At 38.1% G+C, this 72,089-nt stretch overlaps 1 protein-coding gene across 3 annotated transcripts; it reads left to right on the top strand.

Annotated features, from left to right (window-relative positions):
* The first annotated feature begins 27,224 nt into the window (after positions 1-27,224).
* Positions 27,225-31,249, top strand: LOC148031115 (AT-hook motif nuclear-localized protein 10-like). Of its 3 annotated transcripts, XM_087684656.1 has the most exons (7): positions 27,227-27,534; positions 27,672-27,884; positions 28,100-28,855; positions 29,200-29,267; positions 29,546-29,677; positions 30,362-30,523; positions 30,623-31,249. In XM_087684656.1, exons 3-7 carry the CDS (start codon positions 28,333-28,335, stop codon positions 30,938-30,940), a joined length of 1,203 nt encoding a protein of 400 aa, XP_087540782.1. In that variant the 5' UTR covers positions 27,227-27,534; positions 27,672-27,884; positions 28,100-28,332; the 3' UTR covers positions 30,941-31,249. The 3 variants fall into 3 exon arrangements, with proteins under 3 accessions (XP_087540783.1, XP_087540782.1, XP_087540780.1); XM_087684657.1 differs by lacking the exon at positions 27,672-27,884 and having other exon boundaries at positions 27,225-27,534; positions 29,215-29,267; XM_087684654.1 differs by lacking the exon at positions 27,672-27,884.
* Positions 31,250-72,089: the final 40,840 nt, after the last annotated feature.

Genomic DNA, 72,089 nt, shown 5'->3' on the forward strand with positions numbered 1-72,089 from the left:
GCAAACCGTCACTATTAGCGTCGGTATTGGCGTCACTATCAGCGTCGCAACGCCAATACCGACGCTGATAGCGACGCCAATACGAACTATTCTATGGCGTCACCAATAATGACGCTTTTTGCGACGATGGGGACAAATTTTTTTGTTTGCATTTTCGTCGCTTTAAACGTCGGTATAAGGCATATATCTTGTAGTGCCTGATGCTAGTCACTATAAGATCTTTAATAATGGTTATGTAAAGAGCGTCAAAGGTATTTTGGTTCACTACTACATCTTATTTTTCTTTGATATTTTGATTATCACTTATATATATATATATATATATATATATATATATATATATATATATATATATAGAGAGAGAGAGAGAGAGAGAGAGAGAGAGAGAGTACATTTATTAGAATGTTTCAAAGTACTCTATCGGAGATAGATGAGGTATAAACTATTCCAAATAGGAAATATTTTATACATATTGTTATTAAATTTATTACAAAATCTATATTGATCTTATCTTTTTTAAGGTTAAATTAGGATTGAGTGTTTTTACATATCCAAAAAAATGAAACTGTTCAATTGGGACATTGATATAGGACTAATATTTTTAAACAATGCAAAGGAGAGCATTGCGTATATCTTGTCATAATACTTTGAGACTTTGACACATTTTTATGTTTTACTTATAGATAATTTCACAGTGGTAATATTAAAAATTTTCAATAAATAGGTTTGAAATACTACATTTTTTGTACTTAAGAGAATGGACCATCATTAAGTATTGCTATTCGAGTGACATAACAATGTATCATCTTTAAATTGCAACATGAAATTCTTATGTTAGCAATGTTATGGTCTTTAAAGCTTAGTGAATATGAAAAATTGAACAAAATACAAAATCTTATATCTAAAAAAGGGGGTATGCAATACATTTTCTAAATACATTGTATAAGTGTAAAAAGGGGGGTCATATCACTCTTCCACAAGTCATAGATAGGGGGTTTTCTAGGATTCTTTGCTCGCAGGTGATATGTTTCATTTACAAAGAGTGAAACCCCATCTTGCTTCTAGGGACTATCCATTGATTGGGACTTATAGTCCGATTTTGGTTTACACCAATTATTTAAAGAGCCAGTTGAGGTTTTGTGGATAGATTGAGGACTATATTTAGGATTACAATCCTTGTTTAGAATTTTGCACCAAACCTTACTCAAGATTTTGGGCTAGGGACCTTTTTCAAGGAAACAATGGCTCAAAATTGCATAAGAGTAGCTTATTTTACCCAACTTGGGAGGCTTTGGGATGAAGATCCTGATGCACATGTACAAAAATTTGAAGTAACCTATATAGTAAATGAGATAGTGGACAATGATCTTAAGCTTCATATCCTTCCGCTGACATTTAAGGATGAGGCAACAAAGTGGTATAAAAACTTGGTTATTCAATATAAAGGGCAAGAGTGGTGATGACAAGGCTACCTCGAAAATATATAACCTACTAGTGGAACTTGTTTAGAAAAGCATTCAAAATACTCATGTAAAACCCAATTTGAGAATATATTCAATCACCTAATGACTTGGATATTGCAAATATTCTCTTCTTACTCATAAATCTTCTCTAAGCCCTGCTACATGTTTCTAAAACCATCCTCTATCATTAGGCAAAGGTGATGCCATAGTATTTCTCTATATTCTCCATACATCCTCCCATAAAACATTTATGAACTTTCTATGTGCTGAAATCTTGTAACTTGGTTGTAAAAGGCATCCTAGTATACAAACTTCTTATAATGCTACAAAATCTTGTAGTTTCTTAGAGTTTAAAGAGAGTCCAAATGATTGCTTAACTTCCAAGATCCTTGGGTACTTGTTGCATTTGACTAGGGTACCAAATAGGTCAAGTGACAAGGGAGTTAATCTTACCTAACTTACCTCAAGGCTATCCTTGAACTTACACTATAAATTCTAACTAATCTCATGTTCTATGTCAAGGCCATCTTATGTAGCTTGAAGTTTATGAAGAGACATGAAAGTTTTTACCATAGATGATTAAGTTTCAATTAACTTGACCCAACTTGCATTAAGCTCCTATGAGTATTCATAGAAAAGTACAAAGAAATGAGTAAGATTCCAACACAAAGGCAATACTAATAAAACCAAAATTCCTCTTCTGCATCCGTGGTTCCTAAGGTGCAAAATATCATGTTTCTAAGATTGTTCCAATATCAATGTGCATTCAGGCTTGATAGAACACCACATAGGAAAGGGTGTTCAATGTGTCAACCTTTGGTTCGTCTATCTAACTTTCATGGAATTGCACACATTTTGATGTGCTTGAGATGTTTCTCTTACTTAGTCATTGGATTATGCTATTATTATTTATCCTCGTGCAATTAGTACATGCTATAATATCCATTTCCAATTGAGAATATTCTACCACTTTTTGTGATGTGTGCTTGTTATATTGATGTTATTACTTACATCACCCAAAAAAGGGGGAAAGTCAACTTCTAGTAATGAAGTTTAGACTAGTGACTTAAGCAACTTACAAATAGCCATAATAGCCTAATCTTTTTTAGCAAATATTTTGAAAAGTAAGTAAGCTTCAACAAGAATGCCATGAATATCATACCTCTTGCTCATTTCTTAAAAGAATTTCATCCTATGACTCGGTTTGTACACAAAACTCCACCTTAGGGGGAAAAGAAGAGGCAAACAATTTGGAATGTGTACTTTATAGCATGTGGTAGGTTCTATTTGAATGAAAGAAAACAAAATTTGGAGTTTGATATGTAAGAAAAACAAGAACTATCGGAGGTAAAGGAGTTGTACTTGAAGTTGGTGAATGAAGGCCCCTAAAGCATAATTTGTTCAAGAGTCATAAATCTAGTGTTTACTATATAAAGTGTTTGTGGGTTTATAAGATGATTAGTTGAAGCTCAAAGGAACATATGACTAGCAACATAGCCTTGGTACATAAAAGTTTCAATCATAGTGGAAATTGTTTTCTCGAAGTGATTTATTTGAGGCCGACTTTAAAAAAGGAAAATGCAAACTAGTATGTTCATTTTGTAGGGCATGATTGGCATAAGATGATCATCTATGTAGCTAACTATAACAACTCAATAATTGGGCCCAAAGAGACAACGTGTCCAATAAGGATGACTAGACCATAATCGGATTTTCAATCAGAATTTTCAATTTGTAACAATTAGGTTTAAAGATGATGCAAATAAGTCATAAATTCTTTCTTTTTTGTTTCTGCAATTTGATTCCTTCTACCCCACTAGAAAAGCCATAAAGGAAATGTTGAAAATATCATATTGGCACTATTAAAGGCTTCCATTTTTTCCACAACCTTTATGCATGCTTGCATAATTAATGAGAAAGCTCACCTACAATTTAAAGCTAGGTGGTTAAAATAAGAAAAATATATCAAATAAATCTCAAAAGGATCCAAGAAATTTCAACACTCATTAGTTTGAGTTTGTACATCTCTCTCTCTCTCTCTCTCTCTCTCTCTCTCTCTCTCTCTCTCTCTCTCTCTCTCTCTCTCTCTCTCTCTCTCTCTCTCTCTCTCTCTCTCTCTCTCTCTCTCTCTCTCTCTCTCTCTCTCTCTCTCTCTCTCTCTCTCTCTCTCTCTCTCGTGTTCACACATTTGGACTAACAAGTGAAAATGCTCACACTACAAAGTCACTTGCTTAAAAAGAAAGACATGTTCTTAGCACGCATGTTGGGATACATCTATACCTCATTAATTATTCTTAAACTAGAACAATCAAACGTTCCTAAACACTTAAAGATACAACTAGCTCATTATGTATAAAAATAAAATGTTATGATAGCTAAATCACACTTTAACCTTTGTGAGAACACTTCCTCATCTATCAAACTTATACATGTGTTTAGCCTAATAGGACATAACAAATGTGGGTTGATGCAAAGAGTTTGTCTCCATTCATGTTTGTGTGTGTTTACATGTACATGCATGCATACTCAAGGAGAATTACTTGTTTTCAAAAGTGATTAAGCACACAATCGAGTTTAGTGTGTAACATCAACTACAAAATTGCAACAATTATATTACTCAATGTTCAAATTTATAGAGCATAAAAGTCCATTTTTTCATATAAGGGTATACAAATTTAAGGAACAAATAAGAACTTGAATGCATTAGAGATTAAAAAAGAATATACAACTAATAGAGACATCGTGAAGAGGCAACCCTATTATTGAGACATGTGTGTATCTATCTCTCTATGTGCAGGTATGTGTGTCAGCATGCATGCACCACATGTGTGTGTGTGCGTGTGTGCGTGTGTGCGCATGTGCGCGTGTGCGCGTGCGCAAGTGCGTCGAATAATGAGATGCTTTTATGAATTTTGAGTCTAAAGTAGATAGAAGTTAAAAGGTATTTATATCGTTCAAATTCAAACTTCTTTGAGAGAGGGGCTCACATTAACTAGGCAAGGTTCTACTCCGGCGCTACCTTTGGGCACATTCAAATGTGTTTTAGACTCCAAGAAAACAAAGGACATGGAGAAAAAACCACTCAAAACGTTGAAAAAGACATCAATCTACCAAGTCCAGAAAAACAACATGCCATTGCTTATTGGAATGTATATCATGGTCGAATCATATGATGCAAGGTCACATCGTGCTACTTTATTTTTAGAAAAAGTAAAAAGAAAAGGTTTTGGGTTTGCAATCATACATTTTTGAAAATGATGATGATCATCATGATTCCTCCATGATATTTTTAAAAGAATTGGGGCATGACTTGTGAATGATTTTGATAATTCAAATGGCTTGGAAATTCCCCCTTTAAAGTAATCATGGGATTTGAAAAATATACATTTTACATTAAATATTGCAAACTTCTCCAACACCCACCAACAAGAAATGCCAAGCCAACTGTACAACCTCATCAGACTCTTCAGTTTTCTTTTCCACAAAAAGGTGGTATTAATGTAGGAAATTTTGAAGGCTTGCTTTGAAATGATAATAAATAAGTCCCAAATCTAACATCCTTGACCTTGCTTTTAGATTCAATTGCCTAAAAATCTATTGTGACATACTGAAAGTCATTTTTAAGTATGAAATTTGCCTAAATTTTTTAACACTTGCCTCCAATGGGATAAGAAAGAATATTTTGAAAGTTGCAATTGTTTTTAAAAGACTTGCATTCTTGTTTATTGGTTTTAGTAGGTTTATTGCTTTTAAAAGTGTTGCATTCTTGTTTATTGGTTTTAGTAGATTTATGAAGCTTTTGAGGATTTATGCAAATGTGTGTGCATGCGTGTGTGCGTGCGTGCATGCGTGCGTGCGTGTGTGTGTGTGTGTGTGTGTGTGTGTGTGTGTGTGTTTTAAAAGACTTTTTTGGTTGCAGTAAATACTCACGAAATAAGCTTATATTATTATTTCATGGTTATTACTTCAGAGTTGTAACTATTATTTTAGAGCTAAAGGGCTTACAACAAAGTTATTCGACAAAATTTATATATATATTCCTTAGAGTTACAACATATTTCAACATAATTCATTATTGTGACCATTAGGCTAGGAGTTCAATTCATAGCATTGCGGACAAGGACATAAAATTTTGAACTAAGCTACTACACTTTTATTGTTAATGTGGCAAATAAGCTTATGATATTTTTCATGGTATTTCCTCAAATTTGTAGCTATTGCTTCAGAGTAAGGCATGTGTGTGACCTTAGAGCTACAACATATTTGGAAATGGTTCATGGTTGTGACCAACTAGGCAAGGGGTTCAATTCTTGGCATTGCAACTAAGAAAAGGAAAAGGGAGCTCACACTTTTTAATAGGTTGTACAACTTTTCCTATGCTTTGCCTAAGTTGTTTTATAAGGAAAGACATTATTCTAGAGAGCACTAATATGGTTTACATAGAGGCAAAAAGCCAAGACAAAACCTTCATAAACCCTTGGAGTATGTTATGGGCTTTAGGATTTTAGCATAATTATTCATAAGTATGGATTTTTTTCCCATAAGGAAAACTTAACCCAATAGATTTTTTTAATGCAAAATAATTGAATATGCTACTCGAGATATTTACATCTTCCACTAAAGTGGAGATGAATCTAACCTATGATAAACATGATAGCTAGAAGCTTTCTTACCTAGCTACTTAAAGGCCATAAGAATTTGAGATTTGCACTAAGACAAATCCAAGGATGACCAAGACATGCCCTTCCCAAAACATTTTGTCATTCTCGTGCTTGAATATCCTTGTGATGGTGATCTCTCTCATTGCATCCCACATCTCCTCAATTGAGTCATTCGAAGTGTCTTGGTCACTAAAAATAGCCATTTTGATGTTGACCCAAATTTTTTTCTTTGTGAGGCATGACCTGAATTTTGCAATAATTTTAATTAGCCACTTTTGTAAGCCTATTATAAAGATAAAGTTGAACTAGCATATATATAGGATTTACAGAAAGAGTTTTATACTTGCAGGCAAGGGAAGGAGACATTCAATGTCATACAAATAAACTTTAAGATGACATGAGTTCTTAACTTATTCATCACATATAATAACTCAACAAGCTAGCATTTCATCATTTTCTCATGGTAAAGAAGTCCAAACATCATAATGAAGGCACTTTTTGATGAAAAATCATGAATGCTCTTCAGAAATAAAATTGGATATTCAAATTGGATGCCATGTCATTTCAAATAACCTTCTAGGCAATAAATGCTCACATACAAGCATGTATTCACACATGTGACCCATGCTCTCTATGGGTGTGTGAGTGCACGTGCATGTGTATGCATGCATGCATCGTGTGTGTGTGTGTGTGTGTGTGTGTGTGTGTGTGTGTGTGTGTGTGTGTGTGTGTGTGTGTGTGTGTGTGTGTGTGTGTGTGTGTGTGTGTGTGTGTGTGTGTGTGTGTGTGTGTGTGTGTGTGTGTGTGTGTGTGTGTGTGTGTGTGTGTGTGTGTGTGTGTGTGTGTGTGTGTGTGTGTGTGTGTGTGTGTGTGTGTGTGTGTGTGTGTGTGTGTGTGTGTGTGTGTGTGTGTGTGTGTGTGTGTGTGTGTGTGTGTGTGTGTGTGTGTGTGTGTGTGTGTGTGTGTGTGTGTGTGTGTGTGTGTGTGTGTGTGTGTCACGCGTGCGTGCGTGCGCACGCGCACCATCAAAAGGTTTCAAGGTTTCTAGCCCCATTAAGGGACTTGAGTCAACTGTATGACAATGGGGTAAAGAGAATCCAATATAGAAATAATGAGATGATCTATCCACACCATGAAGTAAATGCAATCTCTAATCTTGACTCAAGAAAAAAACTACATAAGTGTCTAGGATGTTTATAGTTTTTGTTAATTCAATGGCTTTGGCTATACTTTACATTTGAGTTGTGGGTGTAGACAATATATTGATAAGGAAAACACTTCTAACACATGAAGCATATTATTGTAAGGAAAACTCATCTACTTGGTATAAGTTGAAAAGCCTAATTTTGAGTCCAACAAATGAATAAAACAAGCACTATATGATTTTAGTCCTTTTTTTAATGATTGTACATTCACTTGCTAAAAAAGAAATAGTTCTTTAATTACAGAGAATCTATACAATTGACAAAGTGGAAATCCAAAAAAGGTTGTCTGATACAATTGGTTTTAGAAAATAGTTTTAATTCCAATACATTTCCATGTGAAACAAGACTCAAGCACCCACAAGGGGGGGTGCCTCCCTAAAACTCTTGGTTGATAGAGAAGCAAGTACCACAACGATATTTCCCAATGTGTAGATAGGACAATTCACAAGTACGATGAACAATAGATCTGGATCACATTAGGCAAACCCCCCCCCCCCCTCGGCCGCCCACCAATAGCATTCTCTTTGACCTTGCCAAGGAGGAGGACCCAACAAAATGTGGACTATTGGGGCAAGAGCATCAAGTTACATGAAGACACAACCTATTCAACCAGTGATGATGTAAGAAGACTTGAATCCACAATCCCAAGATTATGGACCCGTGTTAATTATGAGAAGGTGTTACTTTCAAATGAACTAAGAAATAATATTTTTTCTTATTTGCAATCATGGCTCTTAACACACCAAGTATCCCTAGTTTTGCAAATAATATTGTAGTCTATTCACGAAATATGATCATGAACCCTCCTTAATGCTAACCTCCTAAAGAGAGAAGTTTTGTAGGATATGTTCCTTGCCACATGGCATGGGGACAACACATCTTTATCTCTACAGTAATAATCAACCCCTCAAGACATCAACATGCACACTCATAATTCTTGGATGTTAATTTGGAGGCATCTTGTACAATAGAGTATCAACCGAGGGACTTGTATTTCTCACATATGAACTCAATCTTGTTTACTATATTGAATGTCAAAGGTGGGAATGAACAATAAAAATTCAACTTTTTGGTAACTATTTGTTTTCTATGGTATCACATCCTCCATGTTCTACAACTTGCCGCAACCCAATCTACGAATGTTGAAATAATACAATAGACCAAATGCATCACATTTCTACACAATTGTAATATCTCAAAAATCCTTAAAAATGCTTGAAGGCTCTACTCTAGTGCATATCAATAGCTCTTGTAGTGTTGTCATATGTGGCAATTGAAGTGGCAATCTACTATCCCAAATGGGCATTTCTAGCTCCCTATTGCAATCCTTAGACTTTTTTACACACAAGGACATCCATGGACATGATTTGACAATGCATCCTCAATGTTCAAGCTTAACTCAGTGTTAGACAATCATGTATTGAACTAAAAGTGTAGTCCAAATTCGTATTCCTCAATATATAAAATTGCAAATTTAAGTTGTAAGACTATGTCATTATTTCCCTTCATGGGAGGAGCTTTGACATCATCAAGAGTAAGGACCCATGAAGGTTTGTAATTCACTTTCATTTAAGAAGAAAAAATCATGTTTATGCATCTAGACTTTTTGTGATTTTTATTCTTCAACAACCATGTACTTGACCTATTAGTTTATCATAATGCAAGACAAAAGGCTTTGATGCAATGGGTATACAATATTGAACATCATGAATCTACCCATATTCCACTTTGTCGATGCTATTAGCAAGACATCACATCATACTACCTTTGTCTAATTTGTAAACCACTTACACCATTTGGGGACCAAGTTTAAGTGCTTTTAGAATTGAATTTACATGATCCCATTATATAATGCTCGTGATCTTCCCATAACAAGAAGGCATATTGATTTTACATATAGTGCACTTTTAAAGCCCACACAAGCATTAGATATGTTACCACATGTGCCTTTGAGATATAGACACACAATGGACTTAGTGCATTAACACCATCAACTCTAACAACGATTTGCTCTGGCAACTCTCAAACAAGCTAAATGAGAAATGGTCATTGAGCAAGAAATATTCCTCTTCTTTTAAACAATCTACTCTCAATAATGATGACTAGTTACCATTACCCTTTTATGTTTATTTTGATGCCCTTCTTGTTCTTAAGGCATATTGATGATTTTAAAGTATGATATTTAAACATTAGACTCCTTTACAAAAGGACTCTAATTAATCCAAGTTCCTATATATAGATTAGAAACAGACAAAGACAATCCCAACATACTAATAAAGCCTATGTATAATATAAAATGTGTGATGTTTATGCATTGTTACCATTTTGGCAAGTTCATGATTGTCAAATCAATAGTGCACATCTATTGTCCTACAACCTGTGGATTTTTCTTCATTATCTACAACCCTAAGTCTTTGTGCTTTCCTTTTAATTCTTCATGTTTAGCACACACAAGGTAAAGAGGTCATCAAATGAGCACAAACCCCGCCCCCCCCCATAGGGAGTGTCTCCATTTTTGTATGTAGTTTATGCAATCTTATGGAGGACACCATTATAGACAATTTTTTGCTGATGTGTCACACTTTCATTATATTGGCCTTTTTATGAAATGTACTCCTTAATTAGGTTGTGTGTGACTTTGGTATTGGGCTATGCAAATCTCATTATTCTCACCAAATTTTGAAAAACTTAAATGAATGAAGGTTTTTGGGTCATTAAAAAGTCATCCAACCTAAAATGATTTCAAAAAATGTATTTACATCCTTTCGTTGAAATGCTTGAAAATAAAAAATATGGCTTTCTAGATTATTAGCCTCTTTCTTCTATCATTGTAGTTGTAGCATTCCTTATTCAACATATGTATTAAAGGAGGGAACAAAGAAGCTTATGTACCAGGAAGGACAATGACTATTCATTGTGCAACATACTTTGTCAAACTTTTGTCTCCATTCATGTGTCCAAACATTCTATTAAATAATATTAGCCTAAATGTAATCTATATACTTTTTAGGAAAACTAATGTGTAAGTGGATTAAGAGGTGGAAAATGTTTGCACCACCTCCTTAAGAGAGGTACATTTCTTATATATCAAAACCTCTAGGCCTCTGAAAAACATGCTTGAGCACTTATATAGCCTTTTTAAAAATACCTCACACACTCATTTTTTCCTACTAGCTCCTTCAAATGCTATTAGCACTTCCTCTCTTAGTGGAGACCAAAGCACTTCCCCCTTAGTCGAGAGGAAAGCTCTCTGAATGTCCTAGTTGCTAGAATTTTACCAAAAAGCTTTTCATTTTGTGATTTCCATATAAAGCAATTGTCACAACTTGAACCAAGTTCCAAACTCTTAGAGATTCTTTATTTAGGTAGACTTGGCCTCCAAAAACAGTGTTTTCATTGTGATATCTTATAAAGCCTACATTTCTTATCCATTTTTTCAATAGTTTCCAAATATATCTTATCTTCTTGCATTTCTAGAATAGGAGGGAATATTCGTATCCTCCCTTTTCCACAAGGGTGCATGTGTGACATGGGCATCGTTTTAGTAGGCCTATGTTTCATTGGAATTTTGTACATGTTTGTCTTCTAGAGCACCAAGTTGAGTCATAGTGATGGTGTCATCTTCCATACCTATGAAATCTTCCTCTTTCAAGTTTTGAATGTAGAGCAAGGGAATAAATTCCTCCAAAAAGTCCATGTTTCCTACATATGCACCAACTACTACTTGGAAAAGTCACTTCTTCTCTTGAATTTCCAAATCACGTTCCATATAGGTGATGTGGGGAATTTGGTATATCCTCATGAGTTTTATCATTGGCCTCTCAACACTTCTTTTTCCTAACATAATGGCAACATTTTCACGTCATTTTGTTGCTATTTTGGCTACCAAATTAGAAGGGTCATAGGGGCACAAGGAGAAGTTAATCGTTGACTTAGAGATAGAAGCACCAATTCTTAGAAGGGAGAAAATTCTACTATTTGAAATACCATTTTCCGTAAGAAAATTCAATACACATTTAGAAAGATGAAGCAATGCAAGTCTTCCAATTGCTCTAAATTGAATGCTTACATAAGCTTTGTAAACTCCTCAATAGGGTCAAGGCAAATTGGAAACTACCAAAGGCATTAATACATTAGGCTAATGAAACTTATCCCCAAGTCACCAAATAGGAGAAAGATGTCTCAATGGAGATTTCTAACTAGGTTGAATGTCTTATACAAGATAATGGCCTAAACAATAGCACTTAGAATCGAGTTTCTACTAAACAGGGTGATTCACCCCTAGCAACATGGGTTTGTGCAAGTAAGGAGAGTTCATGATGTAGCGATGAACCTAATATTCTTCATGGATGATGTCCCTAGTTTGGGAAGTGATTTTGGCCTTATCAATATGGACTTTGATAAGTTTATGATAGAACTAGCTGAAGATTCATATTGAAGGTTACTAGTATATCGCCTACATTATGGTTCATGTGTGGATTGATTTCTATGGTCCTAACCTTGTTCTCAAATGCTTCAGCCATGGTTTACTTGAATGTAACAACCTCTTGTCCCTTTCATGTGGAGAGGTATGTACATCAAGGTTGCTTGTAGGCACATTGTTTGTATGTAGCAATTACTAATCCATTGCTTAAGGACTTGGATAAGAAGGGGCGGGTAATAATAAGGCCTTCCTCTTGTTGATGGCTCACAAATTTGTAGTTCAATTCTTTGTGAATGACAACCTAAGTAGTCTTGCAACTATAAAGTTGAACCCTTGCGAGGCACATACCATCAATTCTTGTAGGTGTCATGCACAATTATCAGCTAGTGTAAAATCAAATGAGAATTCTTCGAGTGGAGTGAGCCAGAAGAAGTGATACTTGGGATGACCTCTGGGCATGGGGATCATGATGACAAAGCCATAAGAATGGAAGGGGGGGTATGTTGTGAACTCTTAAAAAGAAATCACTTGTGCATCCCTTTACTTGCCTGAAAATGATAAAAACATTAGTGACCCTGGCATCCCTTTGCTTGCCTCAAAAGGATAAAAGCATAACCATCATGGTCCTTGTTGCTAATTAAAGGATTGTTGCCAAATAGTGGAGGTGAATGTTGAAGCTCTTTAGGAGTTGGAATGATATGGTGTGTTGCTTTTTAACCATGAAGTGAGAATCCTTGAGACAAGTGTGGCTACAACCTAGTAAAGTCTTGGCAGATTTTTCTCAATTCAATCAACTGGGCAAGAATGATGAATATAATGGAGGCATGTCCATGTTGCAATCTATATGGACTTCAAACATGCATATGACCCCCTTCTCTCCCTTCAAAGGGAGAGAAGGGGGTCTCCCTTCAAAGAGAGACTCGGGTTGCTAGGAAGATAAGTTCCAAAGGCATGTGGAGCTTTGACTTGAGGGGAAAGTGATGGTGTATTTCTTGCTCTTTGATGAGGAATTTCAATGGTTTGAAGCTTTCACCCTTTACATTATCCACTTTATTTCCTTAAATCATTGTTTTCAATCCTATCTTGTGTTTCACGAATGTTTCACCTTCAAAGAGTTGAAGAAAAAGTTTGTGGATACATCACTTAGAATTTCTCAGTTACCTCTCAACTCTCTCAACTAGACTTTAACAACTTGGATTTTACCCAATTCATAATCTCTAGTGGAGTCTTCAACTTCTTTGAGGATTTGGCAAAGAATTTGGTCATTAAGAGACTTTCCAAAGCACACTAGTAAGATTAAAAATCTCACACTTTAATAGTCCATCCTCTTCCTAGCTCTAGTTGTAGACTTACCATGCTTATTGGCTAGGTCACTATCATCATCATGAAATTCATCCAAACATCCATAAATGATTCACTACCTACTTACAATAAAGCCATTATGTTGTTTCCTTCTCCAAACTACAACATTGCATACGTCCTTCCTCACGGTAGGTCCTAGCCCGCTCCTCTTCTACTACATCAAGGCTATCAAAATAATTGTGATCCATTAGTGGTATCCTTGCCAAAATTTTAAGAGACACATTCTCCTTCCTTTCGTCTCTCTTCTACTACATCATCTTGCCTCTAGGATCTTGATTCTCCTTAGCTCTTCCATATATCTGCTTTCCATCATCTTTTCCTACATGGTCTCTATTCCTCTCCTTCTAGTTATTCTTTGTGATAGGGCCAATTGTCTTTTCTCTTGGCTTTTCCACTGATCCCTCCTCCTTTGGTCTCAATTTGGAATTGTATTGCACACCCACTTTCCCTTCATTCTTGTGGTGCTATTCTTCTCTTCAAAGTCTCTCTTGGGTTGATCCCCTCTTAGGACAATCTTTAGTTAAATGACCCCCTTCTTTGCAAACAAAGCAAGAATCTTGGAATGTTAAAAATTTAAGATCAATGAAAAGTTTGATGTCATTGGCATCAAAACCCTTCAACACATGTGGCAGTAGCCTTTCTATGGTCTCAAAGTATACATGTAGGCCTCTCTAGCTTAATGATCTCAATGATCTATGTAAGAGATGGTATATACAAGAATTTCCCCACAGTTTTAATTGACATTGCAATCTTTCCATCTAGATATATTGGTAATCCAAGAGGGAGAAAGCTACATATAGGGACCACCACTGTAGCAACCACCATCATTGGTTAGTGTTCATGAATATTGTTAACTCTCTAATAGGTGGTGGGCTTCCTCCATTTCATGCATGTAAGAGGTATTCCACCATAAGCACTCTCCTAAGGGGAAAGAGGGTAGCAAGGACATGGTGTCAAAGCTTAGAAATGTGGAGAAAATATGGAAATGGATTGTGCATCTGCTTAGATTGCCAACATGGATCAAGGTGATCTGAAAATGAATTTTTGGGAGGAATAGAGAAGATTCAATGAGAATAGCCATGCAATGATCTCAAGCAAGAAGAAAAACCTATGGGTGTCGATGGACTTCCTCAAACAAAGGTATGCAGAGTACACCCCCTAAGGCCTCTAAATTTACTTTAATAGTTACCTCCTAGAGAAGAAATTTATCAAATGGTTTTGGCAAACTTTTGGGATGATGGAATCGCTTATGTAACCAATTTGTGGGAAGAGGTTTGTTCTTGGTATCGATGGCATCTGAATCAAGCAGGAATGGATCTTTTCAATCGGATTTGACAAGAATCGTGACTAATTGATGTCATGGGGCTCAAATTTCTCCCTTGAGCATGTTATCCACCAATCAACATACAAATTTTCCAAGACTACAAATGTGGTTAAATTGCTTACAATCACTTCCATATGACTTAAGGCCTTAGTTAGCCTCACTTTGGATTTAGAAATACCTCTAAGACTTGGAGATTGTCAAGCACTTAGAAATACCTTTAGGAGAGAGAGGCAATGTTGGTTTTTGTTGAGGATCTCTCTTCTCCTCATGAGTTTTTTTCCTAAAATACCTTATTCAATATACAATTTGAGTAATACATACATGCTTCTTGATTTACTAATATCAACTCTATTTTGCATATATCAAGGTAGTTTTCTCATGTGGTTTATTGTTTGGAGTTATGTAATCAAAAGTTTCATTTTTCATACAAAGTACATGCTTGAAGTGTGCATCCAAGTGCAAAGATTATGTGTGCATTTCACAAGCATCCAAGTACATGCTTGAAGTGTGCATCCAAGTGCAAATATTATGTGTGCAAAGATTATTGACATGTGTGCATTTCATAAGCATGTTTATGACCTTGCTATAATGGAAAGGAAATGCTTATGTTGAAGCAAGTAGTGTTGGGGGTAAATGTGCTTGTGCCTAGCCACTTATGTATTAGTTACACTAACAGTATCCGTATACCTGCACACCTATACACTACACTACAAGTGTAGGCACCCATCACTATCACTTCATTCTTTATTCTTTCAATGACATTTGAATAAAGAAAAGGTCGGTCACACATTGTGACTATTGGAGTTCCCACATCTTGTGTCTCTCTCTCTCTTACTCTTACTCCTTGCACCATAGCTCTTACTTCTACACTGTGCTTCTACTTCAGGGGCTCACTCCCTTCAAGTAGTATCAGAGCCATCTTCCTCAAGAGCTTGAGCCTGACCCGACCGACATTGCTTTAGCTAGTGGAGAAGAGCTTCAATTCACAGTTTCAATTGCAGCCATGGATTCTTCATTCCGAGGTATGCATTGAGCTCTATCTTCTTCCCCCCTTTGCAACTTGTTCCAAGACATCACACAATGTGTTTGAGCACCTTAGAGTGCTCCCAAGGCCTCAATACCAATAGCAGGAGAGCAACAATAGCATGAATTGCACATGTTGCTACTGCCCACTCCTCCTTGACAATTTCAACTCCATCCTATAGCTCCTAACACTCCTCCTGGCACGCTTGGAAATCTTTGAAATCTTCCTTGACATCTTTGGCATGAGTTTAGGCATCAATTGGAGCTCTTGGGATCAACCACCATTGATTCATAGTTTTGATAGTTTGCTATCATACAACTCAAGATAACACTTCATTCATTATCTGGAGGTCATTTATGCTTTCCGAGATTTCTATTTGATGATGTATCATCTAGGTGTTATGCCAATGTATTGGAATGCTATGCGACTCAACACTCTTTTGCTTAGATTTATAGAGGTTTTTTACTACTGTAATAAGCACGGATGAATGTTATTAGAGCATATGCCTATTGCTCCCTGGTGCTTACCAACTACTTGGGTTGATATACTAATGTTTATAGTTCATGTTACATGCTTTGTCATGCTTCTATCTTGCTTTTGAGTTGAGATTAGAGCTTTGAATCTTGACATTGATTGTCATTCAATGTTATGTATGGCTATTTGATGCTCCAGTAATAAGAGCTTTGCAAGTTACTTGGGTCAAATGCTCCCTAATATATACTACAGGATGTATGGATACCTTCCATGTGATGTTTTGAGCTTTGTTTGCTTGTTTGGCATTCAACTTTTGTTCTAGTGGGAGCCACTACTTGATACTTCAATATTACATTGAGCATTCGGTTACGTAGTTGAACTTGAGGGTCTTCTAGTGAGACCGTGGGACTTGGTGACATGTACATGCTCTTGTCATGCTTTATGTATGCAGTTGATGCTTAGTGGGATGATCTAACATTCCTGTTGGGCTAGCACCAATGTCTACCACAATGTTATCAGTGATGTGTGCATCTTGGTTGGTTATGCATTGAACTTCCGTTACATTGCCCAATTCGTTGTGCCTTTAGTTAGTCTCTTTTGTTAGCCGTGAGACCCACTCTATGCATAATGGTTATGCCTATGCAATGTACCTCAGTCTAACATACTAATTCTTTGACAGTTCTTGGTGCCAGTCACATTTTCACTCACTGCTAGTTGGAGCTACCCCTTGACAGTTGCAGTTTGCCTTATATTAGTGATTGCCCCTCTTTCGCATTGATTTCTTACTAATGTACTTCATCTTCAGCATGTTGTAATTGCAATTTACTGCATTGTTTATGTGAGCAGTTGCCTTCATTGGACAATTCTTAGCATTGATTTTTTGGACAGTTCATTACTTGGCCAGTACCCCTTGTTTTCAACTTGATCTAGTAGTGGTTTTAGGGCTGTTTGTAGTAATTATAGTAACATGCCTTGACCGTTTGCACTTGTTTGCCTTCATTATGGCTAGTGGCTCGACTGATAGTGCTATCTTTAATATTGACATGTTGGATGGCATCAACTATAGGTACTCGAAGACCCAAACCTGGCAAGTTTTAGTGCAGAAAATGCAGGTTAGTCCTTTGAAGCATAGGGTGTCAAGCCCGAACTTATTGATGCAAAAGATTGGGATGATTTAGATGGCCTATGTAAGTCCACCATCATCTTATCCCTCGCCAAGTAGGCGTTCTATAATGTTTTCTTTGATGGGAAGTCAACATGGAAATTATGGAAAAAGATTCGCAACGTCTATGATAAGCAGAGCCCCACTTCTCAAATGTATTAGCTAAAGCAACTCATGGATATTCTCATAAAGGAGGGCACTTCTACGTCAACTCATTTAAATGAGTTTCATTCCATTATCAATCGTTTGTCTTTGCAAGGGATTGAATTCAAGGGCACTCTTGTTCCCTTGTTCCTCTTAGTTACACTATCTAAATCATGGGATACCTTTCATATTGTTATGTGTGAGAACATACCTATTGATGGATTACATTTGCACAATGTAGAGGGTGCACTCTTGAGACTGAATAGGTTAACAAAAAGAATGGTGATGCTTCCTACAACTCTCATGATTTGACAATTAGAGGCAATAATGGTAAGGGCAGTAATGACCACTGTGGGAGAGACTCTCAACAACCTCGCTCTCACTCACATGGACAACCTCATAGTAAGTCCTGTGACCAAAAGTCCTCATTGACTTGTCATTACTATGGGAAAGCAAGGCATATTTGGCCACAGTGCCATAAGATGCATGAAGACAAGCGCCAAGAAAATGGCAAGGGTAGAGCATGTGACAAAAATAATGATCGTAACATTATCCCTAGCAAGTCCCCTTGTTAAGATTGAAGAAATTAATGTTGTGTAGACTGATTTTGCCGATGATTTCATACTTGTAGCTTCAGAGTTGATTGATGCTTTGTCATGTATACTCAATATTGACTCATAGATTCAGGGGTTTCCTTTCATGTGACCCCTCATAGAGAGTAGTTTCACTACTATCATAGTGTGATTGGATATGTCCATTTGGGTAATGACTTGGCATTGGAGATAGTTGATATTGGTGATGTCCAACTGTAATTTTTTCAAGCTGTATGTTTACTCTTCATGATGTACATCATGTACCAGCTCTCACGAAGAGCCTCATCTCTGCTGGCACTTTGGATGATATAGGTTATGTAGTTTCTCTTGGTGATTCCTCATGGAAGATTACTCGTGGGAATCTTGTCATTGCATAAGATGCTATGTCTAATACTCTCTACCCCTTGCTTGTATCTAGGTTAGTTGACCATATTTTGGTACTGGATGCAGTTCCACATGTATCTCTTTGTGGCATTGTCACCTTGGGCATATGTCCTTGAAAGGAATGAAAATACTTACTCGTTTGTAGTATCTTCCACCCCTCAACTATAAGTCCTTTGAGTCTTATGATCATTGTTTGTATGGCAAGCAAACACATAATATGCATAAAAAATTTGGTATGACACACATGGGTGAGCCATTGGCTCTTGTTCATTCGGATGTATGTGGTCCCATGCCCTGCAAGTCACTAGGTGGTATGAAGTATTTCGTTACTTTCATTGATAACTATATGCATAAGGCTAGGGCATATCCTATTAAGCAGAAATTGGAAGTCTTGGCTACATTTCAATGTTGGCTTGCTTTGGTTGAGAACCAATTTGGGTATAGACTAAAAATTCCTAAGGTTAGATAATGGGGATGAGTATGTCTCGAAAACCTTTGAGTAGTTTTGTGACAAGAGGGGTACTAAGCATCAGTTGACTGCCCCATACACCCCACCCCAGAATGGTATAGCTGAGTGCATGAATAGAATAGTTCAGGAGCAAGTTCGCAGCATGCTTAGCCAAGTAGGCTTACCATAGCATTTTTGAACCAAGGCAGTTACTACTACCGTACACTTGATAAATTGATCTCCATGTACTGCTCTTGACTATCAAGTTATAGAGGAGGTATGGTCTGGAAAACCTCCCTCATATGCTCATTTGCGTGTCTTTGGTTATGAGGCTTTCTACCATGTACCCAAGGACAAGCACAATAAGTTGGATCTTAAGTCTAGGAAATGCATCTTTCTTGGTTATGGGGATGTAGGTGAGATGGGCTATTACGTATGGAATCCATAAGCTTGAAAGGTTATCCACAACCATGATGTTATTTTCTATGAGGAGAAAATGCATAAGCTACCAGAGCATGTCATTAAGGTATGCAGGGTGATATTTTAGGAGGAGCCTCCTACTATTGTATAGCTAACTAGACAGCCTATCACAGTAGCAATGCTCCACTAGCCCAGGTCTGTGATGCTCCATAGGATGTACGTGCCCCACAACCAGCTTTGAGGCTGTCTACTAGAGATAGACGATAGCCTACGTGGTTTGAGCCCTCAATGGATTATGTTATGGTTGATAGAAGTTGGTGAGCCTCTTACTTATGATGAGGCCATGTGCAGAGGTGATAGTCACTTTTGGGAGAGGGCCATGCAGTTAGAGTATGACTCACTATAGAAAAATCATATGTGGGATTTGGTTCCTTTGTCTATTGGTAAGCATGGCTTGCCATGCAAGTGGATGTACAAGTTGAAAAGTAACCCTAGATGCCCCAAGCTGGGATACAGGGCCAAATTGGTTGCTAATCAAGCATGAACATGGTATGGACTTTGATGAAGTCTTTTCTCTTGTTGTGAAGATGACTACACTATGCCTGGTATTGGATTTGGTTGCTCAGCTTGACTTTGATCTTTATTAGTTGGATGTCAAGACAACTTTTCTTCATGGGGACTTGCATGATGAGATTTACATGGAGTAGCCTAAGGACTTTGTAGACCCTTGTGGGAACACCCAATGTGCAGATTGTGAAAGAGTCTTTATGGCCTTAAGTAGATACCTAATGAATAGTACCACAATTTTGATGCTTTTATGCATTCACAAGTATATTCTCACAATGATATAGATCTGTGTTTATACAAGAAGAAGGCCCGTGATGGCAACCTTATGATTTAGTCCTCTATGTGGATGATATGCTAATTGCTAGGAGTGCTCATGATGAGCTAGATGCCTTGAAAGGTTAGCTCAAGAAGAGCTTTAAGATGAAGGACATGGAATAGGCCTCACATATTCAGATGCACATTACGCACGATTGCTCTAAGGAGCTCCTCTACTTATCGCAGAAGGAGTATATTCAGAAGGTCCTTGAGCAGTTTCATATGCAAGATGTTAAGCCTATTGGATGTCCTTTACCTTCTCACATAAAGGTTAGTCATGCCAATTGTCTGTAGTCTAATGAACAAAAGTCCGAGATGGCTAAGATCCCTTATGCATCTGTAGTGGGCAGTTTGATATATGCCATGATAGGCACTCGTCCTGACATAGCATTTGCAGTGGGAGTTGTGACACGCTATATGGCTACACCTAGCAAATGGCATTAGGATGCCATCAAGGGTATCATGAGGTACCTGAAGGGCACAACAACTAAGTGCATATGTTATGGTGGCCAGGATATGGGAGTCGTGGGATACATTGACTCTGATTATGCAAGACATGAAGATAATAGGAGGTCCACCTCAAGCTATGTCTTTACCTTTGCTCGAGTGTTGTTTCTTGGATGTGTGTAGAAATGCACAACCCCTATCTATTACAGAGGCAGAGTATGTTGCAACCACTAATGCATGCAAGGAGGCTCTTTGGTTAAGCCATCTATTGGCAAACCTTGGCATTATTGATGTGGTCCCTACACTACATTCAGATTATATGAGTGTTATCCAATTGGCCAAGAATCCGATCTTCCATGTGAAGACAAAGCACATTAAGGTGCATTACTACTTTATATGGGAGGTCATTGAGGACAAGACCCTTGAGCTTATTAAGATCTCAACTAACCAAAATCCTATAGATTTTCTCACTAAAAGCCTCTTAGCGAAGCGTTTTGCCTTCCTTAGGAACTTAATGGGCATTAGATGAGATGACGTCTTTCCTCATCCTATTGTACTTATGTACATTTGTACTTTGTCACTTTTCTCTTATTCTCTCCTCACATTCACCTTTAAGTGGGAGGTTATTGGAGGTAAAGATGCTTGTGCTTAGCCATCTATGTATTAGGTTACACTGACACTATCCTCATACCCACACATATGTACACTGTAGGTGGTGGGCACCCATCACTATCATTTCATTCTTTATTCTTTCAGTGACATTTGAATAAAGGGAAGGCTGATGACACATTGTGACTGTTGGAGTTTCCACATCTTCTCTCTCTCTCTCTCTCTCTCTCTCTCTCTCTCTCTCTCTCTCTCTCTCTCTCTTTGTGCCATAGCTCTTGTTTTCACTCTATGCTTCCACTTCAAGGCTCACTCTCTTCAAGTAGTTTATTGCTTGGCAAAGAGAAATTAATCTTTTCATCTATCCAAGTGAGCTTCATAGTGGTAAATCTCCTATCACAAGTTCATCTTTCATCTTTGAAGGAGTTTATCCCATGGCAAGAGAACACTCCTTTAATATTTTCACTTATCCAAGTTTACACTCCTTTACTATTTTCACCTATCCTACCAAGTGAGATTTGTAGTGGTAAATCTCCTATCACAAGTTTATCTTTTAGCTTTGAAGGAGTTGACTAATGTTAGATTTAAGGTTGTGATTGAAAAGGAGGCACTATCCCACTCTAGGTTATTTGGGATTTTCCAAGTGAGTATCTAGAGGATCTCATTTTTGCATCACATAAGTTTAGTCTTTCCATGAAGATTTATTAAAAAGGCCTCAAAAAATGGGTGGATATTTGGGACAACAAGGTCTACCAATAGCTTTGTAGAGGGATACCATAATCAACAAGTCCAATCTGTCCAAGAATGAAGTGGACTAGCTTAGTAATTCAAGAATTAGCCTCTAGATCCCTTTGCGGGTCCAAATAGTGCCTTGCATAGTTTCATAAACTTGTAGTCAAGTGGAAGAAAAGAATAGACTTTTAGCTGAAGAATAGTCATGCCCTCCTAAAAGTCAAAGAGAGCTAGAAAAGGATCCGCCTACATACCTCTTGGAGGACCTGGATATGTAAACTCACGGGAGTGTGGCATGCAACTCTCTCATCTAGACTTAGCCTGTTCCTATGGAAGTTAGTTTTGACAAGCCTATTCCTATGGAAGCTAGAATGAGCTAGATTAAGCCTATGAAAGCTAGTTCTAACAAGCTTTAATTAAAGTTAAAGTTTCCAAGAATGCCTCACCAATTTTTCCTATTTGCCACAAGTAGGCTAAGACCACTACCCACCTATTTTGGCATTGCTCTTTAGCCTAAGGATTGTGGAACACATGTAAGAGGTGGATCACATAGGTTAGGTTTATCGTTCAATTTGTATGTGCCTACCTCTTTTTTGAGACAATGAGAGCCTAGATGAGGAATCTCTTAAAATTTGGAGAATTATTAGAGTCATAATCATGTGGGAAGTGACTTTGCTTATGCAAAGATCAAAAGACACTAAAGATAGATTGGGTGTTCATGGCATGTAGATTGGAAGTCTAGGTTTGTTGAAGAGGCTTGAAATGTTAGGCTGGTTATACCAAGTGATAGACACCCAACCCTTGTCCAAAGTGTGGGCATGCAATTTTTGAAACTAGGTGCTGGCGTGGGCACAAAGCCTTAACACATCAAAAGGACACATTTTGCCAGAAACTTTAAAAAAATATGTTTATTACTTTTTTGATTGATTGCAAATGCAAAAAGTGCACCCTTGTCCATCACTTTACAAACTAGGCAGAGAAGACTCCCTACCCAAAAGTGGGCAAGGAATTCGCCTATTTAACATGCAAAACAACAACAGGTCATGTGCTCTTTGGTGTGTAAAGGGATGTGGATGCCCAACCTCTGAAGAAGTACTTTGATCGGTTAATACTTGCAAAGTGGGCATCTGCCATTTGGTGTATAACTAGCCTTAGACTTCTCTCTAGATGGTAGCTTACCTTCTTTGGAGTCCATGAAGCTTTTTGGGCCCTTGTCCCTTGCCACATCTCTCATGTGAAGTATTTCATTATAGTAATACTTTCTTCATTATAAGACAAAAATGGATAAGATTGCAGAGGTCTACTAGTTGACTCCTCTCACTACGACTTTGGTTGTTGGTTTCTTAACTATAGTGACACTAAATATTTTGCCATTTTATATCTATATGTTTTGTTTATGCTTAGATGTTTTCTTTGCATGATAAAACAATTGATTATTAGCCCAAACTTCTTAAGTTAAAGTGGAAATAACTAGCTAAAATTTTACTCCCATTTCTCAAATTAGTATTAAAACAATAAGATTAATACTAACTAACAAAGTGATAAAAATCGAATCCCAATTTGATGATACAAAAGAGGGAATAAGCCTTTTAAAATAATTCCATTTAAAAGACTAGATCACCATGTACTTTGTGCAATCACTAAAGTAATCAAAAGCCTAACTATATAGCTAATATGAAGCAACAACATAAGATGTCAAACTAATCCAAGAATCACCATGTCATGAAAGATGTGGGATAATTGGTCCACCTATTGACTTAAAGATTAATACATATAGTCTATCAGGGATTTTTGTATAAAATCCACAATGTCTAGCATGTCTCAATTATAGAGACTACTACTATAGCTGATGCTTTGCTGTGTGGGAAGAATTCGCGCTTCCAAGAGAGTGGGAAGAAGCTAAATGAAAGGTTACAAAAGGCTGAGAAAAGGGACAGATCTGAAAATTAGCTTGAAAAGAGGTCAAATATGACTTTCCTTGAATGCTAGATGCACACTCCTACATGCATATATAAAGATGTTGATATGAAATTTTAAGAAAGATTAGTTTCATTGCCATAGTCCTACTCTTAAGAGTTATGTTGAGCTTCACCCTATAATAAGAGCTCTCTTTTGTAGGGCTTGTCGGGTGCTTATACATAAGCCACACCACTAACTATTGTCAAAGTGGGTAAAAGCATGAGAATAAAAGAAAGGAATGAGGTGTTTGTAGAGTTTATACTCCAAGTGACATAAAGAGAGAAAGGAGGTGTTTGTATACAGATTATACTCCAAGTGGGGGATGTGGGGTGCATATACATAAACCATGCTACTAATGATTGTCAAAGTGGGTAAATGCATGAGAATAAAAGAGAGCATGGAGGTGTCTCTAGAGTTTATACTCCAAAAGTTAGTTTGACTAGCCACCATTCTTATTAGAAAAAGGGCCAATCACATGGAAATAAATTCTCATTCTCTAAATTGGCTTATGTTAGCAAGTTCAAGCCTATGAAAACTATTTGAGAGAATGAGAGTTTATCCCAATGTGATTGGATGTGAAAAGAGTCATTGTTATTTTGTGTGATAAATCACTTTAATCCATAGATTGGGTTTTGAAAGCATAACTTCATTAACTACTAAACTTTATATAGGAAAGTTGCATAGATATGCCTTTGATGGAGTAGCTAACCTTTCCAAAGTTTCATGCTAAAACAAAGTTGTAGTTGTTTTATGTTTTGTAACCATAACAAGCAAAGAACTTTCAACAACAAACATTGATAATCTTTTAGAAAATATGTATAAGTCACCAAAGCTACACCAAGGCTATACTATCCAACAACCATGTAAAGGTTTGATGCACATGGAGAGCCAAGTGACAAAAAGGACTTTCACCCAAAATGGACTATTGATAAAAGCATCGAGTACCTACTCCACTACTACTACACTTCTTTACTTCCATGTCAAAAAGACATAGGGATCCTCTTCATGGCAAGAATTGTGGCACATAAGAATATCCTCGATATATATATATATATATATATATATCTCCCCTAGAGGGAGGGGAGGGGAGGGACCTCCCTCCCTCCTCTTTCAACACAAATGGAGCCTTACGAATGAGAGAGAGAGAGAGAGAGAGAGAGAGAGAGAGAGAGAGAGAGAGAGAGAGAGAGAGAGAGAGAGAGAGAGAGAAGAGAGAGAGAGAGAGAGAGAGAGAGAGAGAGAGAGAGAGAGAGAGAGAGAGAGAGAGAGAGAGAGAGAGAGAGAGAGAGAGAGAGAGAGAGAGAGAGAGAGAGAGTGTGTGTGTGTGTGTGTGTGTGTGTGTGTGTGTGGCGATCGAAACTGGTCATAATATTTAATATCACTTCAATACTGTTACTTCTTCAGACTCTAATCCTAAGGGGAGGTAGCTTTATATCTTACCTTAACTCTAATCCTAAGGGGAGGTAGCTTTATATCTTACCTTAACTCTAATCCTAAGGGGAGGTAGCTTTATATTTTACCTTATAAGAACTGACAAACTATTGTGATAGGGGACTGTTTAGTTCTTTCACATCATCCAAAGTATGAATATGACAAAATTTGAAGCATTAAAGCCATTCGTCTTCATGATTCTATTGCTTGACTTGTTGCTAATTGCCACTCTAACTACACTAATTGACATGGTTTCTTAGTCAAATTTAACATTTTGGATTGAGTTTTCCCTTTCCATGCAAACATTTAGTGTAAAGGAGGGGTTGCATTTCCTTCCTTTGTTGTAGAACATAAGGACCAACCAAGAATCAAGGCATAAGGCCTCATCTTTCCTTGAGAATGCTCTTTGGCATGTGCTTACCATCTTAAAAGGATGCAGGATCAATGGCTCTTGTTGATCCTCAAGACCCCCCCCCCCCCCCCCCCCCCCCCCCCCCACCCCCCCCTTTCCCCACACACACACACATGCATGCATGTGTGTAAACACACCCATGCATGTATGCATGCATGCACACATACATCCCTTTTGATGATAAGGACCAACCAAGAATCAAGGTATAAGGCCTCATCTTTCCTTGAGAATGCTCTTTGGCATGTGCTTGTCATCTTAAAAAGATGTGAGATCAATGGCTCTTGTTGATCCTCAAGAAACCTCCTCCCCCCCCCCCCTTGCGCGCGCGCGCACACACACACACACACATGCATGCATGTAGACACACCCATACATGTATGCATGCATGCACACATACATCCCTTTTGATGATATGAATTGATTTTTTCTTTGAAAATTGCAATTGAATTTATGTATTTTTTAGAAGGACAATTGCCTTTCACACATGGTCTACCATTTTGAGAAAATTTTAAATAAAAGTTGAGCTACCTTTGGGATGAAACGAACCCATTTTTTTCCTAAACACCTTAGAGGCTAGAGTAATGGCACGGGGGCCTTTGTCGAGGTGTTAAAGGGATGTGCACCCATGTGTGTATTGAAAGGTGGGTCTTCCCCCATGGTAAGACCTCTTAAGACATTGATTCCACGGAGTCATGGGGGGCAACCATAGATGAACCAAGATGAGAGAATCTTTAATGGCACATCATCTATACTATTAGTTAAGGAGAGGTGGGGGGCGAGTGCCACGTGGTAGCCCCCCACCTCCCCCACAAAAAAGAAAGAGAATACGAGGGTAGGTGACATGCGTCCAGCACCCGCCCCTGCAAAAATTGCGCCTGCCCCTTCGTGCTGGGGCGAGTCTAGGCGTGGAGCGCCTAGTTGACACATTAAAAAAAGGTAAGTTGCACTCTAACATGGTAGCTGATGTGCGGGGGCTATGATAGGATTGAGCAAGAGGGCCGGTTTGTGTAGCTCTTAGGCATTGGGCTTTTCTCCTATGAGGTTGAGTCAAAAGCTTATGAAGTGCGGGAGTTAAAGTATAAAGATCGAAGTCTTTGACAGTTGGGCGTCAAGTATGATGACGTGGAAAGGCAGCGCCCACGTAGGCAGCGTAGGGCAAAATCCAAACATCTGCGTGGCTGCAAGCGGAGCCCACACGTCACGTCACGCAACGCCTATATTCTTTTGTTGTTTTTTATAAATATCGTGCCCCAATAATTTTGCACATTTTGAATTTAGCAATTTCTTTTTTCTGGAAGAAAGAAAGAAAGAACCGAAAAGGAAAAAAAAACAGCTTTCTGCATTATTTTATTCGGATATTGGTTTTTTTTTCCGGGGCCGAGGACGCAAGCGTTGTAATGCGCATCCACCAAAAATGAAGCGATATTTTCGACGTAAATAAATCAATAAGAAAAAACAGCTCGAAAATAATATTTGCGAATTTGGATATCTTTATATGGGGGGCGACCATAAAAAGTCGAGCTTTGAAAAGAGGCAAGGGAAAATAGGATTATTTAATTTTAAAAAAAGCGTGGGTTTCGAAAAGGGGAAAGGGAGCAAAAAAAAGCCCGGTTTTTGTCAAGAATAAAATGGCGATGGTTTTGCGTATTTTGTCGTGGGTTTTTTTTTGTTTCCTTATATTTTTCTGGTTATGCTACTAAAACAGCTGCCAAATTTAGGGTCGTTTTAGGGGGGGTTTTGCTTGGCCCTTTTGACATCCAAATCTAGCGAGCTTCCCTTCTCCTGAGAGAGAAGAATTTTCGAAATCCTGTAAGAGGCCCCTGGTCCCTCTCTCTCTCTCTCTCTCTCAAATTACACCAAAATCAAGCCCCCTCAGAGCCTCCCCCCAGGCCCCCGCTGTTTTCCCTCAAGCATTTCTCCGGCACAGACGAAGATTTGCGCCCCTTCCACAAAATTTTACTCCTTCCGTCCCGATGAGGTAACATCTGCGAGCCCTCTCCTTGCGTCCTTTGCATCTTTTCCTGCAATTTTGCAGAAAATGGAAAGGCTGTTTGCATATTTTCCGAGAATTTTTCTGAAAATGGAGCTTCTCTTGCTTACATCTGACACCTCCAGGTTCGCATTCTTGCTGGTCTAGCAGCCATGGCTTCTCTTGCCTTGCTGCTCATCGCTTGCCAGACCAGCCATGGCTGACTCTGGCACTGCCTTCTGCTCTGTGCTCAAAATCACTGGCTGGGCACGGCTGAGGCTCAATTCTCGTCAGCCAGGGCTTTCTAGTGCAATTTTACCTTGAATTTTTGAGCTTGTCGCTTCTCGTGCCTCCCCTTGGTCCGGATGCCAAACACTAGGGTTTCTACATCTGAATTTCGCGCTTTATGTTCTTTCGTTACAATTAATCAAGCTCTCTATCGTACCGTAGGAGGCAGAAACAAGCATTTATTTCTTCCAGGGTGTCCTTTTAGATGATAATTGAGAGGCTTGCTTGGAGTTTACTCATGGATTCTGGCTTGATTTTTTAACATGTGATACGTTACTGTGCGCAGGGTGAGGTTAAACCTGCAGTCGCTGAAGAACGTTACTGTAAATTTCCTTTCAAGGTTGTTGATCAGCTGGATCACAGCCAGGCACGCAGATTGACCAGCTTCATTATACTCTTTCTGTGCTGTAATGGCAGCCCTAGCAGTTGCCAAGCCACTTTGTCCCTTCCTGCGTCTTATTTTCTCAGTTTGACGTCTCTCATGGTTTTAGTTTAAGGTAAAAAGGCCTAAATCTGTGCATGGAAGGGAAAGAGTCCATGGGCCTTCCCTCTCCTGGACCTACTGGCATTATCTCGGGTTCAGGATCCTACAGTGCAATGCATCAACGAAACTCCGAGCTCGGGTCTCTGCCTCCTAGTACATCAGCTTCAGTTGTGCACATGCCAGCGCCTGTTCGGCCTGATGCCACAAGGTCAGCCATCCCTGGCTCAGTCATCAGTCAAGACGGTTCAAGGACCATTCCAGGTCTTGTTGTGACTACGGCAGCTGCCTTCCTTAGCCCTCCCCCCATGTTTTCGGCTGATATGTCTACTGCCATAGTTCCTCATTCTGGATGTGTTAGCACTGGCAGTGGAATGGGATTCACAGGATTAAACTCTGTCAAAAAGAAAAGAGGGCGACCGAGAAAGTATGGGACTGATGGCAGTATAGCCTTGAATGTCACACCATTATCATCAATTCCAAGCTCCACACCCCCCTCTCAGAAACGTGGTAGAGGAAGGCCACCAGGATCTGGCAAGAAGCAACAATTGGCAGCTTTAGGTATGCAGCTTTCCTCATTCCTCTTACTCATAGAGTTTGCAGAGGGTGGTACATTTTGGTTTTGAAAAGCGCGGCATTTTTTCAAGCAAATCTGTTTAAGAAGTGGTTTTGTTAGTGGAATACTTGTGGCTCAAGTGGAAAGTAAAAACTTCAATGTGTACTGTTTTTGTATGTTAGATGTATGTACAGTCAATTTGTTCTTTCTTGATGTATGTACAGTCAATTTTGTTCTTTCTCTTGCCTTTGAACTCACTTGGCATTTTTAGTCAAGATTTTCACCTCAGCATTCTCGTAGGAACCCGATCTTCTCTTATTGTCCCTGATTTGTTTCCAAATCTTACCAGGAGAATTGATGGCAGGCTCTGCAGGTGTTGGCTTCACTCCACATGCCATCACAGTTGCTGCTGGAGAGGTACTAGTTGTCCTGTCACAATTATTATTTTTTTCATAAAGTTGCAGAATGCTGTCAAAATTATCATCTTTTCATGCACTCTGGTCCTCAGATTGATAGGCTGCGTTGTCAAGTTTATCAACAGTTTTGCACATTATAATTCATAGATGTCAATGCCTTTCTCAACGAAAGATGAAGTTTAAATGCTGGCACCAGCTTCTGTGGGGTAACTTGAATTTTCATGTGACACCAGTGAGTGATTTCTGTTACCTGCTTAGAGTCCAACTGCTTTTTTGTAGGATGTGGCTACACGAATCATGTCTTTCTCACAACAAGGACCTCGAGGAATTTGCATCCTTTCTGCAAATGGAGCCATTTCAAATGTTACACTGCGTCAGCCAGCCATTTCTGGTGGCACTGTAACTTATGAGGTGGGCCCTGAAATTGTGTGTTTTGAACCCCTATAAGTTTCTTCTGTTGTTTGGCAAGTGGATGGTTTGTTACTGCTGACAATTTTGTCTCCAGTATAGATCCCGCTTAGATAAAAAGGAAGTTATACCAGCCAAAGTAGCTTGTGGTTTGTCCTTTCTTTGTATTTCTTGAGCAGTGTGAAGAACACACAGCACTTGCAACAGGGAGGGAAGAGTTCCATGATCCATGCAGAAGACGATGTACTGACCATGATATAGATGGCCTTGCATTGCACAAGAATGTTGGCAAGAGCCAGACTAACATGATCAGCGACATCACAATGTCCCTTCTAGTGCTGCCAATGGACTTGAACCTGTCTTTAATTGTTTTGCTAGGTTGCTTGCATCTTTTAATTCTGTACTTGTCTTTGCATATAGGCACACATTCTTCAGATCTTGTTACTTATTGATAAGAGTGACAATTCACATTTTGAGGATAGAATAGGTTTGTTTGACATGTATCTCTCAACTGATGCTATTGTCTTATGTTTTAGAATGAGGTGGTTTTTGCATGCATTTATGACGGTACTATGTTATAGTTGACAATACTTCAAATGATTATGGTTGATGAATATGCCAATGCCCCAGTTGCATTGCTTATGCCCCCGTCTTATATCTTACTGTTGGTTAACATGTTCACTGTAGGGCCGCTTTGAGATCCTCTCTCTTTCTGGCTCTTTTCTTCTAACAGAGTCTGGGGGTACAAAGAGCAGAACTGGAGGGCTTAGTGTCTCCTTAGCAGGACCTGATGGAAGAGTAATTGGAGGAGGAGTAGCTGGAATGCTGATTGCAGCCAGCCCAGTTCAGGTTGAACTTTTAGTTTTTTATATGATGATAAGGCAACTTATAATTATTGTTTATGTGGTTTGTGAAAGCTCTTGTCAAGAGGTTTATGATAATGTGCAGGTGGTGGTAGGCAGTTTTATTTATAGTACTCGAAAAGTAGATGGGAAACCATCCAAAGCTGAGAATGCTACTGGATTATCTAAGCTCTCTGGCACCCCAAGTACTGGTAATACAGGCCTGATGAATGAGGTGGGTGATGCCAAGCCTGCTGTACCTGAAAGCCCTCCACTTAATCAAAGTACTGGTGCCACAGCCAGCAGTGATTCTGAATCTCCACAAGGCCAGATGATACCTCAGTCCTTCAGCTGGGTGGCCTCTCAAGGGGTGTCTGAAGGCAGGCCAAACACTGACATCGACATGTCCTTGCCAGGAGGGTGAGTGGGAAGTGCAGCTGGCTTCCTGCTGCATGCCTTTCTCAAGCCTTGGCATTAACCCACGTGTTGAATGTTGCAGATCTGTATCCTGAGACCTCTAATGGTAGACTAACCTACAGTTGTGTAAATTGAGCACAACCTGAGGCATTTTGAGTAGGCTCTTTGTGGACCTTCCTGGAGTTTTGCCTGCTCCAAAAAGGAAAGGCCTGTTGTTTTATTACTAGTTGCTTACAGACTCCCTTTTGGAAGTGGTAGTCTTTCTTTACTTCCACATCTTTTGATAATGAGGTAAAAAGCAGGTTCATCATTTTTATGACTCTTCATTTTGGCAATGTGGGGATGTTCTGATATCTGAAATTGAATTTTGCATGGTGTTCATATCGAGAGTAACTTAAGGAGTGTTTCACCCGTACCATTGGCATGTATGATTACTTGCTTTTTCTGCTTTTTCTTTTTTGAGAACAGCAAAACAGTGGTTAGGCAAGTGATACCCGTAAAAGAAGGGCCTTCCATTGTTTAAACATACCACTATGCTGGTTCAACGCTAGCCTTTGGGAAAATGCGGTTTGATGTGCTGATGGTTAGGTAATGGCCAACGATGCTAAGGACTAGTATGGGTGAGTTGTAAGAAATCACACAGTGGTTGTATAGCAACATAGTGCTAGCTCATTGCATAAAGCATTTGCACTCTTTACTGTCGGTGCACCTTTATGGGTGCTTCTGTTGAGTTAGACGCATAACTATGAACCTCGTACTCGTGAAACAAGCACTAGGAGTATTGCACAGAAAGGTATCAGTCCAATGCCGGAAGACCCAGCAAGTATTTTGCATGGTTTGATTCTTTAACACACATGCAACGTCTAGTATAAAGTGTTGTTAGTAACTGTAACTTCCAAAGCAGAATGCTATTAGATTCTGAACAGAGCACATGCAGATCCGAAAGTAAAGCCATCACAGATAACATAAGGACGTCAATAACCGGAACTAACCTGCAGAACTTGGCGCCATAGCACGTTAAACCGGTGCTTCGAATCTCTCTCAAAGAGTTGCAGCTTGTTCGACAGATGAGGTTAACTGTAAGGCCGAGGCTGAGGCTCTTCGACCGTCCCCTCGCCTGCCCTCTTGTGTGCGCTCGCACATTGACCATTAGATATCCTCGAGGAGCTAACATGGCCTTGTTCAGTTGGGGCATGTCACGATCCACAAGGGCTAGTATATACTCCTCTGGGCCCTTACAGAATATGGAAGTGACTTTGAAATGTACAAGCCTATCCGCTTCAATACTCCACAAGGGAGAGGTTCATGCGTCATGACCGGCCTGCCTTTGCTTTACGTAAGGCTACCTACTCCACCAGTCCATAACGACTTAGGAGTGCAGGAGAGCCGTAAGGACTTAGGAAAAACGAAAAAGACATTCTTGAGAAACGTATGCTATTTTTACGTAACATATGATCTTTGTGTTGTCCAAGGTCTTTTGATAGTCTTTAATACTTTGTGGGAAATCCCCAATGGGGAGAGAATCCACAAACATAACTAGGTGATGGAATCTCCAAGGGCCTACCAATGTAATAGCCAAAATGAATGTGCCTGAATTACCTAGGCATAGACAAAAGTGAATGTCAAAAGTTAATATGTAGAGGAAACATTCGAGATAGTAAAACTTCAACCCTATTAGGTTTCAACTATAGATGCCTAGTGATAGATAAGCTTGGCCCATTTTTAGCAACAACCTATATTTAAACATTTTGAATAGAGTTTCAAAATGGAATTCTAATCACATTGAATGCATGTAATGAAGGAGAATAGAGGATGGAGCCGTCCATTATTAATTTAGAAAGAAGAGAATAATTGGAGAAGGGAATATGAATCGAGTGTATTATTTTAGGAGTATAAAAGGGGGCCTTTGTGCTAATGTAAATACTTTTGACTCATTTTTCAAGAATCCATCAATAACTCTTAGTTTAGCATTAGCTATTACATCTTTGTACCTTCCTTGCGCCTTGCAACAACCATGTATTCATGGAGCTCATGTTTAATGAAAGATCATCAATTCTTGTCCCATTTCATGTTTTATAAGATTAAATGCTAGTTTAATTCAATTAGAGTAGGCTTTCTTTACAATGGTATCAAAGTTGTAGTTTAACTTCGACTAGTAGGTCATTTTCAAGCTCTAGATATGGTGTTAGAGGTTAGGATAGGTAATTGTGGTTAGATTCTTGGTTGCTATGTGTAGTTTGATTGGGGAAGACTACTACAATTAACCATAGTTACATTTGAGGCCATTGAAAGCATTTCTAGGCAAAATGGCAATGGACTAAAATAGAGTTTCCTCTTCAACTTCATGAATGCTTCTTGCATCTAATCTCTCTCCCACGACATTATCTCTTCCTCAAACCCTTAGAGCTTAAATCCTCTGACTCAAGGATCAAAAGGAGCACTAGATTGACTATGTAAAAAAAGCTTGCTTTAATTGAATTAAACTAACATTTAATCCCAGAAAATATGAAATAGAACAAGAAGTTGATTATCTTCCATTAAACATGAGCTCCATGAATCCATGACTGATACAAGGCTCAAGGAAGGTACAAGGATATAGCAACTAATGCTAAACTAAGAGTTCTTTTTGGATTCTTGAAAAATGACTCAAAAGATTTTACATTGGTATGAAAGCCTTCTTTTATACTCCCAAAATGATGCTCTTAATTCAATTCCCTTCTCCAATTATTGTCTTCTTTCCAAATTAATAATGGACTCCTCTATCCTCTTTTATCCTTCATTACAAACCATCCCCTTGTGAAATAGCTTTATATCTTCAAGCTTGAATGATGGGAATGATAGAATCAAAGGAATCCCATAAATAACTGAAGCTCAAAGAAGATTGTTGAATGGAAGCATAAGGTGGTGAAGTATCTTCCATGAGAAAGAAGGTTATCCAAAATGTTATCCAAAAATCCAAATGTTATCCAAAATAGGGCAGCAAGAGTAAAGAGGCCATAACTTTGGATATGCTCCTCCAAATAAGGCAAATGAGGTGTCTAAATGTAGAGGATACTCCATAATATCAATTCAAACCATATAATGGAGTTAGAACATTTGCTTTTAATGCAAAAAATTATTACAATAAGCTGAACCCTATTCTATGACATTATGAATCATCCAAAAGATCCACTTGGATTGAAAGGAATCCCATGATAAAAGCCATCACACATCCAACAATGATCATCCACACTTGGATCGAAAGGTATCCCAACATAATGGATATCCATGATAGGAAATCTGTCGCTAATCATATATTCACACACCCGGATCAAATGGGTATAAGGAATGATCCCCATAATCCCCCAGATCATAATGAATCATAATGCCATCATCATCATCATCTTTATTTGCATCCACACCTTTCACATCCCCATGATCATAATATCCATGATCAAATGCATCCATGCAATGTGCATCATATGCATCCAAATGAGAATGGCCATTCATAAGCTCATCATGAGGTTGTCCAAAGTCTTTAGAACTTGCATGATTAGCATAACCATTTATGATCTCAAGACACTCATGTAGTTTTTCACCTTGCTATCCATCTTGTGCTTTATGATCCACATTGTCACTTTCTTGTTCAACTTCCTCTTCACTATCCTCTTTCTCAACTCCTCCTCTTCTTTGTCTTCATCTCATCATCTTCTTTTTTCTCTTCAACTTCTTCGTCTACTTCTGCATTGCTCACATCAGCAAAAGCAAATTGTTTACCCTTGCATTGGATTGTCCCATATAAGTATGTTGCCCAAACTCATTGAGATATGGCTCAAAATAGCATGATTTGCATTCAAATAGGACTCAACTCATAAGAACAATCATATGCATAACCACTAACTTATTGTCCATAAGAACCATGCTACTGAGTAAACACATCCTCATAAACATGATGCTCATAGTAGCTATGTTGTTGTATGAATTCACAAAAGTGCTATCCACATTCTTGACAAGGTTCATAGAATGCATGTTACCAAAAACCATAACTATCATGGACATAATCCCATGTTGATGTCCAAGTATATTTTAGCATTGACCACAATCATAAAACAAGGTGCATAGCATACCTATTTTCCAAAACCATGCTCATCATAGGCATACTCATCATGATGTTGTCCATATGGTGAGGGTAAACAAGAAAATAGTTTGCAAGAATATGCATGAGATGTAATTCCATGTGGTTGTTGCCCAAATAATGATCTAAAAAATCATGAATGGAAGAATCATTGAGAGTGGGGTCTAAAGTGTAATGTCCTTATGCATAAATACATTGATCATTGAATGAAGTAACCATGTTAATTAATTTGTCAATCTTGGACTCTACGAGATGTCTAAACCAATCAAACCATGTCAATTAATTTGTCAATTTTGGACTCTATGAGATGTCTAAACCAATCACACCCTTCCTTCAACTGCATTAAACACTCTCTTATATCAACACTAATCATATTGTACCCCATTTTCTTTAGTATTCAAATTACTGATTTAACAATATAACTTCTTGAAAACACTCCCGTGTTAAGTCAAAACTACCATTGTCACACAACTCAATCTATAGGTCAATAGTAGTAAATGGGAATTATACATTGCAATCATATACTATACCCTTTCTTGCAAGACTTGCACCTAACACTAATCTCTAGTAGCTTGGTTATTGCACTACTGATCTGGCCCAAACTTTGGAATCAAGAATCCTAAGCATAGAGTGGTATTGCACTATGGGTCCTTGATGCTGCCTAAGAATGTCATTAGTCCTTAAAACAAATGCAACTCTTCTAGTCACTATTGTCAACACTATATGCTTGCTTACACATTGCAAATTCTTCTAAAAATCTTGTTGAATATATCCAAGATACACAATGAACTCACATGCAAGAATTCCTCCGATTCATGGGTATGCTAAATACGTACATGATAGACAATGAACTGATATGTAGGAGCATAACATCTTCAATGAGAATGGAAAACAATGGACTAAAGCCAACATTATCTTCCATCAGCAATTGAAAACATTGTAGAAAATCAGCCTCAGATTTTGCAAGCTCTCATGGATGCCCTCAACTCATGGGATCATCAAAATGGCATCCTTGGCACTAGACACAAATTTTCTGACTAAGCAAGAAAAGCATCTTGAAAATCTCTCATAGTCTACTGATTTTCTTTACTTCATTTTAGTTTGGCATCTTGCTTTGTCTATTATGGACTATCGATCTATCGATTTTGAATTCTCTGTTCTTTAATCCATTGTAGCGATATTGCACCTCAAAAATATGGTAAGGCCTCTTGTTTGATGATTGAAGGGTTGATTGAAAGCTAGGTGATGTTGTTGAAATGAATTCCAACCTGTTGAGTCAATACATTGACTTAATTATAGACACTATATGAGACGATGACATTTTGCCCTACAATCTTACTATCTTTAGCTTTCTTTTGAGCCGAATTCTATCATGTTCTTTGCAAGCTCAAGTTAACCAACCATTGTCCTTGCTTTCCTACTTTGTATTCTTATGAGCATAGCTTGAGAAGTAGGCAAACCAATAATGGCAAGTGGAATCGAAGCAATTTTCTTCATGGCTCAAGACATTGTACCTTATCACAACAAGAAGGTTGATCATAGAGTGGTATTCTCTCCCAAAGGTTGAAATCTCAATGAAGCGACATGTAGTGGAGATGTGCAATAATATGTAGCAAGGAGTCGATTTGAAGATGAGCACAAATGCATACAATGCTATGGTAAAGCTAGCATGTTGTGTTGCACCTCTTTTACAACATCTTGTAAGCCACTATCAGTTGTTGTAGGTGGATTGATGTCCTTGTTGCTAGATTCACATGTGGTTAGGTTTGCAATGATCATGGCATTGAGTTACCATGTTTGAAATGGGCAAACATGAGCTCCATGAATCCATGGTTGTTGCAAGGTACAAGGAAAGCACAAAGGTATAACAACTAAGGCTAAAATGAGAGTCCTTGTTGGATTCTTGAAAAATGAGTCAAAAAGTACTTACATTGGCACCTAAGGCCCCCTTTTATACTCCTAAAATAATACTCTCAATTCACATTCCCTTTTCCAATCATTGTCTTCGTGCCAAATTAATAATGGATTCCTCCATCCTCTACCCTAATTTGCTTCATTAGGTTGCATTGTTAGTACTTAGTTTAACAAATTAATCCACAAGTTAGGTGGGCGTGTATATGTGCATGTTAGTGATGGGTATATGTTTGTGCATGAGTGTTGATAAATGTTTAACACAATGTTTTTGTTTTTCAGGATGTGTATAAACACATGGATATATCTACATTATGTGTATCCATAGATATAAGCTAGTTATGTATGTTGTATATGCATACATGATGCCAGGAGGCATATTCCACGGTGGATTCCGTGAGGTTTTACGGTGGATTCCGTAAACTTAGATGACCGGGGCTCATACGCAAAGAGGATTCTTTGTGCGAGAAGTTGATGGGGACGCCTGTCCTTTTCGGGCGTTTCATTAATTTAGTGTGTACATGGGTGATTCCATAGCGGGTGATTCCGCAAAATGCATATTAAATTAATAAACGTTTATGAGTTTAGAGTGCGCACTCGTAATAAATTAAGGTTAGGATTTATTTCTAACCAGTTGATTTATTTATGTAGCTGAAGACTGCTAGGTATTCACTTTTGTCGGTTTAATTGTGTTATTTTACTAACGATTGTGAATGCTTCAGTTGATGTGTAGAGATAGCAGTAGTGGCGGAGGAAAGCATTGGAGTCTAGCGGGTTTCCGACCTTTGGATATATTTTGATAGGCGCCACGCCTATATTTTGATTATGTCTATAGAGACATCGACTATTTATTATTATTTTGTATGCGCTTATGCGCCTGGATATGTTATTTTTATTTGGACATTGAGATTGGGCGTGCCAGACTCTTTGGGCACCGTCCATTAGCTTTATTTTCCTATTTTTGGTAGAAAGCAAACTCAAAAAGCTAAAAGCTTGTCATATTTTTGTAATTGGGCTATTTTTGAGCAAAAAGATTGGAAATATATATTAAATACATGCTTTGTGAAGCGCTCACACAAGGCATGGGGGAGATTCAACCCAATTTGTCTCTTGTCTCATGTCGTGCTTGCTTTCTCATTGGTTTTTGTGCTAAAAAGTAGAGTGCTTTGTTCTTGGGGACCTTTGGGAATTCACTACGTGAGCTACCTGCGTCCGATCTGCGCACCAGTGGTATCAGAGCGGAGCAGAGATCAAGGGCTTCCAATCGCTACCAATCTCGGGCGAAGGCGGAGCTCCAGGAACAAACGGCCTCTACAGTCAATCTCGTCGCGAACCGTCGATACAGGCAGACTTCTGGCGATCAAGAACCCCTGTTTCCACTCTCAGATCGCGAAGGACCACTCTCTGTCGGCGGAGGACCACTACCTCAACTCCATGAACAAGTCGTGATAGAACAGTGAGAAATTTCTTATCTTCTTCATTAACAAAGCTTAGTTTTAAGCTTAAGAAGCTTAAAAGCTTCATAACCTACAAATCGTGGCAAGAGGAGGAAGCCCCCGAAAATCGCGCGGAGTGAAAACGGCCCCCCCCCCCTCACGATTGAAAAACGGCGGCCTATTTCTCCATTACTTAAGCTTATTAAGCTTAAGCTTAACTAATTAAGCTTAAGTTACCTCTATACTCTGCAAGTCAGTGAAGGCAGATAAGTCTGCAAACTCTCGGTCACGCACTCCAGAAGACAAGTTTCGCAAGTCGACACTAATCAAGTACTGCAAGTCCTGCAAGTCAGCTAAGTTCAGCAAGTTCACAACCCTGCAAGTCTGTTAAGTCTGCAACTCTGCAAGTCAGACTAAATCAGAACTGACTAACGCTTGAAACTCCTAGAAGACTTGTTCGTTTGCAAAAACTCTGAACTGGAAAGTTGTTCGCAGCAAGCTGTTTTACCTATCTGCAAGTTCGTTGAAGTACTTTCAGCAAACGGAGACATAAATATTTTAGAATTTCTGAAAATTGAAGAAGAAAATACCCAAAAATACATAGCCTTGTAACCCCAAATTTGAGCTACGCTCATCCTGCTAACTGATTTTGAGTGAGAAAGGTTTGTTGAGTTTTACAGGATGACTACCCCACTTATGGATGATCCTATGGCTGAAGACGACCTACCCGAGCCTACCATGGAACAAAAGCTGGATCTTATCATGCTGCAATTGGACGAAGAGCGAAGAGCTAGGCAAGCCTTGCAAGCGCAATTGACAAAGCTACAAGGAGCGTCCACTGATAAAGAAGAACCTCAAGCTGAAGATCTGATTCGCCGTACCATCGACGCCACTCTTGAAGCACAAACCATTCGCAAGGAATCCAAGATAAGTAAACGAAGTTTCAAGTTTCGCACTTTCAATGGCATAAGAGAAGGAAAGACTGTTTTATCATTCATTAGCCAGTTTGATGACTATTTCCATGAGGAAACTTATCCTGAGAAAGATAAAATCAAGTGTGTTACTAATCATCTGATAGATAGAGCATCACTTTGGTGGACTGTCGTCCGCAAGAGCATAGAATGTCCTACTACATGGGAAGATTTCAAGAAGAAGTTTATGCAAAATTTTCTACCACCGCAATTTCATGAGAAGGCAATCAAGCAATGGGATTTACTTCAACAACGCGACCGTGAGCCTATTCCACAGTATACAGAGCGTTTTTGGAATGCGCTTTTACAGCTACGCATGCTTGAAGACGTACCAGAGACGACCCATAAGCGGAAGTACATGTCTGGACTTCTTGGACATTACTACGCTGAGGTGAATATGTTTAAGCCTGCTACTCTTGAAGATGCCATCTCCTTAGCTCACGACACTGAAGATAAGTTACGTGGAAGAGATCGACTACCACAGCCATTCCAAGCAAACGGTAATTATGGATCTAAACAATTCAATTCAAATTTCAGAAGGTTTAATCCAGGTCGTTTTTCATCACCATCTTTTCGCAAGAATTGGCCTAAACCACCCGCATTACCATCCACTGTCAATCCAAACCCTAAGCCTATCCAACAAGCAAATCCAAATATACCCAGACTCCCAGCCATTGCAAATAATGTGACCAAAGCCAAGCCTATCGTATGTTACAAGTGTCACCAGCCAGGCCATCTCGCAGCAAATTGTCATTCAAAGAAGCCATCAGCACATATCAACTACCTTGGAGCTATGGACGAAGACGAGCATGAGGATATGCCGGATTTCACTGAAGAAGAAGATGATCCTACTACTACTTCCGACACTTTACCAGGTATGCCTACTTTACATTCATTGTTGACTATGAAATGTATGGTGCATGGAAAAGAAAGAACTATATTGCATGATGACGGTAGTACGCATGATTTTATTTCAGCAAAATTGGTAAAGGAATTGAAATTGCATACTGTACCTACGCATTATCGCATAAAAGCTGCATTTTTAGGTACTAGGTACAATGGCACACAAGAAGTTCAAGATTTAGAAATTCAAATTGGTCCATATATTGAAAGAAGAAATTTCTTAGTTGTCCCATTACAGTCTAGCGACATTATTCTAGGAATGCCATGGAGACACCAACATAATCCCAATATAGATTATTCCACACACACAATGAATATTAATTTTCAAGGAAAATCTATTACATTATTTGGTATGCATGCATTTCATATGTTTCCACTGCTTTCGCATACTCAAGCAAAACGTGCACTACGCAAGAATACTAAATCATATCTCATTTGGGTGAATGAATTGCACGCACAAGAAACTCATATGCACCCTAGACATAAGGAATTTCTTGCATATTTTAAGGATTGTTTTGCAGAAGACCTACCACCAGGTTTACCTCCATCACGTCCAGAAGACCATAAGATTGACCTAATACCTGGCACACAACCACCTTGCAAAGCCCCATATAGGCACAATCAAATAGAGCAAAAAGAAATCCAGACTCAAGTAGAAGAATTACTAAATAGAGGTTTAATTCGACCTAGCAGTTCTCCATTCGGTGCACCTGTGCTCTTAGTCAAGAAAAAGAATAATACTTATCGGATGTGTATTGACTACCGAGCATTAAACAAGATCACTGTAAAGAATAGGTATCCTATACCTAGAGTTGATGACCTTATGGACAAACTGCAAGGATCTTCTATATTTAGTAAAATTGACCTTAAATCTGGATATCATCAGGTGAGGTTAGATAGATCCGATATATTTAAGACTGCATTCAGGACACAGTTTGGCCATTACGAATTCTTAGTTATGCCATTCGGATTAACTAATGCACCTGCCACTTTCAGTAGAATGATGAACCGTATTTTTCTAAAATATCAATATTGTGTGATTGTTTTCTTTGATGATATTTTAGTATTCAGTCAAAGTGAAAAAGAGCATTATGAGCATTTATCATTAGTTTTTCAATTACTGAAAGAAAATCAATTGTTTGCAAATCCTGACAAGAGTGAATTCTTTAAGACAGAAATAGAATATCTAGGTCATATTGTATCAAAAGAAGGAATAAAAGTTGATCCTAAGAAAATTGACGCAATATTGCATTGGCCTATTCCTAAAAATGTACATGAATTACGCTCATTCCTTGGTCTTGCTAGTTTCTATAGGAAGTTTGTACGTAATTTCTCATTACTTGCTTTACCACTGACCAAACTTCTTAAGAAAGGCATTGTTTATCAATGGACTGAAAACCAGCAGAAATCCTTTGATTTACTTAAACGTGCATTGACCAATGCCCCTGTCCTACAATTGCCTGACTTTAATAGACCATTCTTTTTAGTTGTGACTGATGCTAGCGGATCAGGAATAGGAGCCGTGCTAATGCAAGATAACCATCCAATAGCATATTCTAGTTCTAAGCTGAAACCCTCTGAGCTTAAATATTCCACTTATGACAAGGAACTCTTAGCAGTTGTCCAAGCATTGAAACAATGGAAGCATTATTTAATGGGTTCAGAATTCATGATAAAGACCGACCAGCAAAGCATTAGACATCTACTTAGCCAACCCCAAATTTCTGACCGTCATATCAAATGGGCTTCATTCATTCAAAGTTTCCATCCTATCATTCAATACCAACCTGGAAAAGAAAATGTAGTTGCTGATGCATTAAGTAGAAGACCTGCAATTTATAACATTTCTATCATATCTTTTGATTCTTTGATTGCTATGAAAGACACATATCACCAGGATATTACTTTTCATTCTGATTGGCAAAAATTAGTTCAAAATAATTTCATTCCTGTTGATTCATTGTCATATAATGATGGATTCATGTTCTTTGAAAAGAGACTGTGTGTTACTATTCCATTCCGATCTTTTGTTTTAAATGAAATTCATTGTCCCCCATATCAAGGTCATAGAGGTATCATTTCTACATTACGCATGTTAACTGAAGATTTTTATTGGCCGCATATGGATGCAGATGTATCTAATTTTGTTTCTGAATGTCTGATTTGTCAAAGAATAAAAAGACATCATGGTAAACAGTATGGGTTATTAATGCCTTTATCTATTCCATCTAAACCTTGGGAACATATATCTATGGATTTCATTACTGGCTTACCAAATACTAAATCTAACCATGACATGATTTGGACAATTGTAGATAGATTTAGTAAGCAAGCATATTTCATTGCATGTAAGAAAACTTTAACAGCATCACAAGCAGCACAATTATTTTTGAAAACTGTTTTTACTAACCATGGATTGCCGAAAGTCATTATTTCAGATAGAGATTCTAGATTTTGTAATAATTTCTGGATTACACTGTTTGCAAATCTAGGCACAAAGATTGATTTCTCATCTGCATTTCATCCAGAAACAAATGGACAAACAGAAGCCACAAATAGCACTATTTTAGATCTTTTACGTGCATACACTATTTCTAAACCTCAGACATGGGATACTCATTTACATTTATTACAGTTTGCATATAATAATACACCGCACACATCTACAAAGAAAGCACCTTTTGAAGTTATTTATGGACATAGATTATCTACACCTGTTGCATCTTTGTCTAATAGAATACAAAGTGCCGATGATATTGCTGTTATGCATAACACTATTTTTGATGAGGTAAAGGATATGATTGCTAAAGCCCAACAATCATATACCAAACAAGCCAACAAGAAAAGACAAGCCATGAATTTCAAAGTTGATGATTATGTTTGGCTTAGAATAGAAAAGCGTAGACTGCAAAGTGTAGATAGACATCCAGTTGTCAAATTAGCCCCTAGATTCTACGGACCATTTAGAATCATTCATAAGATTAATGACAATGCATTCAAGTTAGAATTGCCATCTCATTGGAAAATTCATAATACCTTTCATATTAGTTTATTGAGACCATTTAGAGGACAATTACCTATCCACCCTGTCTATGAAAACCCACCTTTACTAGAAGAAGAGACTGAAATCCTTGAACCAGAAACCATCATAGACACTGATTACATGACCACTAGAACTGGCCGAAGGTACTCTAGATATCTCGTGAAATTTAAGAACCATCCTGTAGAAGAAGCACAATGGATGCACGCTAGAGACCTAAATGCTTTCCCCACTCTGTTAGCTCCACATTGAGCTAATAGCAATTGAGGTCAATTGCTATCCCACTCCGGGGGTATGATGCCAGGAGGCATATTCCACGGTGGATTCCGTGAGGTTTTACGGTGGATTCCGTAAACTTAGATGACCGGGGCTCATACGCAAAGAGGACTTTGTGCGAGAAGTTGATGGGGACGCCTGTCCTTTTCGGGCGTTTCATTAATTTAGTGTGTACATGGGTGATTCCATAGCGGGTGATTCCGCAAAATGCATATTAAATTAATAAACGTTTATGAGTTTAGAGTGCGCACTCGTAATAAATTAAGGTTAGGATTTATTTCTAACCAGTTGATTTATTTATGTAGCTGAAGACTGCTAGGTATTCACTTTTGTCGGTTTAATTGTGTTATTTTACTAACGATTGTGAATGCTTCAGTTGATGTGTAGAGATAGCAGCAGTGGCGGAGGAAAGCATTGGAGTCTAGCGGGTTTCCGACCTTTGGATATATTTTGATAGGCGCCACGCCTATATTTTGATTATGTCTATAGAGACATCGACTATTTATTATTATTTTGTATGCGCTTATGCGCCTGGATATGTTATTTTTATTTGGACATTGAGATTGGGCGTGCCAGACTCTTTGGGCACCGTCCATTAGCTTTATTTTCCTATTTTTGGTAGAAAGCAAACTCAAAAAGCTAAAAGCTTGTCATATTTTTGTAATTGGGCTATTTTTGAGCAAAAAGATTGGAAATATATATTAAATACATGCTTTGTGAAGCGCTCACACAAGGCATGGGGGAGATTCAACCCAATTTGTCTCTTGTCTCATGTCGTGCTTGCTTTCTCATTGGTTTTTGTGCTAAAAAGTAGAGTGCTTTGTTCTTGGGGACCTTTGGGAATTCACTACGTGAGCTACCTGCGTCCGATCTGCGCACCAATACATATGTATGCATGCATGTCTATATATCAATTTTATGTAACCAGGCACATGCAACATGGGCTATGCATGTGCACCAATATATTATCGTACTTTCTGCCATACATGGCCTACTTTGGTGTTTTTTCTACATGGGTTCCAAAATCCTTGATGGTGCTATACACCTTTTCTGCTTGCTAGGGTGTTTATGCATGTGTGTTTGTATATCAAATTTTATATAACCATGCACATGTAACATAGGTGTCATGTAAGCACATACTCATAGACCTACATGCATGTGCCACACACACCCATCCACCCGCCTTATGCATGCATGCACACACACATTATGGTACTTCATGCCATACATGGCCTACTCTAGTGTTTTTTCTACTTGGGTTCTAAATGCTAGATGGGGCTACACACCTTTTCTACCTGCTAGGGTGTCTTACATTACCTTGTCTTGTAATGTTCCTGATTGGATCAAAATTGGGATGCCCATGATGCAATTATCCACAAATGATATTCCACAAGCATTCATGAGTTTCTAGTTGTTAAATTTCCATAGTTTTGCTCTTTCATAGCATAACTATACATGAAATAGAATGCAAGAGAACCATGATCAATAGAATAAATTAATTGATCCAATACAACCATACTACAATGGCCGAGCCATATACTAGTTGCCACTCATTTGGTGTTGAATGCACCTTTATAATAGCCATGCATAACTCCCTAATCACTATTATGAAAAGCTTCTCTTCTCAAATCCATCTTTTCATGACACTAATACTCGTACTTCATAGACAACCATTTTCATTTCTATGGTAAGCCACCTATCCTAATTAGTCATGGAAAGAGTTGCCTATTCATCCTTATTATGTGTATTACATTTAAACCATAAGGATTCACCTCTATGGAGCCGTTAGATAGGCTTCTTGAGAGGGCTATATCTCCTTGGACTATGTACTCCTATAGCAATTTTCAAAAGTCATATAATGATACATTCAATGTTGCTGGTCATACTAAAGATTCAACTTGTACTAGATGTGGTACACCTTTTGCTCCAACACACTATCATATTGTGCACAAATCATCATCCAAGAGAAGAATTGTTGGCCACAATTTTATTGGACTAAACATGGTATATCATCAATTTTTGGCAAGATAATTACTCCTTTGTTGAATTATTATCATTCTATCTAGTCTTTATTAGCCAAAAGTCCCATGGAAGCTTTAGCGTATGGAAGTGACATAATTGAGAATAGCAGTGGTATTCACTAATTAAAAAGAACACGAAATACTAATGTATTGGAGTTATAGATTTCATTAGTTTTTCTCTATGCTGGCAGCTATCCTACTTCAATATAAACTCACTCACTTGCTACATTCATGGGAGCATCATATTTTACATGGCTAGGTAGTCCTCCCTTCCCTATATTCACTATCACCTACAATACAACTTGTAAGGCATTGAAATTTTGATATCCCTTGATTTTTTAACTTGGAGAACTAGAAGACACACTATGAAGTATTGCAAATGTTGTAGTTAAGGTTTGAAGATTGGGTTGACTACATATATCATATATATGCAACATGAATAAGGTATTAGATTGAATATGGTGAAGGAGATGGTAAAACCAAGTTGTGCCTTTGACATCTACAATACACATTAGTTTCAAGGTTCTAACCTTCTTCTTTTGTATGGATGCATGTACTAGGCCAAGTTAGTCATATTACCAAGCTATTTTCATTGCTATGGTTTTTTTAGTCATGGTATCTCCTTAATTTGGCTTCCATCCACCACTTGTAAACTCTGTGTATTTTTTAGCATTATGTAATAAAAGCTCCAAGCTTGAAACCCCTAGTTAAAGGGTTTTATCTTATAATTTATGATATAAAAATTATACATATTATTTCCTCATTTTGCTACTACCCCACCCACCCCATTCACTTGTGCATCTTATCCAAGATTAGATGATGAGCAATACAATATCATATGTGATGATTCTATATACTTTCTTTGTGCAAAGACGGGATTTATTTCTTCAAAGGAAAACTCTCCTTTCTCCTCATTTTCTTACTCAGTTTTTTCTAACTCCTATACCACAATAAATAAATAAATAACTATTTTGGGGTAGATGGTTTTCAGCCCATCCCCCTCTTCTTAGCCCCCAACCTGCATGCATGCCAATTCTCCTTCATGGGCATCATGATCTCTTGGATCTAAATTGGGGAGAGAGAGAGAGAGAGAGAGAGAGAGAGAGAGAGAGAGAGAGAGAGAGAGAGAGAGAGAGAGAGAGAGAGAGAGAGAGAGAGAGAGAGAGAGAGAATGTTTAACATGACAATGTTAACATATCTAAGGTGATTTGACATGCATAAAACTTGGCTTTTAATACCCCTTTCATGCATGGTTAGGATTTGATGGCAATCCATCATTGCATTTTTTAACACGACAATGTTAACATATCTAAGGTGATTTGACATGCGTAAAACTTGGCTTTTAATACCCTTTCATGCATGGTTAGGATTTGATGGCAATCCACCTATTCGGAGACCCTAAACATGTTACATGAAGGGCAAATAAAAAATTGTAGGTAGCCAAGGAATGACAATATTCAATTCTTACAATCCTAAAGAAAAGATAGAAATTTGGAGGAAATATCTATGAATGGCCAAATACTTCTAATACCTATCCCAAACAATTCATAAAGCTAATCAATATTAATGATAACTACTATCATAGAGGCATATCAAATTATAGAAGTCACTTATATAAATAATATAAGACTTGTGATGAATTAAAAATATCAAGCTATAGGCTCAAGGTCTAAATGTGAAGGCTAGTGTGAAGCACCAAACTCAAAACTCAAATGTTCCAATGTTCCAACAAGCATCTCACTTTCAATTGACACACATTAGGACAAGTCATATATTACTAACCCAAAGTTTTTTGGTGGGTGCACATAGTGTACTAGACTATGCACAAGAGGAACTCAACTATGCTTGAGTGAGAGAGAGAGAGAGAGAGAGTGTGTGTGTATAGGTATGTCTTGATTAGTAAGTTATTTTTTAATAAATGCATTTTTTTTGGCCTCACCTCATAGCATATGAGAATGGTCCCTTTATGGGAGGTTGGGATTGAGCTCACACACCCTCACTCATAGACACGAGCTTTAACCAACTAGGCTATGCCCCCAACCTCAAGTTGTTGCTTCTTGGTGGTGGTTAATAAGTCCTTACCCACCTAATTTTTAAAAGCATATTTGTTGGCACTTTACTTAATACATATGACATGCCTTCTAGTGGATAAATAGCCAAAAGCTATAACCCACTTGGCAAAGCAATAGTGCTTGTGGTGGCAAGCAATTGGGGGCTCAATTCAATGTTTTGATGATGAAAATTTTGCACGTCATTCCATGAATTGGGTATGCCCTGGTTGCTTGGGCATAGAATGTTTGCATGTTAACATTGTGTCCACCCCTAAAAGTGTGGCGAAATTTGCTAATGGATTAAGAATGTATATGTATCAAAATCATCATCTTCTTTTTTCTTGGTGTGGTGGAGCATGCCTACTATATTGTAGCATGTAGGTGTTAGGCCCAATTTGGATTTCTCTTTGACAAAAATATGTGTGTAGGTGAGTTGTTGTGCGGATATCGGCCCAAAAAGGTGTTTGCCCGTAGAAAAATTGTCTGGCATGAGAAGGTCACCCAATGACAACGCAGATCTAAAACGATAGCTTTTGATGTATTGAACTAATCACCTTAGAGTATTAATGCTTCTTTCTTGCCAACAACTGCCCAATGATTCGTTGATGTGTGTAAAATTTAAATCTTTGGTATTTGTATTGGGCAGACAAGTGTGAGACACTAAAGCCTTTGTCACTGAAAGACATAATTGTCCATCCGGATAGTTGTGAATCTAGCTTTAGACAGGTTTGCTTGTGGGTGTTAGAGTGCCTCGATTTTCTTTCTTCTTTGCTACGGCCATGGCGTCCTTTTTCCTCTACACAGGCTAGCCTCTTCTTTTCCTCCCATGAGGCCCGCCGTCTGCGAAGGATCGGTGTGGCTACTGTCACTGGTGCGTTGCTGGTGACCAATAGCTGCCCAATCAAACCCCACATGCTAGAGATGATGTGCTGCAAGGTATTCGAGTCGGTGCTCGTGCTTGGCCTTGACAAGTTCTCCGCGGTCAACATACACGTCCTCGCCCAAGGTGAGCTTGGAATCTGTCACAGAAACGCCCATGATCTACTTGGGCTTATATGGCTTGACACAGACAAATACTCTGGTAATGACCTCCGTGGCGTCAATTCATTGCTGCATATGTTTCAAAACCTTGATGTTTGACATGTCGAATATGTGGATAATTTGGGCTTGGACTATGAGATTGTAGTGTGGATGAGGCATTTAGAAATAAGGATCAGGCCTTGAAATGCTGTGTCACAAAAGCAAAGCAGAAGCTGCAGGTTGCCGATGCGAGCCTCTCAAAGTCGAAGAACCTCTCAAACCTTGGATTACACTCGAAGAAAATGGCAAGACAATCAAGTATCTCGAAGCCCTCTATCCACTCAAAGGCCTAAATGCTATCTTTCTCTGTTGTGTCTTATGGATCTGTCTTTGCCTGGCACTGAACTAGGTTTAGGCAAATGACCTCTGGCTCAATCTCATACTATCATGGGAACCTTTCCAGAAGTGCAGAATGATGTGTTGTTCCCAAGCGGTCCTTCAAGAAGGCAAACTTTACAATGTCATGTTATCCATGCAGCTCAAGTGCAAATTTGAAGGCATATCAAAAGGCCACACTGAAGAATAAATTCACCACCTAGTTGTGCTCATTGGAGACCCGAAAGTCTCGATGCTGGTAGCAAATTTTTCAGCTGCTAATGTTGCAAGTTCAGATCTTGATTCAGATCAGGAGATCATTTCAGCAGTTGTGTCCAGAACTACTTTGTTTACAGATGATGGTCTAGCTGAGAATCCTGCAGGTCAGATTGATGAGGTAGCTACCACCTTGATATTTTCATCAGAAGCTTCAGGAAATAATGTTTCAAAACAATAGGAGTAGTAGAAATGGATCTTCAGATTTTGAGAGTACTCAAGACAAAGAGATGACAAACATAATGAAAGCTGTGGTGAACTTTCATGGTGAGTCAGTTATTTTAGAAAGCTACAGGTCTTTAAACCACATTGGATTAATGAAGAAACATGATAAGCAAATATGCAAAATCTTGTGCAGGGCCTTTGCCATGGTCAATGCACTGACAACTCGTGAATAAACACTAGCATACATTGAACTTGAACCCCTTGAGATGGATGGATGTGGTAAAAATAGAGTCAAGCTAATTTCTACATGAAGATCTAACTCAAGAGGATTGAAAGCATTGGGATGACATGAATCAAGTCCTTGTCAATTCCAAGTCGTTCAATCCGTGTCAGCTATTATGATGTAATATCCTTCCCCCCATATGAGGTGCTAGAAGAGACTTGTCAAGCCCTTAGTATTGTCCAATGCTTAGTGTTGTCCATCCTCAAGCCCAAAGTTAAAAGAGATGTCCATCTTTCTTTTCCCCCAAGGGAGGGAGGTGTGGCATACAAGTGTAAGATAGGTTTGTTTATGGGTCAAGGATAGTGGGTGCTAGCTGGGGTGTGTGCCACATGGCAAGTTATGTCAGAAGTGGTGCAGCAATGGAAGCGTAAAGAATATGCTGAAATAAATGCTGAAACACAAGACAGAAGAAAGAATGAACACAGTAGACAGATGAGAACTCAGATGTATGCTCGGGAAATGGAATCCATATCGAACACGAGACAGCAGCATACAACGGTGAGTCACTGGCTGCGTGGGCTCCTCAGCACCGGCTCCTCTCTCCCAGAAGGATCTCCACTGATGGCTGAAGTACTAAAGACTGTGGAGGAGGAGCCCTATAAATAGCCACAAAAGTGGGGAGCATTTAATGCAGGTCGGCCAGCAACAAATGCTAAATAATAAATCATAAATGGCCACTAAAATGTGCCATAAAATACTGCATAAAATGCCCAGCCTCTAACACAGACTCACACCATGAGCTGACTAATATCTGCTAACACCCTCTCTCAGATCATGTGTGATCGGATACAATGAAATAGTACAATGATGGAGAATCATAAACTACACAACAAAGTAACACCAGAAGGACCATGGATGTCCAAGCGGTGAGTGGCCAGCCCACCACCAAGATGCCTCGGAGAGTATCTGATGTCGATGTCGATCGTACCAACAATACCTAAAAATAGAGAAGACTCATAGCAGCTCTCTGTGTAATGTCACCTATGTCACTCAGGACATACAAAGCCAATCTGCCAAACATGTCTCTGAACATGTGACCATGGAGTTCCCGCCTTTGGCCAAACCACCAAAGTGTCCCCTCATGTGAGCTCCAGACGAAAGCCTCTCGCTCTCTGTCAAGAAGAACAGCTCATCATGAACCCAGAAATCAACACCAGTCTCTAGGATTTCACTGTCAGATACCGTCGATGCGTCAGGGATATCCCTCTCTGGATCCTGTGCATCTATATCAAAATATAGATGAGGCACTGCAGCCCCACCAACACTCGCTCACACTCCCTCTCTGGCACAAGAGAGTCGTGAGGGATGACCGCATCACCACCATTAGAAAGCAGCCGAGGAAGGGGCCAGCAAGCCCTTCCCGCGATCCGAAGAAGAGGATCCCTTCCGCGCCTTGGACTTCTCCTTGGTCGGAGGATCGGAGTCGGAGTCTGATGAAGGAGAGGACTCATCGGTAGAGTTAGCATCCCGCTTCGTCTTCTGCTCCTTCTTCCTGGAAGCCACTAACTTCTTGCAGTCCTTCCGCAAATGTCCCTTTTTGCCACAGTGGTAACACTGGACCTTCGACTTCTTCTTCCCGTCACCCCTCTCTGAAGCTACATAAGCCTCACCTCCATAATGTGCCGGAAGCCGCCCCTGTAATCTCAAGGATGCCTCATGCTCAAGAAGCATCGAGGTCATATGTGTAAAACTGACAGGAGTCGATGATGTCTGCGCCCACAAAGCATTGGCCACTCCATCAAACTCCGGGGGGAGCTTGTAGAGGACCGTCCCAATAAGATGCACCTCGGGAAGAGCAGATTGCATGTGCCGAAGCTGGTCCTGTACCTGCGTAACACGAAGAAGAAAAGACTGAATAGTATCTTTCGGCTCAAACTTCATTTGCTGGAGCTGGCCATAAAGTGTGACGGCCCGCATGGTGGAAGGTGCCTCGTACATCTGCTGCAACTTCTGCCATACTTCAGGAGATGTCCTACAAGAGGTAACCGCCGGTAAGACCGCTTTAGAAATACACCGAAGCAACACCCAGTAAGCACGGGCATCGTCCGAGTCCCATGTGAGCACCGCTTCCTCATGGTTGTCCTCATTAAAGTCTTCAGGAAGAGGAAAAGGACGGAGAGGTCGAGGAAGAGCTCCATAGACGATGTACCATAGCCGCTTCTGCACAAACCAAGCTTTCATGACAGCACTCCATGTGAGATAATCAGGTCCATGTAACTTATCTTCACTTGAGGTGCACGGAGGGGCCATCTGGAGGAGGTAGAAAAGAGAAGTAGAAGAAAAGAAGGTCGTTTGGAGAGTGAGCACAGCCAAAACGCAACCAAAAACACCAAAAATAGTGAGTTCACATGCAATATAACCCAAAGGCTGACCAAAATAAGCCAAAAGCTGCTGCACAAAGTGAAAAAATCAGTTTAAAACTGCCAAAAACAGCAAAAACGGCCTGAATAATCAGAAAAACAGGCAAAAATAATGCTGTAAACAGCAAAACGTAGGTTGCAAACTGAAGAAACAGGGGCTAAAGATTGTTGCCAGCAGTTTGATGAAGGAAACACGGGCAGCAAAGAGTGGAAAAGCAGTAAACGCAAATCTGTCCAAAAAAACGCAAAACGCAAATGCTGAAACACTGTCGCCAGCAGCATATCAGCAGTTGCCAGTAGGAAGGACAGCTGGCTGATCAGCAAGAAGGGTGTAAATCCTGAAATCAGCAAGAAAACACAGCATAAATAGGTTGCAGCCTAAAATCTGATACCATGTCAGAAGTGGTGCAGTAATGGAAGCGTAAAGAATATGTTGAAATAAATGCTGAAACACAAGATAGAAGAAAGAATGAACACAGTAGACAAATGAGAACTCAGATGTATGCTCGGGAAATGGAATCCATATCGAACACGAGACAGCAGCATACAACGGTGAGTCACTGGCTGCGTGGGCTCCTCAGCACCAGCTCCTCTCTCCCAGAAGGATCTCCACTGATGGCTGAAGCACTAAAGACTGTGGAGGAGGAGCCCTATAAATAGCCACAAAAGTGGGGAGCATAAAATGCAGGTCGGCCAGCATTTAATGCTGGTCGGCCAGCAACAAATGCTAAATAATAAATCATAAATGGCCACTAAAATGTGCCATAAAATACTGCATAAAATGCCCAGCCTCTAACACAGACTCACACCATGAGCTGACTAATATCTGCTAACAAGTTATTAAGCATTTCTAGCATAGTATAAGCGGGCTGCTTGTCATGCAAGGGGCCCCATTCTTGCTACAAATTGTGCATGGCACAATATGACTTGCTAGAAAGAGTAATAGGGAAAAATACAGTGAGATTATGTTTAGGGAAAGGGAGCAGTAATATGACACCTCATGCCCCAGGTTCCCTTGAAGTACCATGTTACATAGTAAAAATTTACAAATTTCTTAGATACACATACTTGGAACCTTTGTGCCAAAAAGTTTGAGGTCTCTTATTCTCTTTCCTCTTTGTCTGCTCTAATTGTGGATGATATTAGACATAAACCACAGGCTGGTCAACATGACAGAAAGCATCCAATCTGATGATGGACGAAACTATCAAGAAACAATGGTGGTATCAGCAGTCCAAAGCAGGACATGACATTAGCTCTTGGAATCAGGCTGCAAGTAAAAATGACAGTAGATGGTCATCATTCAATAAGCTTGGTGGGTCTTAGCTAGACATAGCACAACTAGATGTCCACTTATTGCTGCAAAGCGAGCAGGTATGTTCCTTCATCTTTCTCTATGTAGTTTATCAAGTTCTCTAGGTTGCATGTGATGCTACACAACACTCAATTGCATGGTGATTTGCACGGACAACATTGTTAATTTGTAGTCCTCTTCAATATGTAGAGACGAGCCTATCTTCCTCTCTCTTGACTTGCATGGTGCACATATTCAAACGGTTTCAAGTATATTTGTGTACTTACTCTTATTCCTCCATATACTTTCTTGAGTGCATTGAAAAATTTGTTGCCATGCCTCAATGTTGGGTTTTATTCTTCTATGCAGTAAATTAAACAAGCAAATTGACATAAAATGTATCTCAATGGATATAAAAGGGCAGTTTGGAGGTAGTGTCTGGAGGTAGTGTCATGAATAGGCAATGAATTCATGCGACTTGAAATGACACGAGTGAGATCTAGTATCTTGTCTAAGAAGGCTTTTTCTTGTTGGACTTACTTTGAGCAAGCAGACATCAGTAAGTATAGCAATGGCATATCTTGCTTTAAGTGCAGAAACCCATTGGACCACTTTGACAACAATTGCATGTCACAAGGGATTAGTGTAATCATTTTTAGGGATTCTAGAGGTTCTCCCGTGTCTTGTGATCAATAGGTTGATCCGTCTTAACATAATCATAGCAAGTAATCTAAGCATTTTGTTGAATAATTCTTTTAGCTTGTACTGGCATGTCTTTCTATATCTGAAGCTAAAGGATTCTTTTCTCTTATTGTGTATTTGTTTCAACTAATGCAATTCACAATGCTCAATGTGGGAGAATGAAGGAAGTTGATGGAAATGCTACCAACCTTGAGTCTTGGCTCTCACCTTGCTTGGTTGGGTTTCAATAAGTAATAGCTTAGCGCAAGCAAATTCAACTTTTCTGGTAGAAAAGGCCAAAGTGATGTTAGTTAGCAACAATGGTAGCATTAGCAGAGGAAGCAACATGTGGCTATGCCAATGAAAACCCTATGAATTTATCCATTCGCCTTTACAAATGGAAAACTTTATCAAAAAGAAAAAAACCTTACGAAAGTTTAAGATCATTGCCATTTTTGATTGATATGAGCTCCTAAATAGGATTTTAAGTATTGATGTTGACTAGTTCCAACATTAGACCCAAGCAATCCTAGCAACCAAATCCCACTTGATACATCTCTTCTTTATGTATGGAAATGAAGAAACAGAAATGTAGATGCACTCAGCACCCTTGTTACATCCAAAGGTAGCCAAGCTTGGGATCTATGGAGATGATAAGACATGAAATTGGACTAGGATTCAAAACTTGAAAAATTAGCTTATAGGAAAAAAAAAATTAAGGAGAAGTAATGTAGATCTTTATTGCATAGATCAAGAATTTGCATAGCCAAATGGCAATGGTCAAGATAGGAAAGACCACTAAGGAGTTGGCTCGGAGATGTATTTGAGTTTTCCCCAGTATGATGGCTTGGTCCCAACATTGAATATATAGGTTAGAACTCATGCTCTCACTTTTGAGAAGATTAATGCCATATTTCAAAGAAGAAAATGTAGCTAAAGAGCCATGACGGAAGCAATGATAGAGTTCTTGCATTCATGACAGACTCTAAAGCTAAAGGTGAGGAGGAGGAGGGTTAGAATAGGTTCAAATCAAAGTGCAATTTCTTTGGAAAGAGTGGTTACCTAGTGAAGGAATGTAGAAAGAAAGAGAGTGATAAAAATAATGATACTTCAAGGTCTTCTTTCAAAGGCAAAGACTCCATGAACATTTGTGAGGATGAATTGGAATTGTTCTTAGCGATTGTAGATGCTTGCTCCTTAGGTCAAAATTTAAGGGGAAATGAATCTTGGGTGCTAGATAGTGAAGCTTCTCATTAGATGACTGGTAAGAAAGAGTGGTACAATTCTCTTAAGGCCTCTAAGAGAATCCATTAGTGTGACAATCAAGAAGAATTCAAAATGCCTAGTTGAACAAACGACTTCTATTTCATTATTTATATTAAATGGAGAGTCATAGAAGCTTTCAAATGTTTTGTATGTGTCTCAACTCAAGAAGAACTTGTTATTCATAGCCTTGATTATAAATTGTGGCCTCAAAATAGTACTTGATAATATGGGAGCACAAATTCTTGTTGGGAAAGAAAAGACATTCTATATAATCTTACAATTCTTATATTTGCCATTAGCAAAGGTACTAGTAAGCTTTGGTATGAGTGAGTTGGCCACATTGTTCTCAATGTGATCAAAGGAATTTAAAATGTAGTTGTTAGCCATAGGCATCGATACATGTGAAGCTTATTTGATGAACAAAGAAAGTCACCTTTAAAATAGAGAAGCAATCTAGCAAAGAATGTCACCTTCAAAATAGAGAAGCAAATAGAAAATTACTTAAGCTTTGGGAGGATCTTTCTATTTTACACTACTCTTTGATGGTTGTAGTATATGTGGGTGCATTTTATTTGATATAGGGTTGAAACTTTGGGCAAGTTGAAACATAACAAAACTTGCATGGTGGAGAAGCTTACTCAAATCATTATACAAACAAATATGATAGATGCAAGGAGAAGCTCACTTAAGAACACAAGAAGATAGATGAAAGCTCAAAACATTTTCTTGGTGCTTTTGTGCATAAGGGGGAATAAGAAATCAGAATGGATGAAGACATGGAGGGTGAAAGTTGATGGATGAAGTGCTATGTTGGAGTATAATGAAGGCTTTCCAAGTATATTAGCAATTTTTTATAGCGTAAGTAGCCTTGGGAATGTTAGATATGCTCATTGCCCCACCCTTGTAAGTTGCCACCAATGATCCATGGTGCTCTAAGTTGTAAGGTCCCCATTATGAGAAGAAGCCATATATGAGACTTTGTATATTAGATAAGGTCTATATGACCAGATGGCAAAAATGTGACCTTTATGGATCTTGCCTTTGGGTTACATAAAGTAGTTATGCTAGTAGCAGCTTGATGCACAATGCATTAAGTTGTGGGGTGTGGGAGTTATTAAGGAGGACTATTGACTTCCCTAGTAATGGGAGTTTAGGAATATCATCCCTAGCCTGAGGCTAAAGGGAATATATTCCTCAGCTAACTAGGAAAGATTCATAATATGGTTAGACAAGTTGATCAAACCACCTTCCCAAGCTATAAAAAGAAGATCGTCCAAAGCCATCGTTGATCTGTCTTTCACCTAGTCAAATTTTTTCTAGCTAGCCTTGAGCTCCATGTCTGGATCACCATCTAAGCTTCACAGTGGAAGCATATGAGTGGATAGAGCCATTGTCACTAAATTGGTTGCTTATTATGTATTCTTTATTTAGTAAATTTATGTCAATACACTAATGACTCACTTTTCTATAAGTATTGATGATGATCTAGCATGGCCATGAGACCATTTAGAGACCAATATTCCTAGTGTATCACTTAATGGAATGATCAGAGCATTGTGGCGGGGATATATGGTACAGGAAGTACAAGTTATGAAGGGGAAAGGAAGTGTTTGACAAGTGTAAGAGTGTACACAAGAATCAATGAGTTATGCATAAATGAAGATGGATTGAGTTCTAAGAAGAGGAAGTGCATTAGCATTGTGTATATGTATTTATGTGTGTATCCAGGGACACATGGGAACGTTTAATTGTGTGTAATGAGCATTGCATTCATTTGGGGTCATCCTCTCCCTTACAAGTCAAGGTTTAAGGTCTTTTCTTTCATTAAGAAAGACGAGAGAGGTAATTCTCTCACTAAGAAAGACGCGAGATGTGATCCTTTGGAAGTGAGGAGAGAAGTGATTTTCCCTTTCTATGGTCTAAAATGACACAAGATTTTGTGTGGAAGTCAATCTTAAGGTTGAGGTCCAAGGCAATCTAGTGAACTCTCCTTATCTATGGCTCAAGGTGGTTGCATGGACCACAAGTTAAGAATAGAGTTTAAAAAGTTGTTTTTATTAAAATAAACATGGTGAATCCATTTTTAAAATATCTCGAGATAGAAAGCCGATCTCTAAAAACAACCCACGTGGCTTGTTGAAAACGACGAAATCTACAACTTCCGTGTTGGATGTTTTTCCATCCGAGCAACGCATAGAGAGATATTTCGAAATTGGTGTTGCAGAGTAGGTCCTGGAACAACTATATCTTGCATGAAGTTCAACCTTTCCAATCTTGGCACTCAAGTCTCTCTCCAAGAAGAGAAGCTCTTGAAGCCTATAAAAGAAGAGGCTCTCCTTGGGTGTGGGAGAGATGAAGGAAGCATCACTTTGTGTGCATGCAAGAGAAGGAGAGAAGGCAGCTCGAATCTCACAAAATACTGCGGAAGATCAGCTGAAATCAAATTCCAAGAGGAGACCCCTACACATGTTGTTTAGGAGAGAAGGTGCAAGTGCTGTGGAAGCTCTGCTGAAATCAAGCTCCAAGAGATCCTTGCAAAATAGTGTAGGAGAGAAAGAGAGACTCAAGAATGATGAAAAGGTGCCAACTTCCAAGTTGTGCAAGTGTTAGCTGGTTGTATATCGTGCAAGGAACCATGATCTTGTTTCCAAGATCTACAAGTAAGAACTGGTTTATGTGTAACGGAGGAGCTTGCTTCTTGTCAATAATATAACTCCATAAGGGGGGGGGACTGGCCCATCTTCCAGTCCCTAGTGTGTTGTCAATCTCTCTATCTATCTATCTCTCTCTCTACATCTTTCTTTTCTCTCATCTGTTCTCTCTCTGCATCAACATAATATTCACCATATATCTTTCAAGTATATAAGAAAGTCAAGCATCTATCTCGGATCTTATAACAACCATCTTTGTATTAGTTTATTTGAAATTAAAGTAGCTTTTGTTCTTATTATATTTGCTATGTATTCTTTCCTTCTTGCTTAGATTTTGTTTGATGTGCCGTGTAAATTTTTACATAGTATCAAAGCCCAAGGAACTTTATGAAGTGAAGAGTACACGAGAGACAAGGGCTTCAATAATGAAGAGGAGAAATGTCATGTGTTGCATCAAGTGGTAGCATTGTTGTACCAACAATTTAAAGATTGAGGATTCATCCACCAATCTTCAACAAAGGCAAGTTAGATGATACAAACTACGCTTTGTGGAAGCTTAAAATTACAACCATCCTCTTATGAGCTTTTAGAGATGATGATGAAGACAGACCCAAAACCACCACAATTTATCTTCGATCCACTATATTCCAGTGTTATGATTTTTTCAAATACAGCTTTTTCATGAGCTTGGAAACAAAGGAATGCAAATGCATTGTGTGCCTTAGCTACAAGTTGTTTTGTTAATATTTTGACCTTGATTTATCATACAACCAAGGCATTAGAGACATGGAGGAATGCATCGAGGAGTCAATATAAAATATGAAATTAAACAAGGATTCAAAACTTGGAGAATTAATTGGCAATAAAGAAGTTTGTTGATGGAGGGATAGCCAAAGTATTTTGTCACTTGGATCATGAATTTGCACGATTAGATGGTTGGCACTAGGATATAAGAGACTAGTGAGGAGCTAACTTGGAGGTATGTTCGAACTTGTCCACCAAAGTTTGATAGATTACTAAATATCCTAAACACTCAGGTGAGACCCCAAGCTTTTATGTTTGAGGAATTTTGTACATTGCTAATGGAGGAGGAGTTGTGGCTTAAAGCCCGAGAAAAACAAATGTAGTTTCTCTACTAATGGTGACAAAAAGATGAAGGGTAAAAAGAAAAAGTTTCCATGAGAGTGCTTTTATTGTAAGATGAAAGGACATGTAATTGTAGATTATCATATCAAGAAGACAAATGAAATGAATGACATTCTGAAGACTAAAGAGAAGGGGATAGCCAATATGGTTAACGTAGAGTTGGAATTATTCATGGTGACCATTGAGAAAGTGTATTTCTTGGTGCAAGAAGTATCTAGCATTGACTCATGGATATTGGATGGTGAGGTGGCACCTCCCATCCCATGATCAACAAGAAATGTCTATATAGTTCTGTGTAGCCTTTGCAATAATCCATCTTTGTGATAGTTGAAAATAATAAAAAATATCCTATTGAGAGCACATGTACTATTTTCATTGTTGCTACAAATAGTGAACTCAAAAACCTTTCAAATGTGTTGTATGCTCCAGAGATTAAGAGAAATATGTTATCAATTACTTTTATAATTGATATTGGCCATGAGGCGAGGTTCTCACAAAGACATATAGAAATTATTGATAGTGTTGGTAAAGTTGTTAGCAAAGGAGAAAGAAGGAAACAACTTGTTTGAGTTGAGTGCTCTTACAACCATTATTGGTGTGAGTACAAGTAAACTTTGGCATGAAAGTTTTGGTTACATTAGCTTTGCAGTGTTAAAGGAGAGGCATAAGCAAGGTATGGCTACACATCTACTTGGAGTTAACTAAAATGAAGGGACAATGTGAAGCTTGTATGATGGGCAAGCAAAACAAAAAGGCATCTCCACAAGAAAGCAAGAACAAAGCAAAGGCTCCTTTGGTGCATGTTGACTTGTGTGGTAATATGCCTATACAGACCTTGGGGGGATCTTCTTATTTTATGTTGATCATCGATAGTTATAGTAGAAAGATGTGGATATACTTTCTTTGTGAGAAGATTCAATCTATTGAGAATGAAATATGGAAATTTGTGAAGAATTTTAGAATAGATGGCAGTGGTGAGTTCAACTCAAAGGAGTTTGAAGACTTATGTAAGAGCAAAGGGATTAAACGTCAATTGATGGTGCCTTATACACCTTAATAGAATAGTACTATTAAACATTGAAATCTCACCATTGTGGAAATGGCAAGGTGCATACCTAAGGGCAAGGGATTGCCTAACTACTTTGCGCAAAATTTATTAATACTATACATTCTCAATTGGGGTTACATAAATACTTGTAAGGGAAAAACTCCTTATAAGATCTATACTAGCAAGAAACCACTTGTCTTGCACTTTAGATCTTTTGGATACGAATCTTATGCACATGTTCCAAGGATAAGAGAAACAAGTTAAAACCAAATATTATAGTGATGAGTTAAAGGCTTACAAATTTTATGACCAAGAGGTAAAGAAGATCATAGCGAACCGTGATGTGGTGTCCAAGGAGTAGCCACATACAATGGAGAAGGAGAATACAAGTTCTCCCACTTTATCATCCAATGATGAAGTAGTCGACTATGAACTTGTCCCAAGAGCCGCCCCTATTCTCAAGTAGAAGGAAGGATTATCTTTGGATGACAAGGAGGAAAGCTAACCAACTTGTAATCACAATGGAAAAGCAATTGCCGCAATGGGTGAAGTATCTCTATGTTCATAGTAAAATCCTATCCCTACCATTATTGAGGAAAAGGTAGCTGGACCAAAAGAGGTCTCAAAGAATAGAGGAGAAAAGAAAGGCTTTTGCTCACATAGTCAATATGGAATTGATGGGTGAGATTATAAGAGAAGTAAAGCAGCAAACTTGGAAGAAGCACTTACTGATCTAGTATGGATAGTAGCTATGTAAGGTGAGTATAATAATATAATGAAGAATGGAGCTAGTGGATTGGCTAGAAAAGAGGAAGATTATTAGTACCAAGTGGATTTAGAAGGTAAAGTACAAGGTTAATGGAAGATTTAAAAAGTACAAGCCCGATTAGTTGCACATTCATTTTCACAGGTTGAAGGATTTGATTAAGTACAAAAATTTGATTTAAAAAGTACAAGCCCAATTAGTTGCACATTGATTTTCACAAGTTGAAGAACTTGATTAAGTACAAAAGTTTGATTAGTTACACAAGGATTTTCATAGGTTGAAGAACTTGATTTTCAATAATCATTCACTTCAACTACTAGAATGACAATTATTTGCAGAGTATTTACAGTGGTTGATTATAAGAAGTGGCCAATTTACCAAATGGATGTTAAATCAACATTCTTGAATAGTGACCTTAAGGAGGAGATATATGTGGCTTAGCTACTAGGGTTTGAGTTTGTAAGCTAAAGAAGGCATTGTATGGATTGAAACAAGCCCTTAGAGTATGGCACCAATGAATACGTCAAAATTTTAAAGGTTTAAATTTCAAAATATGTGATGTGGATGGTAAAAAGTCTTTAGTGATTGTCCTATATGTGGATGACCTTCTTATCATAGGTGATTATGAAGATATGGTCCATTAGACTTGAAAGACTTTGAGCTTTGAGTTTGAAATGACAAACTTATGCTTGTTATACTATTGTTTAGGGATTGAAGTCTACCTAGCAAAATCTTCATCTCTTAAAGGAAATATTTAAAAGCATTTGGCATGAATGACTATAATGAGATAGCTACACTTATGGAGGTCAACATGAAGTTATTCATTGAGAATACATTAGCACTAGCAGACATTGGAAGGTACAAGAGGTTGGATAGTAGTCTCATCTACTTGTGCAACACCAGGTTAGATATTAGTTTTGATATTGGTGTTTTGAGCAAGATCAACTTCTCATGCTATAAAAAGAGGACCCCTCCAAAGCCATCATTAATCTATCTTTCACCCAATAAGAGGTCTTCCAATTAGCCTTAAACTTTTCGTTTATCATCTATTTGCATCGCCATCTAAGCTTCATAGTGGAAGCCACGAGTGGACAAAGCCATCTTTAGTTTTAAATCAAATCAATGTTTGTTCTTCTCATATGTACAGTGTATTCTTTAATCCTTGCTTGGATTTTGTCCATTGTGCCATGTAATGTTTACAAGGGAGTTGTGATCTATACTCATATGTTATGACATTTACAATTTTTCATGTAAGGGCTTATATTTGTTACATAGCTTGTTGTGATAATTTATTGCGTTTTTATTGAATGATGTGGTTGATTTTTTTGTTGATAATTGGTCTGTTCAGGTTAGACACTCATGACCTGTAGCTTGGGGGGCTATTGAAATAAAAAGAAGGCAAGGAAATTGATGAAGAGTAGGTGGCCATTGTCTTTTGTGAATGCAAGCCATCGTTAGCATATATTTGATGGTGATGAGCAACTTGACAACCTTCTCTTGCAGCAAGAGATAAATTTCAGAGCTTTAAGCTCTTTTCTTAACCACAAAACAATCTCCAGGCCCTTTGTGCAAGTAATGTGGCGGCAAGAGACCTCAATCCAATGGATTTTAAAATAGCCCCATAATGAGTGCAAGCTTCTTCTTATTGGCAATAGAAGCCTTCAATAATGAACAAATGAAGATGTATTTCAATACCTTCCTTGAATCCACACCTTAGCAAGCTTCAATCCTAAGTATTAGACTTCTTCAATACCATCTCCTTGTCTTGAGCTACATGAGCCTTGAACCTATTCAAATTTGCATAGCTATAGATGCCTCTTTCCCTTATAGCCTCCAGGAAAGAGGCTTTAATACCTTGTTACAAAACATGGTTGAGCAAGAGAAGAAGAGATTATGGGGGAAATAATAAGAACAAGAATGAGACCATGATAGCATGAAGGAGACTTAATAATTGATAGTGAAGTACTACTTTGTTTTATGGTTTTCTAGCTTGGACATACACCTTACTCTTTACTTATGCGATTCAGTTACATGTGCTTTTAGCACATGTGCTTCTCGTACCACATATATTTTGACATTTACAACTACACCTCCTGATGTATTACGCTTGCAATAGCTTGTTTTAGGAAGTCCTATTCTCAATCAAATTGTTAATCCTAAAAAGCGGTTGTAGTTTAATCCATTACCATCCAAACCACTAAGAAGCTACTACCTACCTCAACCTATTCTTGTAGTTAAGCATGCCAAGTTCTATGGTGGAAAGAAGGGGGATCCAAATTGGCATGTAGCACAATTTGAAACCCGATGGGTTGCAAGTGGTCATGATGTCTTATTAAATGATTAGATTAAAAAGACTCACTTTGTAGCCACTCTACAAGACAAGGCCATGGATTGGTCCAGTGCCTATGGGTTGGCCATATTTAACACTTATGATGATTTGAAGAATTCTTTCTTGTTACGGTTTTGTAAGGATAAAACCCCTAGTGATGTCTTAGAAAAAATAAAAGTTATTAAGCATAAAAAGATGTTGTGAAAGGTTATGCCCAATAGTTTAGAAATTTATCAAATAGGTTGAATACTAATAATCAAATATCATTGGATATTCAAACATATTACTTCTCGAAGGGAAAAACAACTTGGTTTGCCCATTCCTGTAAAAAGAAAGACCCGGGATTTGATTCAAAAAGTGATATAGATGGTTAGGAGGAGGATGATGGGTTGTCGAAAGATGATAGTGACTACAATGACTTAGAATCCGATTTAGACTCTGATGATTTTGATGATGAAGGCCAACTAAAAAGAAGTGTGTCAAGAAATCCAAAGGTAAGAAGTTCTCCAATTAAACCTCTAAATCAAAATCACTATCCAAAAATAAATTTAATAGTAAATTGGATCACAAAATAGCTTAGAAATTAAAAGCTTTAGGAGTTTTTGGGACAAAGAAGCAGAAGAAAGTTTGCTAGATCTATAACAGAACTAGTCAAGAAGCTAAAACTTGGTGGGACAATCCCAATATGAGAAATCCACATCCACTTGCTAGAGTACAACAACAAGTAGTAGTTCATTAAGTTGTTACAGATAAGAGGATGCAAAGGGGGTTTAGGGGACCTTGAAGATTTTTGAATAGATCATCGACCTTGAGAGCCAATGGAGGGGTAGTAAGGAGCTTGTCACTGTTGTGAAGTCCAGGGACATTTCATGGGGCCGCAATGTGAACTATGGGCTAGACATAGAGTTGAGAGAGGAATGCTAATTATGAAGAACTGCAAAAGCACCTCATTTACAGCCACTAGCCCCAGCCGCAAGGAGTAGATAGATATGTGAGGCTTTGCAAAATATGAGGATACAAAATTATTTCAAGAATTTCGTGAAGATCATAAGTTCAGGATGGCATTAGTTCAATATATGGATAGTGTTTCAAAAGTTCATCTTGGGTGTGATTGTTCTACCTATATGGTAGTTGAAGATAGTCAAGAGGATGTTGAGGCAATGCCTATGACAAGATCCCAAAAGAAGAAGAATTTAGATTGGGAGGTTCAGAAAGATGTTTAGAATTAGGCAATCCATCAGAGATAATTGTTGTAGAGGTAGAAAAGACTTGCAGAATAGACAATGGGGTTCAAGAGGAGAATTCCTTGAAAAATCTTGAAGATTTTTAGTTCAAGGAACCTATTATTTCACAAACAACATCACTTGAAGCAGGTGGATCTGAAGCATTATTCTAGGCCTTATTTACATAATCATTATAGATGTTACTTGAACATGTGTTAAACCTGATTCCTAGTTTCAAGGAAAACTTGTTGCAAAAGTTGAAAGAACAATATGAGAGTCTTAGTAAACATGAACCGGGTCCAAAACCCATGGATGCTCTATGTTGTGTTGTAATCCCTAATTAGCAATTGGTGGTTGATTATGAAATCCCCATGAATCAGGTGGAGTACATAGGAAAGATGTTTAATGAAGTTCTTTTAGATGGTGGATCCTCAGTTAATATTCTTCCTAAAGTAGTTTACCTATCTCATAAATATTCAGAGTTGGCTCCAACTCAATTTCACGTGAAGATGGCTTATTAGTGAAGATTACAACCATTTGGCATTTTGAGGAATTAGTTAATTTGAGTTGCTGGTTTGAAATTCAAGGTGGGTCTTGTAGTGTTGCATATGGATGAGTTTGAGGATGCTTATGAAATGTTGCTTGGAAGACCTTGGTTTAAGTTGGCCAAGATGAAACAAAATTGGGGTTCAGGATTTGTGATTATTCTGCATGGCAAAAAGGAGATTAAACTTTGTACTCAAGGCAAGATGCTAGTCAAGCCCAGTTGGTGGCCCATAGTGGTTCAAACAATTAATTTAGCTCCTAAAGTTGAGGATGATGAAGAAGATCTTTTCCTCCTGGCTAATCCTACAGTAGTCCCTATTTTTGAAATATATGTGGAAAAGATAGTACAAGAATACTCCATTGTTTTTTATGTGCAAGATTTACTTTTTGTAACAAACATTCTAGAAATAGATCCAGACCTACAGAATTATGTTCTACAAGTAGAATGGTGGAGTAATTTTAAATTGCTAAAAAATAGGAAGAAATGGCCAAGAAAGCTACAATTGAGGAAAAGGCACAATTTGAACATACTAGCCCACGTTAGAGAAGATGAAGTGGAAAAAGTGGATTTGGGTTTCACTTATGTCTCTAAACCTATTAAGGTTAGCATTTTTGTTTATCTTGAATATAATAAAGAGTTGCTAGCATTGTGTAAGGAATTTGTAGATATTTTTTCTTGGAAATATACTGATATGCGAGGTTTGGACCCTTAGATTTGTCAGTATCAGATCAATTTGCAGAAGGATGCCAAATGTGTTGTGCAATCCTAAAATTGTTGTGGGTTGGATTCTTTAAGTCCATTAGTCAGGTTACTTGACTATTCGTAATTGTTGTAGTCTTTTAAAAAAGGAAAAATCCATGTATATGTGGAATATCAGAAGCCAGATGTAGCCACAATTGCATACCCATTTTCGCTTTCATTTACAAATTCTTTACTTGATGATGTAGCAAGTCCTTAGATGTATAGTTTCATTGATGGATTTTTCGGATACAACTAGATTATTCGGAGGACATGGATAAAAAATCATTCAAAACGGAATGGGGTGGCTTTGTTAGCAATGTTATGACTTTCGACCTAAAAAGTGGTCCTCCAGATTTTCAAGGGGTAGCATAGAAAACTTTTGACCCTTACTTGACTACTTTCATGAGAGTTTTTCTTGATGATTTCTATGTATTCCAAATTAGCAACATGTATTTCTTAAATTGACATGAGAGTTTTTCTTGATGATTTCTTGCTTGGACATATTATTTCTAAGGATGGCATGTCAATTTAATTTTCCATTACCACTAATACTTGCCAACAAATGTTGGACAACTGGATATGACCCTGAGGTAGCACAGAAGGTAGTTGATAATTTTCAAGTAGAGGAGGAAGTGTTGAACTGACTATAGATGCATTTGACTTAGCATTGGTAACAAAATCTACAGCTAAGAGATCAGTACCGAAGCTAGGCAAGATCAAGTTGGATACTAAGTTTACTACAACACTTAGTTCAACACCCATAGGTGCCATTAACATTTTATAAATTGGCAGAGCCAAAATTAGGGCAATCTAGTCATTTTTTAGCAATTTTGGGCTTTAAGATGTTAGAAATGGATATATTGGAAGTGTTGGGAAAATTGAAGGATGTTTAGTCTTTTGTGGAGTAGTTACCTGCTAAGATTTTAGTTGAAATGTCTATTTACACTGATCTTAGGCAACATTACAATAATGAAGCTGCTAAGGTGGTTGAATTATATGCCTATTTGTAGCAAGTGAATAGAGATCATGCCACGAAGAAGGGATCTTAGTAGAAGGCTCAAGACATGTTAGAGAAGCATTTGGTTCATACTAAGTTGTCTGTGAAGTTGTTCAGGAAATGATCAAAAGAGTTGAATATGAAAGTTAAAGAAGAGTATTCTATTTTAGCCCAAGATAATGCTGAATTGTTGATTAGATGTCAAATGTTGGAAAAATAGTTATTTTCATTGTAGCAATTGGAAAGACATGTTTTGCACAACCTTGATGTGGAAATTGAGGGGTTTGTGATCTTAGCAGCATATCATGATGCATTACATACTCAAGTTATTGCAAAACAAACTTGGAACACTATAGTGGCAAGATTGGGAGTGAGAGTTAACAGACCCTATGAAGTGTTGTAGGGATCATTTATTTCTGAGGATGTAGAAAGATTGCTCAAGGTTAATGAGAATCATTGTAACCAAATTTTTGGTTAAAAAAGTTTTGTAGAAACAATTGGTTCACTTCCAGACTTTGTATGAGAAGTCTTTGGACATGTAGTCTAAATTTGTAGATGGTGGTTTTGATGTTGGAATGCATAAGCAAGAGAGTTTAGTTGTTCATCCTAATAGTTCTCAATTGCAGACTTTTGTAGTTCTAGCAATGTAGCAAACAATGTTTGACAATGCTATAGATCAAGGACAGGTTGATATGCAAGAAGAGCATGATGTTTCAAAATTTGTGATCAAACGTTGTAAGTGTGCAGGAGGACATATTTTTGATCGCCCAAAGATGTTTGAGGATTTTACTGTAGAATTTTTGTAGTGTTCTAAAGAAGTAACTTTATAGGAACTTGTACCTAAAACATATTAGAGTCTGTTGATTATGTAATGTAGGATAAGGAGATGGATGTAGAAAATGTTAAGACTGAGGAGGCAGTGAATTTTGATAATCCCTCTACCAATCTTGCTTTGGAAATTATTGTTCCCACTTCTCCTGAATTAGCAACATGATTTCTTTTTTCCTAGTTATGCATTTATTTTTTGACTTGGGTTGTAGATCTTCTATCAAATATACTATTAGTCGAATCTGCATTTATGTATCCAAATACTTGTACATCCTTACTTACCTCATAAGAAAGTTCATAATGTAAAGTAGACTTCATGTGCCTCAATATACATTTGATTGCATTAGAAAGGTATCTACATAAATTGACTCACAAGCCTAATAAAGTAACTCAAGGCTAGTGTTTTAATAGTCATGTGTTAAGACTCTTTTCTACAAGGTTGGCTACATGAGAAAAATGTAAGAAGCAATGGGTTATGAGCAACACAAAAGTAAAAAATGATGGGCATGCAAAGGAAAAAGTAAAAAATCAACAAGAAAGAAAGTCTGACAAAAATATATTGAACACATCAAGATAGTAAAAGTCAAAGTTGAGTGTGAAAGTGCTTTTCAAAATGCATCCAAAAATTGTATGAAGATGTCAAGGATCCATGTCAAATTGGGGAATTAAATTCAATGCCTAGAAATCACTACTTTTTCAAAAGCCAACAAACTATCAATGTAAAATTTTCAAATTTCTATTGATTTTGAAAGCACTCATTTTTTCATTTCACCCAAATGTGCAAAAATATTAGGGATAGCAACTACAACTGTATCCAAGCTTTTGGTCGAACTAGCTATTGGAAAAGAGGTCATTTCTGCACAAAAATCTAGAGAAGTGGGATTTGATTGAAGTAGTATGTGCAAAAATATTAGGGATAGCAACTACAACTGTATCCAAGCTTTTGGTCGAACTAGCTATTGGAAAAGAGGTCATTTTTGCACAAAAATCTAGAGAAGTGGGATTTGATTGAAGTAGTGAGCCTACTAATATGAGGTTCTGCATCATGAATTTGGGTGCTTATGAGTGCCTTCTTAGAATGGATTGGCTAAAATGCCCACATCCATTGTGGAAAAGGACAAAGTCACATTGTGAAATGCAAAGGGAATTCAAGAAACTATGCAAGGCAAAGTTGGAAGACCAAAGATTCAAGTGGCAAATGCCTCATGCATTATCTAAGGATTAAGAAAAGGGTTATCACTTTACTTAATCAAGCTTAATAAGATTGATCAAGAAAAATAAGTAGAAGAAGAACCTTCTTGGATGAAGGAATATGCCAATGTCTCTCCAATAGAATTGAGAAAGTTTTCTCCCAAAATGGAAGTTGACCACGAGATTGAGCTTACTCCAAGTTTTAGAGTGGTGGAAAAGTAGCCTTATCAAATATCGATCCTCGAAGACCTTGAATTAAAGGAACAACTCAAGTAGCTACTAGATCAAGGATACGTTAGACTAAGTAATTCATCATGGGGAGCCCTAGTTCTATTACAAAAGAAGAAAGAAAATACTATTTGTTTATGTATAAACTAAACCAGTCAAGAGCAAATATCCAATGAAATAATTGATAAGCTTCTTGATAGGCTTCAAGGAATGAGGATATTCTCAAAATTTGATCTAAGATTAGGCTATTACCAAGTTAGGATCAAAGACGAAGACATTCCAAGGATTGCCTTCAACAAAAGGTATGGATATTATGAACTCATTGTAATGTCTTTTGGGTTGACTAATGCTTTAGCTACTTTCAATAGGATGGTGCAATATATTTTTTGACCCTACCTCGATGATTTTCTTCTAGTCTTTTTCGATGATATCTTGACTTACTCTAAAGAAGAAGAAAACCATGAGGCACAACTCATGATTATGTTAGAGACCTTAGGAACACATAAACTCTATGCTAAAAAGAGTAAGTGCACAACTCATGATTATGTTAGAGACCTTAGGAACACATAAACTCTATGCTAAAAAGAGTAAGTGCACGTTCTTCAAAAGGTAGACAAAATGCCTTGTATTTATTGTATCTAAGAAGGATATTGTAGTGGATCTAGCTAGATTCAAAGATGTGTAAGAGTGGTCACCTCCAAATTCAGTCAAGAAAGTATGACTCTTTTTGGGCTTAAGCGGATGGTACATGGTGTTTATCAAGGACTATGTCTTGATAGCTGCACCTCTTATCAAATTACTTATGAACCAAGTTTCTATTGTGTGGACTCTAGTTAAGAAGTCTAGTTTCGAGAAGCTTAAGTAGAGCTTAGTGACAACTTCTATCTTGAAGCTTCATGCCTTAATTCAAGAGTTGAAGGATGTAATATATGTTAGCTCCTTAGCATTGGACTATGTTCTAATGCAAGAAGGCCATCCACCAATGGCCTACTCCTCAAGGAAATTGACGAGGCATGAGCAAAACTATGCTATACATTATTTGGAACTATTGGCAATGATTCATGATTCGTCTAGAATTATGGAGACAATATTTTCTTGGGAAGAATTTTACCCTAGAATTATGGAGATACATTATTTGGAACTATTGGCAATGATTCATGATTCATCTAGAATTATGGAGATAATATTTGCTTGGGAAGAAGTTTACCCTAGTCATCATTAACCATATGAGTCTCAAATGGATATTCACTCAACTAGATCTAAACATGGGACATTGGCAATAGATTGAAGCTTTGCAAGTTTATGATTTTGAGATCAAGTATAGAGCAGGCTAAGAAAATCTAGTTGTGGACGCCTTAAGATGCAAACCATTTCTCAATTTACTCATCTTTGAAGAACATGCAAGAGTAGAATTCCTAGCAACCATTATGTCAATGCAACTAATCCTATCCTCAGAAAGGAAGAAGCATCTAAAGTTCTAAAGTACCAACATTTGTAAAGGGAAGTCCATGCTAAGGACCAAGATCCTAAGTTGAAGCTTAGGTATCAAGATGTCTCCGTTGAGGAAGGACTTGCCTACTTCAAGACAAGATTGTGCATTCCATTAAGCCAAGCTCTAAAAAAGAAGATACATTGGGAGGCACGCAATTCCCCATTCTTAGGACACCTTGGTTACACTAAGATTCTTAGTGCCATCATGAAGAGTTATCATTGGGAAAAGGTAAGAGATGATATTTTCAAGTACATTACCAATTGCCTAAGTTGTTAGTGGGCAAAAGTTGCATGTATCAAGATGCCTAGAAAACTCCAGCCACTTGACATCCCTCAAATGAAATGGGAGTTTATTAGTATGGATTTTGTAATGGAGGATTACCTTTAGTACAAGGTGGATACAACTCCATTATGGTCATTGTGGGTAGGTTGAAAAAAGTTGCTCAACTAGTCAAAACAAACTATAAGGCTTCATACATTGCAAGGCTATTTTTAAAGTGGCTTTTTAGGCTCCATGGATTTTTTAAGAGGATTGTCACTGTCATGATACCCTCTTTACTTCAAATTTTTGGAAAAGCCTATTTGAAGCCATTGGGACCCAACATTGTTTCAATATAACTTACCATCCCAAATTGATGGCCAAATGGAACAAGTAAATAAGGTAATTGAAGACATAGTTTGGGAATATTGGTGTAGAGAATCTAAGTGTTGGATGCAAGGTTTACCTTTAGTGTAAATTTCCTACAATGTGTCCTAACATCAAAGAATTAAGATGACCCCTTTCTAGGCATTGTATGGCCAAGATCGTCTTACTCCACTCAATCTTTTGGATCCTACCTTAAAGGTAGAAGCCTCTATGAATATGCTAGAGGAAATGGATGGACAAGTTAAGGCCATCAAACTAGATATTCAAGCAGGCACCAAGGATCAACAAAAGGCCTATGTTGATTTAGGAAGGAAAGTAGAAATCTTCAAGGATGGAGACATGGTTTTCCTCCATGTTTGTCCAAATAAGAGTTCCCTTTCTTTGGGAGAATTCAAGAAGAATTCCTTATCATTGGGAGATTCCAAGAAGTTTAGTTCAAGGTATTGCAGACCTTATAAAATAATGAAGTGTTTAGGACCTAATGTATACAAATTGCAACTCATAGAGCACCTAAAAATCCATAATGTATTCCATGTTAGCGTTTTGAAAGATTAAGTACCGAATCTTGAACATGTTCTTGATCATGAACATGTAAAAGAAATAGTTCTTAGAAGTAGAACTCGTAGGAGTACCTTGTCTAATGGAAAGACTATCTCAAGGAGGATGTCACTTGGGTTGACGAGAATTATTTATGTGAATAATACTCCAAGTTTCTCTTGAGATGAGGACATCATGATTCTACTAAGGGGGAGAGGATATAATATTCCACATAGCGAAATTCCCTCTCTATGTTTATGATTCAAAAACTCAAAAGCTCCCATGTGGACAAAGGAAAGTAGACTAAAGCTATTAAAACCTTAACAAAGTAAAATCATTATTTT

Source organism: Lygodium microphyllum, chromosome 9 (genome assembly GCF_053477565.2).
Source record: "Lygodium microphyllum isolate KBCC chromosome 9, Lygodium_microphyllum_v1.1.10, whole genome shotgun sequence".
NCBI classification, from domain to species: domain Eukaryota; kingdom Viridiplantae; phylum Streptophyta; class Polypodiopsida; order Schizaeales; family Lygodiaceae; genus Lygodium; species Lygodium microphyllum.

What these genes read in the sequence shown, in the direction of transcription:
- LOC148031115 (XM_087684656.1), top strand. Translation starts at nt 28,333, where the DNA reads ATGGAAGGGAAAGAGTCCATGGGCCTTCCCTCTCCTGGACCTACTGGC. An exon ending in GCAACAATTGGCAGCTTTAG is followed by an intron (nt 28,856 to 29,199) that starts GTATGCAGCTTT and finishes AAATCTTACCAG; the next exon opens with GAGAATTGATGGCAGGCTCT. An exon ending in GTGGCACTGTAACTTATGAG is followed by an intron (nt 29,678 to 30,361) that starts GTGGGCCCTGAA and finishes TGTTCACTGTAG; the next exon opens with GGCCGCTTTGAGATCCTCTC.